Source organism: Dioscorea cayenensis, chromosome 17 (assembly GCF_009730915.1).
Source record: "Dioscorea cayenensis subsp. rotundata cultivar TDr96_F1 chromosome 17, TDr96_F1_v2_PseudoChromosome.rev07_lg8_w22 25.fasta, whole genome shotgun sequence".
NCBI classification, from domain to species: domain Eukaryota; kingdom Viridiplantae; phylum Streptophyta; class Magnoliopsida; order Dioscoreales; family Dioscoreaceae; genus Dioscorea; species Dioscorea cayenensis.
This window is the reverse complement of record NC_052487.1, coordinates 13,125,616-13,197,704: the sequence shown is the minus strand read 5'-3', so window position 1 is coordinate 13,197,704 and position 72,089 is coordinate 13,125,616. Positions and strand designations below refer to the sequence as shown.

The 72,089-nt window shown below is 36.0% G+C and overlaps 1 protein-coding gene, 1 long non-coding RNA gene and 1 other non-coding gene across 3 annotated transcripts; all 3 read left to right on the top strand.

The window, feature by feature from the left end:
* The first annotated feature begins 23,360 nt into the window (after positions 1-23,360).
* LOC120281578 lies at positions 23,361-23,467 on the top strand. The gene has a single exon (XR_005542716.1). It is a non-coding gene; the product is annotated as a small nucleolar RNA R71 (small nucleolar RNA).
* Positions 23,468-42,263: 18,796 nt separating this feature from the next.
* On the top strand, positions 42,264-43,476 carry LOC120281132. Its single transcript, XM_039288046.1, has 3 exons — positions 42,264-42,374; positions 42,709-42,761; positions 42,834-43,476. The coding sequence occupies exons 1-3, from the start codon at positions 42,264-42,266 to the stop codon at positions 43,474-43,476; spliced, it is 807 nt and encodes a 268-aa protein (XP_039143980.1).
* Positions 43,477-43,556: 80 nt separating this feature from the next.
* Positions 43,557-43,930, top strand: LOC120280111. Its single transcript, XR_005542252.1, has 3 exons — positions 43,557-43,623; positions 43,716-43,778; positions 43,848-43,930. It is a non-coding gene; the product is annotated as an uncharacterized LOC120280111 (long non-coding RNA).
* Positions 43,931-72,089: the final 28,159 nt, after the last annotated feature.

The following is a 72,089-nucleotide window of genomic DNA, read 5'->3' as shown; positions in this document are numbered from 1 at the left end:
AAAAGGAAAGTCCAAAATTAATTAAGATTGGGACGTTTAAATTTTAATTCTAAATATATCCATGATTAAGATATATTTGAATTAAATTAGGGTTTGGATTCTATTAGGACATTGGGTTCTATTAAAACATATGTTATATTATTTATATATAAACATGCTCAATAAGCTAAATCTTAACTCTGGCTTAATTTGAGGTTGGATTGGGCTATGGAGACTCCAGAAACATGCCAGTATTTTTCTCAAAGCTACTAGAATCTACATCAATAAAAGATTTGGGCAATATCTCTCTCTCTATAAATCCCTAATCTAGCACGAAAGCATTACATTCAAGGTGTTCACACTAAGGGTGAGCACTACATCTTCTAACCCTAGGTTAACCCTATGATGGGAGGAGAAGATGCATTATCTCTTAACACACCTACAATCATCTTTGTTTAAGGAAGATCTACTCACATTGGATTTCTTAATCACAAACATTAACATCAAACATAGATTCTAGATTTCTCTATTAAAGATCTTCAACATTCAAATCACATGAAAAAACCACAACCGACAAACCTTTATTAAGTCTGGAAAGTTTAAGATTCAAAATACAAGAGTTATCCTAGGGTTAGTCAATGAGGAAACCTAAGGAAAGCTTAGCCGCTCATGACAATAATGTTCACAAACCAACTATTACGTAGTAAATCAACAAAACTAAATATAATAAAACTCTTTCAATCTCCACAATGATGAAACCTAGAAACCTTAAAGCTTGATGCAGAGACGAGGTCTTGAAGCCAAGAATCTCTTCTCCAATGTCTCCCCTTAGATCCACAAGCTTCTCCTTGCTCTTTCTTGCCAAAATCCCAAGAAAATCACTCTCTAAACCCTTGATGGCAACAGAGAGATGAATCCCCCTCAAAAGAGCGCTCCCCCCATTTAAAAAGAGTGCTTTCATCTTTTAAAAAGTTGCCCTAATTGCATCCAGGCAAGGGTTAGCCACGTGCATATTTGGGCAATGTTAAATGAGCATAAATTTGGGAAAATCGTGGCTTTAAACTTCACCATGGGTCTGATTTGCCTGTGTTTGGCCTGTGGTTGGCTTCACCACAGGTCCGATATGCCTGTGTTTGACTCGTGGCTAGTTTCACCACACCCTTGATATAACCATGTTGAAGGTGTGGTGAAACTAAAAAGTTTTATTTTCAGCCCCAATTAAATTCCTGTTGGGTCCTATTCACCACTAATTGTGCAAGGGACTTGTTGCTTTCAAAAGTTCTTCATTTTGGCTTTATTTTTAGCCCCCAATTTGCACCGAATCTATTCCTTTGATCCAGTATGCTTCCAAAAATAACTTAAACACAACAAATAAACAAATTATGCATCAAAATTAACAAAATATCTACTTGAGAACAAGCTAAATGCTCCAAAGTTTGTATAAAACATCTACAATTGAGCACTTATCAAACCTCCAAAAAACATATAATTTTTAAAAATATAATACTTTTATTTTTTTTAATTAATTACAGATCCACACTTTATAACAAGCGCATAATTGATAAGTCATATTGTTCTATATTTTTTTTTTCCTTTCCTTTCCCTAAAACAAACTAAAACAAACAAGGTTTACTAAACAAACTTTATTTTCTTTTTCCTCACTAAAATTTGATTATCAACAGAAGGTTGCGACCCTTTCTTTCTTTCCCCTTACTTCCTCTCCTTTTCTTTCTTGTACATTCCTTCTATTTTTGGATCTAAATATTATGTAAATATTTTTTTTAAAATTTTATTTTATTTTAAATATTTTCATTTATGAATATCTAAATATTGATATTTGAGAACATAAATACTTTAGTTAAAAAAATATATATTATTTTTAAATTAACTACACTGTATTGATAAACTATCAATGAACTTCTCATACCTCGATGTAGTCCGTGATGGATATTGATTAAGGTGTTTTTTTAGGACATAGAACTATTTGTCATTTGTGAAATTGCATGAGATATGTATTTAGTTAACATTTTGATTTAATTAATATAAATTAAAATAAATTATTTGATAAAATATTTTCAAATAACTATATGTGCTTATTCATATTAATAATTTTTAAATAATTTATATTTATTTATTTAAATAATTAGGTTTTATTAAAGTTGATGTAATAACTTTGAGGTGTTTCATAAGAAAATAAAATTTATTTTCGATAGAGTAGGGGAAGATTTTATTGTGTTTTTGGCTCCCATAATGGGGATGGAGATGGGAATGGGGAGAATGGGGAAAGGATAGGAATGGGGGAATGAGGAGTAAATCGGAATGAAAACTGTGTTTGGTTAGATCAATAAACTATTAGAAATGTAAAAAGTAAGAAGGAGATCTGAGAAAATTACGTTTTTGTATTTGATGCAAAATCTAGGAGACACACTCCTCAAAATCTTTGAAACATCTTCCTCCTCTTTAATCTCAAAACCAAGTCCCTTAATCTGATTTACAAGAGTGACTACACGATTGATATACTCCTGCACATTTTTAGACTCTTTCATTTGCAAAACTTCAAACCTTTGCCTTAATGTTTGTCTTCTCACTGACATTATTCGAGAGGGACCTTGGTATTGTGTCTGAATATGCTTCCACGCATCTTTAGCTGATCCAACACCTGCAATTCTATCAAAAATTTGATCATCTATTGCCTGTTGTATTAAGTATAGAGCCCTAGCATCTTCTCTCTGGCTTTCTTCCTTCTGAGCCTCAGTACCTGTAGTTATCACCCCATTTTCCACGACTTTCCATAAGCCTTGCGACCGGAACAACATTTTTATTTTCACACACCATCGTTCATACCCTTCACCCTTGAAAAGAGGGAGAGTTGGGAGTGTAACCTCATGAGTTGGTGTTGCAGCCATGAACACTTGGTCTTCCACCTCTATACACCTTCTAGCAGTGAGAAGAAGTTTTCTTCAAGCTCTGATACCAGTGTTGGACTTGAATCAATGAGGAGAATTTCTATTATATCTGCAATACAGAGAAGAAAAGAAACACTCACTCTCTCCAGGAAAGCAGCAGCAACATTTCATTACACACTTCTTCAAAATTCTAAAGCATTACAAGTTATTACTTTAAGACCAACTTCTTTCCAGAAATTTCTTTCTGACTCCACAGTACACACTAATCATAACAAGCAATTCTATAGACCCAACTTTACAACCATACATACAAAATATTTCTTCAATATTCATACATTACAAAATAACAACACTCTTACATACAAACTCATCTTCTGGAAACCCCCAGTCCAACATATGACTTCAAGCTTTGAGTTAACCTTGACTTTTCAAACACTATCCAACAAATATTACGTGAATAAATATAATATGGAAATATATATGTTAATCTAAACATGTCTCAATCTAACCTCCAACCATTTAATCTCCTGCTACATCTGTAGTGCAAACCCTTCAGCTATGATGGTTGTTTCAACAGCATAGTGCAGGATAGTGTTTACCGTCTTGTCATTTTGATTATCCGACAATGACCAAGATGGTAACTGTGAACCCCACCCGTTCTTAAATCCTAGCCGTGGAATATATCCATATATATATATATATATAATTATATTATCTTTTATCATTTGTTTAAAATTATTCTTTTAAATTAGGATCTATCACCCACTGCGTGTAATTACCTAGCGATATCTTTGACTTGATATGATCAAGGCAAGACCAAAATCATCCTCATTTTTTTAACCTGGCGGAGAGGTTCGGAAAATCTTCGACCGAGAAACTCTTATACTGGTGTCTAAAGTAGGTGATTTTTCAAATAGCATGTTTATGAAGAGTAAAAAACACAAAATGGAATAATTTGTAAAGAATGAGATTTCAAAGAATGTAACTAACTTTTGATTATGAAAACGAATGAATTAATTCTCATTACAATTTGAGACATTTATAAAAGCAATTACACTCTTTAATTGCATCCTTCTGGCAAAGGTTGCATTCATGAAATAACACTGATATAACTGCAAATAACTGACAACGTAAGTGAAACCAAATAACCAAATTAACTGTTTCACAACATTCACATTGGCTGCCACCTGGATAATAACATGAGAAGTTTTGATCATTCTTCAACATCTTCCCTGAATCAAAGCTGAAAATGTGGGCCCCAGTGTTTAAATGCTTTGTCTTATTTTGTTTGTAACAAAGCTCAAAACCTGGATTCAAGGAAATGTTTTAATTTCTCAATTTTGTAAACCCCGGAATTTCATGAATACTTGTATTAAGTTTTTGTTGCCTTAATTATTAGTTGTGGCCAGCTTGTATTAGGGAGAGATTAGCATCCTTCTTCAAGAGTTTTCTCAGAGAGAGAGAGAGAGAGGGAGAGAGAGAGAGAGAGAGAGGGATATGGCTTCCTAATACCTTGTTGGTGAGCATCTAATGTTTACTTAAAACAGTTACTTTTTAAGCATTTGTGTAACCTTCAACCATGTTGATATGCTCATTTACAAGAATGTATTTGTCCTAGTATAAAGTTCAAGGTTTTATGGACTAGTGGTAAAACCAACTATGAGATCCCTTTATGGTATTATTGTTGTTGTTGAGTTTGAATCTTTATTTTGTGGTTGCTTTAATGGATTTAATTCCATATTAGAGAAGGTTAATGATTATTGTTGTAGATAAAAGAATGTTAACTTGTGAATTTAGTGAAAACCTGCAACCTTTGTAGTGTTTTTGAACTCTTTAGATAATCCAATCTTGGGAAACCCAAGCTTTGAGATACATGCTCTCATGTGGTGTGACTATATGCATGTAATTTTGGTTGACTTGCATGTCTCCATGTCTTCTTTCAAGAATGCTTAAGGGCCAACTAATGCATGCATAGCATAACACACTTACCTTTTAATATCTGCAACCATAGAATGTGTTTTTGTTTCCATTTGAAAGTGACCTTGCAGTCCTTGGGTGATCTTAGGTAGTTGCCTTGATGATGACTAACAACCCTAGTTTATGTTCATTTATGTTTTGATTGGTTCATGATTTCTTGAGTTGTAATAGTTGGCAATCCTTCGGTTATAGGACCATTTGAGAAGTGACTTTGGGTCGTCGCATTGTGTAATGTAGTAGAGTATTTTTGAGGTAAGTAATCCACCGATAACTCCGTATTTTTCAGTATTTGAGAAATTATTTTATTCGGTAAAATAATTATCTAGTATTTTGTTATTTTATTTTGAATATATGTTATATTTGTGGATATTGAAATTATTTATCTAGTATTTGAGAAATTATTTTATTCGGTAAGTGACTTTGGGTCGTCGCATTGTTGCTTTAAGTAATTATTTTTATTTAGTTTTTGATTTGGTAAATCTACCTTGGTGTAATGCTAATTAAATGATTGCTATTCATTTTAACTTGGTTATTAACTTATTATTTATACTAAGTGTGCGATTACATTCAATTGATTACTTCAACATTTTTAAAATTCGTTGGTTTGCAGGCATGGGTTGATGATTCTACTATCATTTGGATTGACTTAGTTATTTCCATTATTTATTTATTTATATACCATTTAATTTAGTATTGAAGGCGCTGGTGTTTTGAATAATTTTAAATATTTTATTCGCTTACTTTTTGTATAATTTATTATATTTATCTAGTTATTTGCCCCTAAAGTGAAATCTGGGAATTTATCAGTATTTCTAAATATATATGAACTTGAGGAAATTTTAGAAATTTCTGAACTTTTACTCTGCAGATATTTTGTATCTGAAAGTTTTGGTCTCCAAATGAGCGATATGCAACCCTGTCAGTGGTGGATTAAACCATGACCTTGTCGACAAGAAATTCTGGAAAATAAGATTGCAGTTTCGCACCGTGTCCATCTGGTGAAATAATCAACGACCATCTGATATTCAGTCTCGAATCACCGAGGGTAAATAAATGACCTATGTTATTCTGGCTCCGGTCACCGAGGTAAAACAAATGACATCTAGCATCTATAGTGAATTTGGAGACATACAGTGGAATCTGTTAATTATTTTCTATTTGTCTTTTTGATTTTGATTTTCTGCAAAGACAAACTTTTTGTCCTACCTCAAAGTTTTTATAGTTCTGATATCGCGTTTCTGGTTTTAAACTTTTGGTAAATGTCATATTTGGAAATATTCTTTTATTAGAACATCATACTTTGTATTTTGTTAAATTATGATTTAGGAGATTTGTATTATTCTGAAATATCTGGTATACTTGAAAACTCATTTTTAAAATTTCTGGTTTAGTTTAACTATTGTTTGGAGACGCATGCTCATAATTAGAAAACTTTCTATATTTCTGATTTACAGCTTTGAAATCTAGTATTCTTTTGATTATCGTATTCTTGAATGGTGGTACTACTTGAGAACTATACCTCTATTGAATTATTTATTTTTGTATTGTTTAAACTATGTTTAAACTTTGAATGATTCTTAATACTTGAAATTAAGATTATAACTCTGTTATTTTAAATCAATTTCTGGATTACTTGCTGGGCTAGCGAGCTCATGGATTTGTTTTAAATTCTTTTCAGATCACGAGTGGTAGACCGGTGTGGACCTTGAAAGACAGTCTGTAGATGTGGTCTTATTCTGTGTAAAATTAATTCTTATTATTGTCTGTCCTTGTGTCCTTGTATTTTGTATTTTAGACTTCTTGCATCCCAGTATTAAGTACTTTGTAGAGTCTGTAATCATGTAACTTAGTTGGTTCACTATAGTTTTGTCTATCCTGAATTAGGTTCTGAGGCCTTGCAGGTCTACTGGGTTCCTGCCTTGTGGGTCTGCGGCCGTTTCTCTTCGAATCGGGTTCGGCGAGCTGGGTTCTGGGCGTGATAGCAAACATTTAACATAGATCTGAAATAATTATATTTGTGGATGGGGAGTGGTTTTGTAAATACATCAGTCAATTGTTCATCAGTTCCACAATGCTTCAAAATAATCTTCGCATCTGCGACAAGGCCTCTGATAAAATGAAATCTTATATCCATATGCTCAGTTCTTCCATGCATTGTAGGATTTTTTTGTTGTGGATATTGCTAATCTACTATGACAGAAAATCTCAGTTGTTTCAACTTGAACATGCACATGTCTTCAAGTAATCTTTTTAACCATATTGCTTAACATGCTGATGACGTAGTCACTACATACTCTGCCTCCGCTGTTGATAAAGCAGTTACCTCTTGCTTCTGAGAACTCCATGTAATTGCACTGGTACCTAGCATAAACACACTTCCTGAAGTGCTTCTTCGATCATGTAATGATCCTTCCTAGTCGCTGTTAGTAAACACAATTATTTTAAAGTTTGAAGTTCTTCCATACCAAAGGCTAAAGTTAATTGTTTCTGTAATGTAGCATAGAACTCTCTTGGCTACAGGATATTGAAGTTTTGTAGGATTGCTCATGTACCTGGATACCATGCTGACAAAAAATGAAATATCTGGTCTGGTGTGGACCAAATAATTCAATCCTCTAGTTAGGCTTTTGTACATCTTTGCATCTATATTCCCACTACCATGTTTTGCTTACATTTTCTCTGCATTCTTTGGAGTCAAAACCTTCTTACACTATTGCATGTTAAACTTGTTTAATAAATTTTCTGCATACTTACTTTGACTAACAAATATTCCTTCATTCCCTTGTCTCACTTCCAGCCCAAGAAAATAGTGCATTAGTCCCATATTACTCATTTCTAAAGTGTTCATCATTCCTGCTTTAAACTCATCAATTAACAATTGCGAGGATCCCAAATAAATAATTTCGTCAACATACAAACAAACCAATAACATACCATTTCTTTCTTTCTCCTTCTTGTATCAAGTAGGTTCATTTACACTTCATTCAAACCCATGATGTATGAAATAGTGATCTATCTTTCTATAACAAGCTCTTGGAGCTTGTTTCAAACCATTTAAACCCTTTCTTAATTTATAGACTTTATCTTCACTTCCTTCAAACATAAATCCATTTGGTTGATCAATAAACACATCTTCTTGAAGCTCTCCATTCAAAAAAGCACTTTGCACATCAAGTTGATAAATTGGCCATTGTTGTTGTGATAATAGTGCGAGAAGAACTCTTACTGTTTCCAACCTTGCAACCGGTGAGAAGGACTCCTCAAAGTTCACTCCTTGCACCTGTGAATACCCCTTTGCCACTAAGCTTTCTTACTGGCTTTGAACAATTTCATTTGCATGAAATTTTGTTTTGAATATCCATTTTAAGCCAATGGTATCCTTTTCTTCTGGTAGATCACAAAGTTCCCATGTTTTATTTTTCAGAATTACTATGATTTCTTCTTTCATAGCTTCTTACTATTATTCCTTTGAAGCGGCTTCTTCATAGGTGGTTAGGAACAAGATTCATATAATTCTTTTAAAATTCTGACCTTTGAAACTGGAGTTTCTACATCTGAGGAATTATTGTCGATTGTACTTATTGAATTGTCATTGTTTGGTGTGGTCCCACCATTTGAATTGTTATTGCTTGATGTGGCCTCACCATTGGAATTGTTATTACTTGATATGAGTAACGGATCTGCAGCAACTTCAATTCAAATCCTCTCTTGAGTTTTTGCTTCAATATTCCAATCCCATTTTGCATCCTCATTGAATACAACATCTCTGCTTTTTATAATTTTTCCATTCACTGCATTATAAAAACGAATGCCTTTGATTCATTTGAATAACCAATGAATATTCATTTCATTGATTCATCATCTAACTTTTGTCTATTGTGAGAATTTATCATGGAGTATGCTATGCAGCCAAATATTCTCAAATAATTACGAGAAGGCTTCATATCTTTCCAAGCTTCAAAAGGAGTAATATCTTGCACTGCTCTTGTTGGTGATAAATTCAGTAAATGCACTGTTGTTACTACTGCCTCAACCCAAAAATAATTAGGAAGATCATTCTCCATCAACAAACATCGAGCCATTTCAACCACAGTTCGATTCTTCCTCTCCACAACCCCATTTTGCTCAGGCGTATAGGGTGTTGCTAGTTGCCTTTGTATCTGATAAGTGCTTGTGTGATATTAATGCGAAGCATTCTTTCCTTATGTTGAGCATTACTCTTCTAGGGTTTTACACTAATATGTGTGTTTTTATGTCACTTTCGTGCAGGTAGGGTTGTGAGGCCGTTTATGAAGAAAAGAAGCCAATGTGGATCATAATGCACTGATTTTGGGGGAAATCTTGCTAAAATTCAAACGCGAAGACATAGGTCGGGTGTGAGATGCTAGAGTGTGTGCCAACCTCCTTGTATTCGAGTTGGCACATCCATTTGGAGGGGCACAAGGGCAGTCACACTCGAGCATTCCGACTTATGCACATAGAACAAGAGCTCCACCAACTAGTCTATCATTGAAGAAGCAAGTGATCCACGACGTGAATGTGTGCCGATTTGCGTTACCCCGATGAAAGCACAGATTTGGAAAGCTATTCAGGCAGGATACTGTAACAACACTGTAGCAAAGTAATGTAGCAGCACTGTTCACAACTGGCCGGGAAAACAGGAATTCAGAGAACCCACATGGGCGTGTGGAAATTATCCACGCCCGTGTGGAAATTCCACATGGGCGTGTGAAAGATCCACATGCCCGTGTGGTCGCCCGATTCCAGCCCTATTTAAAGCCGATTCAGCCCCGATTTCAACATTCTTTTCTCCATCTTTCCCCCAACTCGAGAGAGGGCTTCGGCTAGGGTTTTGAGGGGTATTGGCTAAGGTTTTGGAGAAGTTCTATGGCTCCGACATCGTCATTACTTAGGAAGAAGTTTGGTAGGGGAGCTTCCGTCGAGGCGTATCCTATACCGGACGAGGGAATCCTTGGACGACGAGTAGAGGAATTTCTACAAGACCATAGACACGACCATCGAGGGGGTTTCTTTATGGATTCATTGCTTTTACATTCTATTTCTTTGATTGTACTTAGCTCCGTGGAGAGCTAAACCCCTAGTGGGTACTTGGGTATTTGTGAACCCTAAGATATATTTGTTTCATTGAATCTTTTTATTATGCTTTCAATTAATTGATGTTTGTTGTGAGTTCCAACCTTGAATGTTTGATTGTATGAATGATAAGTGCTTGTGCGATATGAATGCGAAGTGTTCATTCCTTATGTTGAGCATTACTTTTCTCAGGTTTTTACATTAATATGTGTGTTTTTATGTTATTTTTATGTAGGTAGGGTTGTGAGGCCGAGTATGAAGGAAATAGGCCAATGTGGATCATAATGCACCTATTTTGGAGGAGATCTTGCTAAGGTTCAAACGCGAAGACATAGGTCAGGTGTGAGATGCTAGAGTGTGTGCCAACCTCCTCGCATTTGAGTGAGCATATCCATTTGGAGGGGCACAAAGGCAGTCACACTCGAACATTCCGACTTATGCATATAAGAACAAGAGCTCCACCAACATGTATATCATTGAAGAAGCAAGTGATTCATGACGTGAACGTGTGCCAGTTTGCGTTACCCCGATGAAAGTATGGAATTGGGAAGTTATTCAGGTCGAAGACTGTAGCAGAGAACTATAGAAAACACTGTAGCAGCACTGTTCACAGCCGGCCGAGAAATCAGAGAAACAGAGAATCCACACGGGCGTGTAGAAATTATTCACGCCCGTGTGGAAATTCCGCACGGGCGCGTGTACCGTCCATGCCCGTGGAGTTGCCCGATTCCAGCCCTATATAAAGCCGATTCAGCCCTGATTTTGGTATTCTTTTCTCCATCTTTTCCCCAACTTGAGAGAGGGCTTCGGCTAGGGTTTTGAGGGGTATTGGCTAGGGTTTTGGAGAGGTTCTACGGCTCCGACATCGCGCATCGTTTGGAAGAAGGTTATTGGGAGAGCTTTCATCGGCATCGATGCGGTGAGGTGTATCCTAGGTCGGACAAAGGATCCCTTGCGACGAGTAGAAGACTCTCCACAAGACCATCGACACGACCATCGAGGAGGTTTCTTTATGGATTCATTACTTTTACATTTGATTTCTTTGATTGTACTTAGCTCCATGGAGAGCTAAACCCCTAGTGGGTACTTGGCTGATTGTGAACCCTAGGATGTATTCGTTTCTTTGAAATTCTTTATTATGCTTTCAATAAATTGATGTTTATTGTGAGTTCCAACCTTGAATGCTTGATTGCATGAACATTTCCCCTAAATTGTCACTAGGGTTGAGAGTTCTTGTTGGTAACCTTGTGAGTGAGTGACACACCACGAGCGTTAGACAAAGCTAGGTTGGAGAGGGTTGACAGGGTGAGTCGAGAGGTACTGGAGCGTCCCCTTTCCCCTCCGACGTGATAGATTCTACCTCCGTTCCTCGAGTTCTTTGCGGCCATAATAGAGTGAATGTTCTAAGGGATGAACCTCCAGCTGGGGGCCTAGTTGCGGCGTGCAATGGGTGAAGCGTTGAGAGGATCTTAGTATCTAGGGCTTAATTGTGGCTAGGGACCTTCACGCTGGAACAAAGGGTTAGGTCTAAATCTAGGAAGAGATTTATCACTTGGAATCCCTAGAGCTCATTGCAACTCTATCGAGTGCGAGGTGTTGAGATTGTTCGATTTCTCCTCCGGGACATGTATAGAGTTAGGCATAGTTGACCTTAGATTTGGGACTATGTATGTAAGGATTTCCACAACTCACCATTGCATTGATTAGGAAGCATAATAGAGAGTTCTTGCACTTTGGAAGCGATTATCCTAGGTGAAGCATCATCCGAGTACCCCATCTTTATCGATTGCCTTACCTTCTCCTTACTTTTGCTCTCTTACTTGTTGCTTTTAATTGCTGAGAATTGAATCATTATCACACTCCTTATCATTGATCTTTCACATAGCTAAGAATCGAATTAAGTGTATTTACTCCCTACTCCTTGTGGATTCGATCCCGCTCACTCGGGATTATTACTTCGACAAACCCATGCACTTGCGGGATATACGCAAGGGGACCTTGTCAAGTTTTTGGCGCCGTTGCCGGGGAGCTAGGCGTTTAGAGATACTTTGCACTTTGTTTTCTTAGCTATTTCACCACACATTCTAATTCATATCTTCTTATTCTATCATCGTTCTGATTGTCTTTTTCTTTCTTTTTGGTGCAGCTCCAGGTTATGACCCGAGGGAATCCATCAATATTGATTGAAGGAGACCCTGAGCTTGAACGTACACTTAGAAAAAAAAAGGAAAGAACCTGTGCAAGAACAACATAATCCAGCTGATTTGGAAGTAGAAGGATCTGAAAACATGGCACAACAAAATGAGCAACAATGAACACTATCCGATTATGCCAGACCTTCAGTGTTGGGGACACAATCGAGTATTGTGCGTTCCCCAATTACAGCTCAGAACTTCAAACTAAAGCCGGCATTCATCCATATGCTGCAGCGGAGTGAAGCGTTGAGGCGATCTTTTTATGTAGGGCTTAATTGTGGTTAGGGACCTTCCACCTGGACCAAAGGGTTAGGTCTATAATTAGGAAGAGATTTATCACTTGGAATCCCTAGAGCTCATTGCAACTCTATTCGAGTGCGAGGTTGAGAGGTTATCTAATCTCTCCTCCGGGACATGTATAGAGTTAGGCATAGTTAACCTTATATTTTGGACTATGTATTTAAGGATTTCCATGACTCACCATTGCATTGATTAGGAAGCATAATAGAGGGTTCTTGCACTTGAAACAATTATCCTAGGCGGAGCATTATCCGAGTACCCCATCTTTATCGATTGTCTTACCTCCTCCTTTACTCATGCTCTCTTATTTGTTGCTTTTACTTTTGAGAATTGAATCATTGTCACACTTATCACTATTGATCTTTCACATAGCTAAGAAGCGGATTAAGTGTTTTTATTCCCTACTCCCTGTGGATTCGATACCTGCTCATCCGGGATTATTTCTTCGACAAACCCGTGCACTTGCGGGATATACGCAAGGGGACCTTGTCAGTATCCCATTCTTGGCACAAAATATCTTGAATTTATTAGAAAGAAATTCCCCTCCTATGTCTGAACCCAAGATCTTCATATTCCTGCCAGATGCATTCTCCACTAAAGCCTTGAATCTTCTGAATTCTTCAAAGACTTGGGACTTGAATTTGATGAAGTATACCCAAGTCATTTGAGTATACTCATCTGTAAACAATAAATAGTATTTGTTACCTCCAAGAGAAGTTGTTTGCATAGGACAACATACGTTTGCATGTATAAGTTCGAGTGGTGTTGATGCTCACTAACTTGCATTTTTTTGGAAAAGTCCTCTGATTTTGTTTCCCATAAATACAAGCCTCACATACTTCATCTTGATCAATTTGAGGTAAACCAAATACCATCTCCTTCTTGCTGAGAAGTTCAAACCTTTCGAACTGAGATACGCATATCTTAAGTGCCATAGTGTAGATGAGTTTTGTTCAGTTAAGACCAAGCGAACATTTCTTATTCTTGAACGATCAAGTTAAAACATTTTGTTTATTGTCATTTGTACTTTGGCTACTAATTGCCTAGTCTCTGCATCTTTAATATAGAATGTTTCATTTGAAAATAAGACTGAATACCTACTGAATATTAGTTGGCAAACACTTAATAAATTATATGCAAGATTAGGAACATAATGAACTTTGTGCAGTAAATTCACTTGCCCTTGTGATGTTGTGAAAGCCACAGTCCCTTCTCCATTTACTTGCATTTTTTTATCATTGCCCAACTTCACCTTTTTCCTCTTTGATTCATCCAACTCACTAGAAAATTCTCTTTTGTGAGTCATATGATTAGAGCACCCACTATCTATCAACCATGGTTCATCTATACCTTCTTTTTTCCCATTATTTGCCATGAACAAATTTGATTATGCATTGCTTTTTACCACATTCACAACTTTATCTTTATACCAGCAATCTGCTTTAATATGCCTATATTTCCTGCAGTGATGACATTGCTTGCACATTGCTTTTGTAATTTCTTTGATCTTGATTGAACTGCCTTTGTTCGATGTTCCTTCCTCTACCTCTTCCATGACTCCGGGCTCTATAAAAACCTCTTCCTTGGCCTCTTCCTACTGGATTTTCATGGTGCTTTAAACTGGAGGCTTAAAAAGCCTTCTCTTCTGATTTTTCTATAGATTTATTAAGCCTCATGACAACGCCCCTTGTGTGTTACCCGCAAGTGCACGGATTTGTTAAGTAATAAATCCTAGGTGAGTGGGGTATTGTATCCATAGGGAGTAGGGAATAAAAATACTTAAATTGCTACTTAACCATGTGAAAGTGAACAATGATAGTATCGATAAAATGTAGTGAAAACAAAGATAAAAAAGGAAACAAGAATGAGAGGCAAATGTAAGTGAGAGGTAAGGCAATCGTTAGAAGTGGGGTACTCGGGCGATGATCCAGCTAGGATTAATGTTTCAAGTGCAAGACCAACTATTATACTTCCTAATTAATGCTCAATGACTCGTGGAAATCCTTAATCACAAGGTCCCAAATCTAAGGTCAATCGTGACTAACTCTACACTATGTCCCGGCGGAGAAATCGGTCAATCTCAACACCTCACACTATGTAAAGTTGCATGGAGTTCTAGGGAATCCAAGTGATAAACCCTCTTCCTATGTATAGACCTAACCCTTTGGTCCAGGCGAAATGCCCCTAGTCACATCTAAGCCCCAGACACTAGAGTCACTTCAATGCTTCACTATGTTGCTCGCACAACTAAGCCCCAGTGAAGTTCATCCTCTAGAACTTCACTCTATTGTGACTGTAAAGAACTCAAGGAAATGGAGGTAGGATAAATCACATTGGAGGGGAAAGGGGACGCTCCGCTACCTCTTGACTCACCCTCTCATCCCTCTCCAATCAAGCAATGTCTAACCCTCGTAGTGTGTCACTCATCTACAATGGTAACCAAGATCGACTCTCAACCCTAGTGTCACTCTATGGGAGAAATCATTCCACAAGCACTCATGATTGGAACTCAATTGAAACATCAATTAAGGAAAGCATAATAAAAGATCAATGAAACAATAACATCCTAGGGTTTACAAAATCCAAGTACCCACTAGTGGGTTTAGCTCTCCATTGAGTACAATACAATCAACAATGAAATCGAAAGTAAAAACAAGTGCTCCATAAGAAAAACCGCTCAGTAGTTGTGTTGATGGTCTTGTGGAGTAACCAAGTCTTCTCTAAAAGTCATCTTGTCCGGCCTAAGGCATACCTTGCAGGATCTGTGTCGATGAAAACTCCCCCAATAACCTTCTTCCAAGTGAATCGCGGTGTCAAATCCCTCAAACCACTCCAAAGACTTGCCAAAAGCCTCTCCAAACCTTAACCGACGGCCTCCCAAACGATGGAGAAAAGTGAAAGAGAACAGGGGAAAAAGATTCCCAAAATCAGACTGAAGCGCGGCTTAAATAGAGGTGGAATCGAGCATCCACATGCTCCTGATGATCTACCACACGGCCATGTGGAATTTCCACACGGGCGTGGGAAATTTCCACATGCCCGTGTGGATTCTCTGGAAATGCTGTTTACGGACGGCTGTGAACAGTGACTGCTATAGTACTTGCTATGATGTTTTGCTATAGTAGCCTGCTATAGTACTCGGCCAAAACACTCCCAATTCCACACTTTTCATTGAGACAACATAAACGGGCACACATTTATGCCATAGACCGCAACTCTTCTTCAATCAAAGGCTTCGTTGGTGAAAATCTTGTTATCAATGCACAAGTCGGGATACGCAAATGTGACTGCCTTTGTGCCCCTCCAACTCATTGTAATGATTTGAATTCATGGAGGTTGGCACACATTCACGTATCCTGGAGTCCGACTTGTGTTTTCGCGTTTGTTCCTTCCAAGATAACACCAAATAGTGCGTTTATGATCTAGTTTTGGTTTCTTTTCTCAATACTTAGCTTCACAACCCAACATACGCAAAAGAACACAAATACACAGGTATTAGCGGTTAAAACTGCTAAAAGTAATGCTTATCATAAGGAAAGAACACTTCAAATTCTTATCACACAAGCACTTATCAAACTCCCCCACACTTAAGCTTTTGCTTGTCCTCAACAAAGAAATACACATTGAAACATAGAAGAAGGAAATATTGAAAGTTCTTGGCCTTAGGTTCACCAAAACATGCAAGGAGAGCATTCTACAAGTAAGGGAAATTTTAACACTAAATACGAAAAATCAATGCTCTAGCCAAAAACTCGAATAAAAAAGGACAACAAACCCGAAATCATGTAAGTGTGTGTATACTCACTCAATTCAACCCAAAGTATACTCCTCAAAGTCCTAAGTATAAGGGACTTATTTATCTACAAAATATAAAAAAATAAAAAGATGGTAGTAGCTTCACACATCCTCTAAGGTAGCCCTTTCCCAAGTGGCTGCTAAGGTGGCTTTCACATTTTTGAGGTGGTAGCTCTTTCTACCGGGGTGGTAGCTTTCACTCATCCTATGAGATAGCTCTTTCTCTCATTAGGGCAAAACTAGTATCCAACTTATGAGAGTAGCTACATAAAACATAGGTGGTAGCTCTTTCCACCCCTAATGCACAAACAACAAATATATTTTTTTCAGCAGAATTAACAAAAGAAGTAATACTAACTAGTCCCTTTAACATTAAGCTTGAGTTTCCAAAAGAAATTAAAGAGCGAGTAGTGCAACAAGTGCCATTCGGGCAAAAAATTCCTAGAAATTCAAGTAAAAACTAGAGCATGAGAATATTCAATGTTAAAAATTCTCCTAAACTCAAGGATATAATCATTGCAACTAGGGTGAACCACCATTGGCTATGTGAGCATGTATGTAAATCAAAAGTTATATAAAAGACATGTGCAACGTGAACTCCTCCCCACACTTAAGTTGTACATTTTTCCCAATGTGCACATGCAAGCTCACTAATAGTGTATATCAATCAAGAATATATGTGGGAGAAGCAATCAGAACAATACTCCCCTAACTCCTAGTATTACTTGTGATGGAGCTAAATCCTTGGGAGTGATGTTCCAACGGGTTGTGAAGCACACATGGCCAAGTGCCAAAACACCTTGGCCGTGTCCATGACTAGTTCTCATTCCCATACTGACAAGACCATCTGCACGCATACACAAAGGGATTCAATGAAGTTCAATAAAAACAAAAACAACTCGAGTATATGAAAGAGAGCAATGAATACAACTCGAGACAACAAAACGAAAAGAACATATAAACTCAGAAGGAAAATCCTTTCGGAATGTACATGTCTAAAATAAAATGCAGAAATAAAGAAATGAAAAAAATGCATCAAGTTTCGGTGTCGCCCTCTAGCGCTGCTACTACTGCTGGATAGTTGAAAGGTGCCGGTGGATCAGGTGATGGTGAGGATGATGGGGCTGTAGGGGTTTGAGGTCTCAGAAAAAATAATGAGGCAACGTCTCGCTCAAGAATCTACTGTAATGTATCAAAACGTGCCATAAACTCTGTGTAATATGTGGCCTGTGTAGCCTAGACCTCAGTGATCTCTGTCCGTAGCACCCCCACCGCACTCCCAGCCTCTCAAAATGATCATAGGCTCGAGACAGTGAAAACATGCATACTAGGGGGGCTCCTTGGTCTCCATCGGTGTCGGCTGGGGTTCGGGGACAGGCTGAGAAGCCTCAGCATCATCACCTTCACCCTTGAATATCTCTGGGGCGGGTGTAATCAAAGTATATACTCCGGATTGGACACTGTGAACCATCGCCATCAGCCTCATTGTCTCTATGCCCAGGGGAGCATGTATACTCGCCTTCTCGGCCCCTCGAATCGTGTCCAGGAGACCCATACTCATAACTAGTCTCGTAATCTAGGGGCCCGAGAATATCACTCCTAATCTGACATACTACTCCTAATGTCGTATATACTCCGCCAGGATGTGTCCAAGGTGGATGGGCGTACCCTGAACCATCGAGTAGAGATATAGCAGATCTTGCCGGCTCAGGACACCGGTACTGTCACCATGGCCATTCACTGACCTGCTCATAATGACATGCAAGTATTGATATGCAGGTCAAGAAAGGCATATGGCCTTGGAAACTCCTGGCTCATACTGGCCCTAACCGCATAACACTGCATACGCTCTCTGCGGGGTCAAGGTGCCAGGATAATTTGTCGGCAGCTGAGCGTACTAATTAGTGTCTTTGAACGCCTCATCATACAACCCAAGTAGAATCGAAAACTGAGAGATGCTCATGCTATGGTGATGCCCAAATGCTCTAAACTGAACTGCGTCAAGGCTGTCGAATCTCTCGTAAGATCTGTCAAACTCAAATGATGACAAAACCTCCCGAGCAAGTACAGGAATGGCTGGCTCCCTAATAGATAGTAATTACCTCTAACCACCGATTGAAACGAGATCCTCAACCTCATCCGGTAACTCAGCTCCCTACTGTAAAACCTGCAATACACTTGTGTCTAGGAAGCAAGTCTGTCCAAATCGAAGCTTCGATAAACGCTCAAACCGAGCCTGATGCTCGGGAATAACGAACTTAGTGCGCTCTGTCTCAGGGGACTGCTCTCTGGGATGTTTGCTGGCTGCGATGTTAGTCCTAGGTGCCATATCTACAAGAATTAAAAATAAATCAATTAAATTGGCTAACAAGAACAATGTTGTAGGAGTCCACACGCCCCTGTGGAAATTCCACACGCCTGTGTGGATCCACGGGGCGTGAAAAATGCACGGTTACACTCTAAAAATGAACAAATACATCATTATATCCCTTTTAATTTCTTTTTAAGCATGCATACCCCTTCTAATTGTGGAAACGAAGCAACATACACTAGTGTCATCGATTAAAATCAAGAATTAATGAAGAAAAGAAGGGAAGAGGGTTTACCGACTAGTAAAAGATGTACAACTTAAAATCAGCCGGAAAAATCAAGTAAAATCGTTCTAAAATGATGATGCAAGGTCGGGCGAGTGAGTGTGTGTGTTTTCTGAGCAGTTGAGAGTGTGAAGGTGGAGAAACTCGAATAGATTTTTAAAGAAAACCAGCGACTCTATAGTTTCTGTACATCCACACGGGCGTGTGGATATTACCCATGCCCGTGTGACTTCACAGGAGAGCTTCACAGGGGCAGATGCATGCCCCTGTGTGCTATCGAGAAAACACTCAAGTCTCTCTGAATGCATACACACGGGTGTGCGGAAAATACCCACTCCCGTGCGCCTGACACACAGGAGCATCCCCACGCCCTTGTGGCTTCTCTGTCCAACCCGAGAAAACTCTAAGTGTTTCACACGCCCGTGCGGAAATTCCCCACGGGCGTGGACTTATACAGGGCCAGTTCACAGGGGCACACCCCTGTGTATTCTAGCGATGGAAGAGAGTTCCTCTGCAGAGATCCACACGGGCGTGCGGAATTCACCCATACCCGTGTGTTAATCATAGGGTCATCCACAGGGGCAAGTCCATCTTGCTGTGTCTTCTAGGGAAAAATCTCTAAATCTCTGCAGAAAGACACATGCCCATGTGGAAATTACCCACGGGCATGTGTACCTCACAAGGTCATTCACAGGGGCGAATCCATGCCCATGTGCCTTCTCTGGATGAGCTCTCAGTAGAGACCCACGGGCGTGTGGAAATTCCACAAGCCCGTGCATTTTCTCTGGATGCCTTAGGAGAACTGCAGGCTTTGTAGAAAATTCGTGCACATATAAAAAGACTCAGAGCCTCTTTCTAGCATGCAAAATATACCAGTGAAAAACACGAAACATGCTCAAACGACCAACAACTTCGCCATAGATGTTTAAGCACATGATAACACCAACTCATCCACAATAGAATCACAGCGATGCATCAAAATATATAGACACCAACACTCAACATCTTATTCATGCAAACACTAAACTAACAACTAACAAAACGGTAAATGCTTGAGTTGCCTCCCAAGAAGCGCTTGTTTAACGTTACTTAGTTTAGCATACCTTTTCTTACCTCACAGGGGCTCATAGATGAAGGTTTTCCTCTTACCCATGACATGAAAGCATGATGAGCAAAGCCTCTTAAAGGTAGAGGAAGAGTTGTCGATCTTGTTACCACTTAAGGGCTTGTCACCTTTGTTCCCTTCATGCACATCCCCAATAGCCTTGGGGCATTTCTTATGGCATTTTCTCATTTGCTTCATCTTCCAGAGCATATTTTTCATGATCCCCGGAGTAGGTAGTACTTTCTCCTCCATACCAAGCATCATCAATTCCTTGTTCTCCTCGTCTTAATCTAGCAACCCCTCGTATGGGTCCGAATTCAACATTTCCTGCACATATTCATCGATTAGTTCATCAGTAGTTTCAAGAAAATTTAAAGTATCATCAAAGTTAAGAGAATGTTGCATGACTTTGGCGAGGCGATATGTGAGCTTGTCATCTCCAACCCTCAGTGTCAACTCCCCACCGTCCATGTCGATCAATGCCTTGAAAGTACGCAGGAATGGCCTCCCAAGTATCAAAGGAACATCTGCATCCTCATTGACATCCAACACTATGAAGTCTACAGGAAATATGTACTTGTCCACCTTGACAAGCACATCTTTAATGATGCCCCTCGGATGTGTTACCGTCCTGTCCGCCAATTGCAAAATCATCCGAGTGGGCCTAGGCTCTCCTAAGCCTAACTTTTGAAAGAAAGAGTATGTCATGACATTGATACTGGCTCCTGAGTCTGCCAATGCCATCTCTTCACCCAAGTTGTCAATGTTGCACGGGATAATAAAACTTCCTGGGTCTTTCTTCTTGTTTTGCATATTCTTTTGCAAGACCGCCGAACAAGAGGCATCTAAGATCACCGATGCACTCTCTTCCAACTTCCCCTTGTTGGTCAATAGATCTTTCAAGAACTTAGCATACAGAGGCATTTGAGACAATGCCTCCAAAAAAGGAATATTGATGTGCAATTGCTTGAATAAACCCAAGAACGTTTTGTATTGCTGATAATTTTGGTTGTTCTTCAATCTAGAGGGATAAGGGATTCTTGGCATGTAAGGTAGGGATGCCACCTCCTTCTCCTTAGTTGCTCTCTTCTCAACCTCTACGACCTCCGGTGCTTCAGCATTGGTCTTCTCACATGGAACCTATCTTCAACCTCATGACCACTTCTCAAAGTGATCACCTTCACATGCTCTCGTGGGTTGGTTTCAGTGTTACTTGGTAAGCTTCCTTGTGGTCTCTCCGATAGAGACTTCATGATTTGCCCGACTTGATTTTCTAGTTTATGTAATGAAGTGGTATGGTTGCGAAGTATAGCCTCGACCAATTGAAACCATGTATCTGATGATTGAACAAATCGGGTCAAGACTTTCTCTAAGTCGGTCATCCGGGTCTCCAAACCTGAAACTCTATTTCCATGTTTGGGGCTTTGATGAGTGTCTAAATGTAGATGTTTTCATGTGTATATCGTATTCACTTTGCATGTATTTTGTGAGGTTTGATGCCCGATTTGCGCTTAATCGTCTATTATTTGCTTTGTAGGGCATAAGGAAGCCATGGAGAACAAGAAGATATCATTTGGGCGAAAAGAGAAGAAAACAGGAATTTCATACTACCCCCATACTACCTAGTATGGGGGCCGTATGCACTGTAGTAGCGGATTGATTTGGAGTGTCTGCCCAGATTTCCATACTACCCAGTATGGGGGCCGTATGCACCCCGTATGGATCACGAATCTAGGGTTTTTGGGTGCTATACGACCCCCATACGACCCGTATGCCTCGGGGGGTATAAATACCAACTTTTAGGGCAGAAAAAGGGGACTTTTTGCTGGACCTTTTCTTGGCCGATTTTGGGGAGATCACTTGGGAGATTTTGGGCCACCTTGGGAAGGAGAAGAATGGCAAGGAAGCTAGAAGATCATTCAAGCCCAAGGTCCAAGACTCTCAAGGAAAGAAGGCAACATCATTCAAGGGGAGATCTACCACGATTTGAAGGAAGGAGACCCGCGGCTAGAGGAAGCATCATTTGGCACTCCTTTGGTGGGGAAAGCGTCATTCAACACATTCTTCACCTCCTCCTTCACCATTTCATCTAGGGAGTGTCATTTATGCTTTTGTTTCATGTTTTGCTTGTTTGTATTGCTTGTTGTGGGATGATGACACACTAGACCCCCAAGGCCACCTGGTGTTGGTGAACCTTTGGGGGTTTTATCATGTATGTTGGATGATAACTTGTTAATTCCATGCTTGGGTAATTTTGAGATTTAATCCATTGTTTTCATGCTAAGTGCTACACTAAGGAGAAATCCGTAGCTCTTTTATGAGTGATGCATGTAGATGTGACTTGCTCGCATGTATTAGATCATGAATGGATTAGAAGGGGATACTTGTATCATCACGCCGAGAAATCGGTTGTTTGGTAGCCCTCCATGTAGGTTTAATCCGAAGAAGAGTAGGTTTAATCCTAAGTGAGATTTCCTCGTACTCAATTCAATCGTAGGAATATAGATTTGGAAGAAATTCCTATCTATGTTCGTATGGGGTTAGGGTTCAATCGCCGAGAAATTGGGGTTGTTCTAATTTTGGAATCTCATGGTCCATTTTACCCTTGCATCTTTAGATCATCATCCATGTTGCATGATAACCCCTCAAGGGGATCCTCATCCATAGGCCTTTGCATCTCTTTGATTTTCTTGCTTGCTTATTGCTTATTCTCTCTAATTTGGTCATAATCTCGTTTTAGCTTTAATTACATTTAGTAGAGTAAAAATCCATCACTTGAGATCTTAGGCTAGATAATAGCTCGAGAAGGAGTAATAGGAGATCCTTAGCCCCGTGTAATACGATCCTCGCGTCTTCAAGCGAGGTATTACTTGGCGATCCCGTACACTTGGGGGGAAGCAATCAGGCTTGTTGTTGTTGGAAACCCGGCTATGCTATGGCCTTTTACTTCCCTTGGTTACTCCATGAGAAATTTGGGTGATTCCTCCTCCCCTGGTTGTAGGTGTTGCTATAAGGATTGCCTTGGTTTCTCATTGCATTACCCACAAAGTCAATTTGCTCAATGGATGAAGTACCACCAATGGCTATCGAGCAATCGGATGGGGTATATCCTCCCCCACATCCATCATAATTCATTACAACCACCAATCTAGGAGAAGTTAGAGTGTCTAACTTCTTACTCAATGCCTCCACTTGGGCTGCCAACGATGTAACCGCATCGATCTCATGGAGTCCGGCCACTTTCTTCCTTTCCCTTACATTCCATTGGTAGCTATTCATAGCAATTTCTTCTACTAATTGTCGGGCTTCATCGGGGGTCTTATTCCCCATTGTATCTCCTACAGCGGCATCTAGAAGTTGTCTTGTACTTGGATTCAGCCCGTTATAAAAGGTTTGAATGATCATCTAGTCGGGGAATCCATGCTGTGGTCACTTCCGCAAAAAATCCTTGAATCGCTCCCATGTCTCAAACAAGGCCTCGAGCTCCATCTGAACAAATGACGATATCTCATTGTGAAGTTTTGTTGATTTCCCCGGAGGAAAGTACCTTGCAAGAAAAGCTTCGACCATTTCATTCCATGTCATGATGGATGCTCGTGGTAAAGAATACAACCACTGCTTAGCTCTTCCTTTTCGAGTAAAAGAGAAAGCCCTCAATCTAATAGCATCATCCGTAACACCATTGATCTTCAGCATGTCACAAACTTCTAAGAAGTTCTCAATGTGATTGTTTGGATCCTCATCGGCCAAACTATTGAATTGCGCTGACTACTGTATCATCTGGACAAATGCTGGCTTCAGCTCAAAGTTCAGAGCTATAATCGGGGGTTGCACAATGCTAGATTGTATCCCCAATACTGACGGTCTGGCGTAATCAGAGAGTGTTCTCTGTTATTTATTCTGTTCCGCCATATTGTCAGATCCTTTAACTTCCACTTCAGCTAGATTCGACGGTTCTTGCACAGGTTCTTTACCCCTTTCTTCTGAGTATACGTTCAAGTTCAGGATCATCTTCAATTAGTATCGAAGGGTTCCCTCGGGTCATAACCTGGAGCTACACCAAAAGAAAGAAAACAAATTTGAACGATGATAGGATAAGAAGATATGAAATAGAATGAATGAATAGCTAAGATAGAAAAGTACAAAGTATCTCTAAATGCCAACTCCCTGGTAACGGCGCCAAAATCTTGACAATGCCCCTTGCGTGTGACTCGTAAGTGTACGGGTTTGTCAAGTAATAAATCCCTGGTGAGTGAGTTATCATATCTATAGGGTAGTTAATAAAAATACTTAAATTGCTACTTAACCACGTGAAAGTGAACAATGATAGTATCGATAAAATGTAATGAAAACAAAGATAAAAAAGGAAAGAAGAATGAGAGCCAAAAGTAAGTAAGAGGTAAGGCAATCAATAGAAGTGGGGTACTCGGGCAATGCTTCCCCTAGGATTAATGTTTCAAGTGCAAGACCAACTATTATACTTCCTAATCAATGCTCAATGTGTCATGAAAATCCTTAAGCACACGGTCTCAAATCTAAGGTCAACCATGACTAACTCTACACTATATCCCAGCGGAGAAATCGCTCAGTCTCAACACCTCACACTGTGTAAAGTTTCATGTAGTTCTAGGGAATCCAAGTGATAAACCCTCTTCCTATGTATAGACCTAATCCTTTGGTCCAGGCGAAAGGGCCCTAGTCACATCTAAGCCCCATACACTAGAGTCACTTCAACGCTTCACTCTGTTGCTCTCGCAACTGAGCCCCAGCAGAGTTCATCCTCTAGAACTTCACTCTATTATGACCGCAAAGAACTTAAGGAAATGGAGGTAGGATAAATCACAATCGGAGGGGAAAGAGGATGCTTTGCTACCTCTCGACTCACCCTCTCAGCCCTCTCCAATCAAGCAATGTCTAACCCTCATAGTGTGTCACTCATCTACAATGGTTACCAAGATAGACTCTCAACCCTAGTATCACTCTATGGGATAAATTATTCCACAAGTACTCAAGATTGGAACTCAATTGAAACATCAATTAAGGAAAGGATAATAAAAGATCAATGAAATAATAACATCCTAGGGTTTACAAAATCCAAGTACCGACTAGGCGGTTTAGCTTTCCGTGGAGCACAATATAATCAACAGTGAAATCGAAAGTAAAAAACAAGTATTCCATAAGAAAACCCCCTCGGTAGTGGTGTCAATGGTCTTGTGGAGTAGCCAAGTCTTCTCCAAAAGTCCCCTTGTCCGGCCTAAGGCATACCTCGCTGGATCTACGCCGATGAAAACTTCCCCAATAACCTTCTTCCAAGCGAATTGCGGTCTCAAATCCCTCAAACCACTCAAAAGCCTTGCCAAAGCCTCTCCAAACCCTAGTCGACGGCCTCCCAAACGATGGAGAAAAGTGGAAGAGAAGAGAGGGAAAAGATTCCCAAAATTGGGCTGAATCACGGCTTAAATAGGGATGGAATCCTGTATCCACACGCCCATGTGTATCTACCACAATGGCCTGTGGAATTTCCACACATGCGTGTGGAATTTTCACATGCCCGTGTGGATTCTCTGGAAATTCTGTTTTCGGCAGACTGTGAACAGTGACTACTACAATACTTGCTACATTATTTTACTATAGTATCTTGCTACAGTACTCGGCCAAAACACTCTCAATTCCACACTTTTCATCGAGGCAACATAAACGGGCACACATTTATGCTGTAGATCGCAACTCTTCTTCAATCAAAGGCTTCATTGGTGAAAATCTTGTTATCAATTGACAAGTCGGGATACGCAAATGTGACTGCCTTTGTGCCCCTCCAACTCATTGTAATGATTTGAATTCATGGAGGTTGGCACACATTCAAGCATTTGTTCCTTCCAAGATTCCACCAAATAGTGCGTTTATGATATACTTTTGGCTTCTTTTCTCAATACTTAGCTTTACAACCCTACATGATCAAAAGAACACAAATACATATGTATTAGCACTTAAACCTTGTAAAAGTAATACTTATCATAAGGAAAGAACACTTCACATTCTTATCACAGAAGACTTATTAGCTCACTTCCTATGCTTGAAGTGATCCACTAAGTTCTTCAATTGATAATTGAGTGAGGTCCTTAGACTCCTCAACGGATGCCACCACATGATCAAAACATGGTGTTAAACCTCTTAATACCTTTGCAATGCCCGTTTGATCAGTGATATTATCTCCAAATACCAACATCTGATTGATGATTGCCATCATCCTGGAAATAAACTCTTGCACTACCTTATTATGCTTCATGTTCAATGTCTCAAATTCTTGCCATAGGGTTTGTAGTTTCACAATTATTACTCTTGAAGATCCTTAATCCCCTCTACAAAGCTATTCATGCTTGTTTGGAGTTTGTTGTTGTTGCTATTCTGGAAAAAATGGTTTCATGGACTGCCTGTTGTATATAGAATAGAGCCTTTGAATCTTTCTTGTTATTTTCCTTCAATCTTGCAGGATCTTCATCTGAATTGTTATATCCAGTCTCCACCAAATCCCATAAACCTGTGATTTGAACAATGTTTTCATTTTTATGTTCGCGAAATCATAGCTTTCCCCTTTAATCACTGGGATAATAGGATGAGATGCACTCCCATTTGCCATATTGCGTTGATCGTTTGGGAACCTGGCTCTGATACCACTTTGAAGAGTAAAACATAGAAAATGAAATGATTTGCAGAGAATGAGATTTCAAAGAATGTAACTAACTTTTCATTATGAAATGAATGAATTAATTCTCATTACAATTTGAGACATTTATAGTAGCAATTACACTATTTAATTGCATCCTTCTATCAAAGGTTGCATTTATTAAACACCACTAATATAACTACAAATAACTGACAACTTAACTAATTAAACCAAATTAACTGATTCACAATATTCCACGTTGGCTGCCACATGGATAATTACATGAGGCTTTGATCATTCTTTAACAGTTTATTGTCGTGGTTATTTTTAAGGAAGAATTTAGAAACACAACATTATTTGTGTAATACCTTAATCAGGTCGTCATTTAAGAGTCTCTGATAACCTATGTTCATGACTATTCATTCTTCCTAGTCACTCTATTTTCTACATTTGTATAAGTCCACTTTGATTTTGGAACCCCACAGCTGAGTAAAAGGAGTGCTTAACAACATTGGAGTAATGTCTTTCTAGCAGTTCATGTAATTGGATGCTTACCCATTAAGTTATAATTCTCATATCTCATGCTTCTTTTAAAACATCATTTTATGTTTCTGATGCATATACATAAATATTTTCTTGTTCTTTAGTTTAGGATCTGGCCATGTGTAGACTTATATATATATATAGGGTTTGATGAGTGGTTGATCAGAGAAAACACTATACTTTGACTTTTTATTGCTAATGTGGCGTCCTATAGTTTTAATGCTGTCGAGGCCCTAGTGACCATAATTTCATCTTATTCTTTAGATACTATTACACCTTATTATTTGAACCTCTTATTAGTTCTCTTCTACTAGTCTGATGCAATGTCAGTGAATGAGTTAGTTTAGAATTGTTTAATTTTTCAGATAATTTTATGTTGTTGTAGAATTGTAAGGCCATAGAAGTATTGTAGTTCTTCAATATCTTGCAAAGTTAATAAGCCCGTAAATTTTTGCATGGACTTTTAATGGTTAATATTTTGAAATGCCTTAGGATTAGAATTTAGGATAATTCAATTTGTCCTTAAATCTCATTGCTTATCTTGTAGTGGTTTTTGACACCTCGGAACTCCTCATTGTCTAATATAGGGTATTCTAAGGAAACTTGTTTGATTTGGGATTCAGAGTTTTTGGAAGTTAATCAGGTAAGTAACACCACATATAAATGTATATATATGTACACACAGATATATACATATATATATATATATATTCTTATTACCGAAAATTATGGATTTATTCTATTATTTAATTAAATTTTTTTAAAGATTTCTTATATAATATTAAATAATTTGTTGAGTTTTAATTCATTTTCTGTTATTATATATTTTTTACAATTTTTAATTATTTTTCTTTCAAGTAAATATAAACTCCCACATCTTGACCATGTTTGTTAACTTTTGAAACATTGATTTTGTCTGTCAACATTTGAACTATTAAGTTTGCCAATTATTTTGAATATAATTAGATTATTTTGCTATAAAAAATGCGATCATGTGTATCTTGATATGTTTGCTTGCCGAATTATTCTACAGATCCTAACCTGTCTGAAATTCTGTCTGGAATTATGATATTCTATTTGGTTTTTGGATATCAAACTTATTTTGATATAAATATGTTTAGTATCCATTTAACTAGGTGCTAATCCTATCACTAGGGATTAAACACTGACCGTGTCGACATGAAACTCTGGCTATGTTAAGAAACTATAGTTTCACACCGTTTCGTTGGTGAAGAATAACGGCCTCTGATATTATGGCTAAGGTCACCAAGGGTAAACAAATGATCTCTGATATTCTGACTCGGGTTACCGATGGTAAACAAATGATCTATGATATTTTGTTTTGGCTATAGTGATTTGGAGACATATATTTCTGTCTGTCATTAGATGTATTTTGTTGAACCACTTTGATTTTATTACCTATATTTTTGATAAATATCTGTAAAATCTGACATGATTTGTTTTTGTTTCTGAATTTTTTATTTTCACACGATCCTAGTTATTTTTAGTGGGTTGCTTACTGGGCTGTCAAGCTCATAATCTGGTTTTTAATTTTTTGCATATTAGGAGTATAATAGCTTAGCGGGGAGTGAACAACTAGTAGATATGTCCCTGTTCTAGTTAGAGGTAAAATTTTTTTGTCTGTATTATAAACTCAGTGTTGTGAAATTATGGAACTAGGTAGAGCAGGGTCACAACAAAATTACTTGAAAAATAACAACAATCAAGATGGACACAGAATTTACATGGAAAACCTCCAATACAAATTTGGGTAAAAACCACGGACAAGGTAGAAGAATTTCAGTATAGTGGAAAATTAGGAATTACAATCTCTATAATAATGAGAACAACCCTCTCTCTTATATTAGGAGAAAAACACCAACTCTCTCTTATTTTTCTCTTCTACTCTTCCTCACTCTTTCTTCTTCTTCTCAATTGGTACAATGAAGGCTTCATGTTCTTGCCCTTTTATAGGCAAGAGTGTGATGTGATTAACGGTTAATTAACCCACCTAATCTCACCCCACCAACCAAAAGTAATGCAACCATTTTTAACAAACAAAAACATCACATGTATGCAGCCTAGAATCATAATATTTTTACATTTCTCCCACTTGAAAAGTTGATTGAAAGTTAATTAGGTCTTTACACCGTTCTTTCTACCTTGCCATTTAATGTTGCTTATGTCTCTACCAGGCCACATGAGAATTGACACCATATAAATTTATTAGTGTTGATTGCTTTGTCAGAAAATCTGCACTACAACAAGAAAGAGTTTTTGTGACATTTGTCATGTGTCGTAAAATAGCCAAAAAACCATTGTAATAACTCTATATTGACTTTTGTAACAAATGTCATTTATATGTTGTAATTTCCATAGTCGGTATACTTTGTTGTGACATTTTCAAGAAACTTCAGTATTTATATATTCCGACATTTATTATGATATTTTCCAACATTTGTAAATAGTCTTATATGGATTTTATTCCAACATTTAAATATGTCTTAAACAACATGTTTTTTATTTTGTGCAACATTTGCAAATGTAGAAGTTTTTATGGCATTAATTTTGAAATATTGCAACAATTGTTATCATTGTTATATAGATTATATAGTAATATTTGTTAAAGATATTTTAAATTACTTATATCGACCTTTTGTAAATATTGGTTTAACAAAATAGCAATTGTGAATCTGAATTTAACTCAATATTTGTAAATGTTGTTTAAAAGTTATTCATCATATCTAATTTTAAAATTAAATTTTATTTATAAATGTTTGTACAAGAATTATTTAGTAACATTTGTTAAATGTCTCTTCAAACTCTTATATCGATATTTTATTATTGTTGTTTTAACCATATAGTATTTGTGGATAACAACGAAATGCAACATTCACTAGTGTTGAAAAATATTGTATAATTTTTCACAATACTAATTTAAATATTATTTATATACAATTTAATATTTAAATATTAGATAAAATTTAAATTCTAGAAATTAATTTACATAAAATATTAAAATAATAATTAAAATTATTCATAAAAAATTTAAAAATCCCACTTAAAATAATGTTAACATGATGTACAAATCTTAAAAAATAGCGTTTAAACATTATAATTAAGCTAACGCTTCAATCTTTCAAATCATTAAATATATAATAGTGGCCTCTTATCTTCAAAATAAAATATACAAATACATTAGTGAATATTCAAATAAATTTAAAAAAAGTGATATATTAAAATAAAATTTAAAAATTTAAAAATGTAATTAGTAATTAAGACCTTTCAAAATTTATAATAAAGCTATGACTTCAATCATTGGATTTGTTTTCAAATTTATCATAGTGGTCTCTTATCTGCAAAATAAAATATGCAACTACATTAGTAGATATCGAAATCAATTTTAAAAAAAAAGTGATTAATAAATAATAAAATTTATAATTTAAAAATTTTAAAATATAATCACTAATTAAAATAATATTAACATGATCTACAAATCACAAAGAAATAGCTTTCAAATAATATAATAAAGCTAAGATTTCAAACTTTGGATTTTTTTTTTAAAATTTATTATGGTGGCCTCTTCTCTTCAAAATAAAATATAGAAATATATCAGTGTATATTCAAATCAATTTAAAAAATGATTAATAAACAATAAAATTTTAAATTTTAAATTGTAATTATATGATATTATAAAAATTCATGCCATCAATAGGATTATTATCACTATAAAGAAATTGAGAAATAGTTAATTGAGAACAAGGACTACTTCTGCTATCTCCAACCTAGAATAATTTTTTAAATTTAACAAAATCAATATAATATAACAATAAATATTAAATTAAATTAAATATAGACATAAATGATATATTAAAATCAATAATATACTAATTTGAAATATATAAAAAAAACTATGTGGAGGATATATAATTTGCATAAAAAACAATATAAATAAACTTTTTTTTATTTAAATGGAGAATATATAATTTGTAAGAACCCTTAAAAAATTTAACTTAAAAGAAATGGATAAAATATAAAACTTCAACAAACCTATGACCTATGTGTTGGTCATAACTATAACGATAACCTTATAAAAAATATAAATTATATAAGGGGAAAATTGCAAAAATTCACCAAAACTATCAGTGTCTCATAGCAAGAACCTTATAAAAATGAAGCTAATTCTAAAACTCCAACAAAACTAGGGTTAAATAAAAAAGTAAAAGACAATATCAAAATTGTAAGCCTTAGATCTTTGTCATGACCACCGCATGATATCATGACCTCTCCATCATCACATCATGAAGGTGACAAGCCAAAACATATTTTAATTTCCAACAAAAAAGTGATATTTTGAAGATCTCATTCCAATTAAATTCGATCTTTTTTTATAAAAAATAATATTCCCAAACCCTAGGATTAGATTAATTAAATTTCTCATACATTTTTTATAACAAAAAACTAATTAAAAATTAATCATCTATCAATCATTCACCAAAATAAACAACAAATTAAATATTTAAATGAAATACAAGAAACACAAACCAAAAAATACTGTGGAATAAAGAAAAATTGAGATACTTACTTTTTCTCTGGACAAGAACTTTAGTTTTGGCCTTTTACATTACTATGGTTTTTTCTTGTTTTATAGATCTTGTTTATATAAGCCACTACATAGCTTTTGGTTCTCACAAAAAGAAATTGCCGCCAAATTTTGGCACTCTTGAAATTCAAAATATTGTTGCTTTTATTTTTCTTTAAATACCTTTTTGTTATTTCAAATTATCTTCCATTTTTTTAATATATATATATATATATATATATATATATATATATATATATATATATATATATATGTATATCCTAACTTAAAATAACGTTTTCAAATATGGCATAATAAAATGATGCAATAAAAGTCATATTGAATTATGACATTTGTTACAAAGGTCATAATAAGCTTCTTAATAAGTAATATTATACCAAAATTTCTTACAATACCACTAAAATCTTCAAAAATATCGTAAAACAAAAATCTATTGTGACTATAAGTAGAAATGTAATTATAAAGGTAGGAAAAAATAAAAGTATACCGACATTTATTACAACTATAGCTTAAGAGGCATTTTAATAGTTTTTAGCAACACTTAGTAAAAATGTTGTTTCAAAAATGTCACAATAAGCTTTTTTTGTTGTCGTGCTGCTAGGTTGTCCTTTGTATGAATTTTCTGCATATCCACTATTCCTTCTTCCATATTCTCTCGGACAAAGTGGTACTGAACTTTGATATGTTTTGTCTTTGAATAAAATGATGGATTTCTTGCAAGATGCAAAGAACTCTAGTTGTCACAATATAAAGAAATGTTTTCTCACTTGTGCCCAAGTTCTTCCAGCACCATCTTCAACCACACTGCTTCTTTACTAGCTTATGTAGCTGCTAGGTATTATGCTTCTGTCATTGATTTAGCCACCATTGACTGCGGTTTTGAAGCCCAGGTCACAACTTCTCCTGCTAGTGTGAACACATATCCTGTAGTGGATTTTCTTATATCAGGATCACCTGCATAATTACCATCAACATATCCTTTGACAATAAACTTTGATCCCCCATAACATAATGCAACATCTAAGGTTCTCTTTACATATCTAAGAATCCTCCCGATAGTATTCCAATGCTCTTGACCAGGATTTGCCATGTATCGACTTACCACTCCCACTACATATGCAATATCTGGTCTTGTACAGATTATGGCGAACATTAGGCTTCCCACTGCTGATGCATATGGTGCTCGAGACATCTTCATCCTCTCTTCTTTACTGTTAGGACACATACTTAAGGATAACTTGAAATTAACAGGAAGTGAGGTAGAAATTGGTTTACAGTCTTGCATGTTGAAGCGCCACAAGATATTCTTAAGATAATTCTTCTGAGAAAGCCAAAATTTCCTATTATTTCTGTCTCAATAAATTTGCATCCCTAGAATCTTGTTTACTAGTCCCAAGTCCTTCATTTCAAATTCCGTAGCCAGTTGCGCCTTCAACTCCTTAACACGATCTTTGTTGGGGCCTGTGATCAACATATCATCAACATACAACAACAAGAATACAAAATCTCCTTCTTCAAACCACTTGACATATGCACAAGGGTCTGTATTTAATCTACTGTATCCAAGGCTCATGATGAAGGAATCAAATCTCTTGTACTAATATCTTGGCGCCTATTTCAGACCGCACAGAGATTTATTCAATTTGCAAACCAAGTTCTCTTTATCTTTTTCTTCAAATCCTTCTTGCTGTAGCATGTAAATTTCTTCTTCAAGATCTCCATGAAGAAAGGTAGTTTTGACATCTAAATACTTAAGCTGCAAGTCCAATGTAGCACACATCGCTAGGACTATTCGGACTGTTGTGAGTTAAACCACAAGAGCAAATATTTTGTTGAAGTCAATTCCTTCCTTTTGAGCATATCCTTTCACCACTAATCTAGCACGATAACAATCTACTTGATCATCACTATTGCGCTTGATATTATAAACCCATTTGTTGCCAATGGGTTTTCGCTCTTGTGGTAGTGACACCAGTTCCCATGTCCTATTTTTATGAAAGCCTTCAATTACTTCTTGCATTGCTGTCATCCACTGAGATACATCTAAATTGTTTAGTGCTTCTTGAAGAGTTGATGGCTCTCTATCCTTAGTTAGAAGACAGTATGCAATGTTACATTGCATAATATAGTCAGAATGCCAACTTGGTATCTTTCTTGTATGAGTTGACCGCCGAACTTTGGGAACTTCAGATTCAACTAGCTCTTATATCTCGTTCTCTAGTGTAGATTCAGCTTCTTTTTCTACCTGTAATGTTGTAGTCTCTGTGCTTCCTTTTGTAATGCTTTTACTATCTGCTTGCTTTTGTTCTTTGTCTTCTATATAGATAACATCCTTGCTGATTACAACCTTGTGGGTAGTGGGATCCCATATGCGGTACCCCTTAACTCCATTAGCATAATTTAAGAACATACATTTTCTAGATTTTGGACCCATCTTTGTAGTTTCTTTAGTACTATACATTACATAGACATGACTTCCAAATATATGAAGGTTTGAATAGTCAACAAGGTTACCAATCCACAACTCCATCGGTCTCTTCAACTCAGTTGTAGTTGATGTAGCCTGATTCACCACATAACAAGCGGTGCTAACTACTTTTTACCCAAAACTTCTTGTCTAGGTTTGCAGCTCCCATCATAGCTCTTATTCTTTCCAACAGAATCCTGTTCATCTATTCTGCCACTCCATTTTATTGAGGAGTGTATGCTATAGTGAACTGGTTTTTGATGCCTTCTTACTTGCAGAATTCATCAAATTCTTTGCCAGTGTATTCTCCTCCATTATCTATCCACAAGTACTTAATCTTCTCGCTAGATTCAAGTTCTACCCGTGCTTTGTAAAATTTGAAGACTTAAAACACATCTACCTTTTTTTTGATAGGATACACCCAACATCTCCTAGAATAGTCGTCAATGAATGACACAGAGTAATTTGCTCCTCCTAGGGACTCAACTTGTGCTTGCTACACATCAGAGGGGATCAATTCTAGAATTGCTTTGCTTGTAGAAATAGATGCATTAAACTTCAGTCGATGTTGCTTGCTCATAATATAATTCTCACAAAAGGTAGTGTTACCTTTGTGAGACCGGGGAGTAGTTTCTTTTCTACAAGAATCTTCATTCCTTGCTCAGACATATGTCCAAGCTTTTTGTGCTATATCTTTGTAGATCTTTCACTTGGACTTATCATTGCAATTGAAGTTTTTCTTTCTTGCAAAGTTTATCCTCTCAACATGTACAAATTTGCATTTATCTTATCTCCTTTCATTAATACAAACACACCTTGAATTATCTTTATGATATCTTTTTGAACTTCAATTTTGCAGCCAAGATCATCAAGTTGCCCAATAGACAACAAGTTCTTTATCAGCCCCTCCACATGTCGGACTTCTAGAATAGTCTGAGTTGTACCATCATACATCTTTAGTTTAATGGTGCTAATACCAACAATCTTCAGAGCTTGATCGTTGCAGCTGTACACAGAACCTCCAGATATAGGTTCATAGTGATAGAACCATTCATTTTTGGAAGTCATATGAAAGGTTGTCACTGAGTCTAGAAGCCAAACATCAAATGTTTGTTGCTATTTTACATACCATGGCATTTCCATCTTCTGAAGTGTTTGCAATATTTCCATGAGGATTGGAGTCCTTTTTATTTAGATTCCAACAATCTTTCTTCAAGTGACCTTTCTTGCCATAGTGATAGCACTTGAAAGTCTTCTTACTCTTTTATTTTGATTTACCATGATTGTAACTCCCACTAGGGCCACGTTCTATTGGTCTTCCTTTCATCACCATCAAGGCCTCCGATTCATGCGAATTTGCTAACCTGTTTTCCTTGTTCTTGCATTGACTCTCTTCTTCCATAATAGTAGCTGTAATGTGGTTGAAGACTAGAATGTTCGTGGGGACATTGTTTGTTAAGTTAATGATGAGTTGATCATAAGAGTCTGGTAGACTTTAAAATAGAACTTTCGCACGTTCACCTAACTCTATTTCATGTCCCAGTGATGTAAGTTGGGAAAATAGAGTATGTAGTATGTTCAGGTACTCCATTACTGAAGTAGATTCCGTCATACGCAAAGTGTAGAGTTTGCTCTTAAAAAAAATCTTGTTGTGAAGTGACTTGGCCTCATACAGCTCTGTGAGGTGATCCGAGATCTCTTTCGCGCCGTCTTCTTCTCTGCTATGCTTGCTAGAACTCCATCAACAAATACCAAATGAAGATTTGCAATGGCATTACCATCGATCTCATTCCACTTGTCATCTTTAACCTCAGCTAGGCTTTCAATAATAGCCGCAAAGCAATTGTCCTTCATCCGGAATAGCCTCATCTTCAGCTTCCAAAGTGAGAAATTACTCGCGTTGAATTTTTCAAACTCATACTTTGATGTCATTACTTCTGTCATAGACTGTTTTATGGGCAGTAACCAATTCCTACAGAAGGGTGAATAATAATCTAACTTATTTTTCGATGTGGAGGTTCCACTATTAGCGGCAGCCATAGAGAGTACGTTAAGTAGATATATTATATACACACCCTATGTTTGGCTCTACTACCACTTGTGCAATTATGGAGCTGTGTAGAGTAGGGTCACAGCAAAAGTAGTTGAAAAATAATAACAATAAAGATGGACACAGAATTTATGTGGAAATACCGCCAAAACAAATTAGGGTAAAAACCACGGGCAAGGTAAAAGAATTTTAATATAGTGGAAAAATAAGAGTTACAATCTCTCCAATAATAAGGAGAACAACCCTCTCTTATATTAGGAGAAAAACACCAACTCTCTCTTATTTTTCTCTTCCACTCTTCTTCACTCTTTCTTCTTCTTCTTAATTGGTACAATGAAGGTTTCATGTTCTTGCCCTTTTATAGGCAAGAGTGTGGTGTGATTAAGGGTTAATTAACCCACCGAATCTCACCCCACCAGCCAAAAGTAATGCAGCCATTTTTGACAAACAAAACCATCACATGCATGTAGCCTATCATCAGAATATTTTAACACTCTGAGATTTGGATTTTGTAAATTTTGCATATTATTAGATTTTGGGTTATGAAATTTATAGTTCTATCTTGAGGTAGCTAGGTTCTAAGGCCTTGCATGTCTTTTGTGCTATGTACTATGGGTGTGCGACTATTTGTCTGCACACCGGGTCCAGCGAGCCTGGTTCGGGGCATGACAGTAACACCAGATTAGGTCCTTTTTACCATCTCAGCTATAATCTTCACAATTTTAATTTGACTGTGTTTAATTGCAGCTTGTAGGACATTTCTCCCGTTCAAGTCTTTAAGCAGAGTTGATTGCAGGTATGCCTTCAAGATTATTTATATATATATATATATTTCTTTTGGAAAAATAGATGATTCATAAATAATTTTAAAAATGTGAGCAAAAAGCTATGTAAACCAAAAAGGGGTAGCGAGATGAGCAGAACAATTAATATAGACACACACACACACGACTTTCAACACTTGTTCCACAAAATCATGTAAACCCATCTTGGCACCGATTATGAGAGGTGATTCAACCAATCTTGATGGTCGTTTCTTTGCAGGTTCAGGCACAGAATTGATTTGTTTCATGAATTCATTTTTTTTTAAAAAAAGTGATTCATTATAAATTCAGTAAAACAATGTGAGGAAAAATGTATATGAGTGTTTATATATACCTTCAAAATTTGTTCTACAATCATGCATCCCCATCTCGGCCCCAAGTATGACAGGTGATTCAGCCGATCTTGGTGGTTGTCTAATCGATCTTCGAATCAGTCCCTTTGGTAAACCCTTCATTTGCTTAGTCAATTTAATTTCTAATCAATTTATTTTGCTCCAAAATCAGATAAGTCGTAGTTCTTTCATTTGAACCATCCACTGGAGCATTTCAAGCGTCAATTTCATCATTATCTGTTGCATACCGCCTTAGAATTAGCTGCATCAATGGGATAAATGAGGAGAGGATGGGTTTGGATTGAAATGAGGATGAAGTTCATTGCTGGAGATGCTGAGGAGGGAGGAAAGACATCAATTAACCCTGGCAGTTAATTTCGTTACTCAGGTATAGGAGGGTGTTTTGGTAAAATTAGAAGATTTAAAAAAGGTGAATTTACATTATGTACCCCTGAATTGTTAAGTTTGGTACTCATGTAAGGCAAGGGCTCTTTCGTCTTTTGGGTTTGAGAAAATGAATCTCCATCTCTTCACTGTAACAGACATCTTGGCCCACCCCTTTCCATCAATCCGAATACATACAGCTCATTCTGGGAAATTGGAGAAATTATTGAAGCATCTGATCTGCCTTTTCCCTGTTCATCTTCCTCCTTGAGCGAGCGATGGCTGTATGAGATCTCCAGGCGATTAACCTCTGATCTCTGTTTACCTGTGATTGTTTTGAGTTTGTTTTATGTATTTGAGTTATGAGTGTCTGTTGTAAGGATCAGTGAAATCTGTGTGATTTTAATTAAGATTTGGTGTTTCCTTTTTATGCTCTACTGGAGTAATTGTGCAGGTTGTACTGGCAAGAGCTGAGATCTGCATCATTATCATCATCACTGTCATCAATCTCATACCTAAATATCATATTGTCAGGCTCTATCTTAGTTTGCTCTTCCTCAAATGTTCCTTTATTGATGAAATTAATCCCAACACTTCGGATCTCTTGAAAGGTATGCAATGAGTTTCATAGTTTGTACATCGTTTTTCTTCAGTTTTTCAAGCTCCTCTACTTCTGTGAACACTGCCCAATTTCAAAGTAGTTAATCAAAGTCATTTAAGCATTAAGAGCTAGTGGAACCAAGCCCAGTTGGCATCAGCTAGGCCAAGCCCAATTGGGTTTGGACTGAACTCAGCCATCTCAGTTCAATTGGGGAAATGGGCGGGGGCCCGACCATGGGCCAGATGCACGCCAACCAGCTGGGCTGTATGCTTCCATTGCCAGTGGGTGACTAGGAGGGTTTAATGGCTCGCCAAACTTTGGTTGCGACTTCGGTTTAATCCTTTCCCCAGTCAAGGTGATATTTTCTAGTTAGTTTAGAATTTTTACTGTTTCCCAACTTATAAGTGAGCCGGTATAATTTTTTCTTTAATTTTTTTTAAAAAGATGAATAAACCACATGCATTAATAAAAAGAGATTCAATATACACAAAAGTCATTATCATATGTATATATACACTTATTTTTTTATTAAAATTTAGGTGTGTAATTTTATATTTTCAATAAAATAAGATATTTCGCACTTGTGAATCTTGTGAATAGATAGTCCATTACTATATATATATATATATATATATACAGTTATGATGAATAACATTAATAAACTTACTCTGGTCATGATTACTCAAATTCTCTATCAACCAACTTTCAAGTAGATCTCCTAAAAATTTTGTGTATCTTGTTACTCTGGTCATGATTAGTCAAAATTCTCTATCAACCAACTTTCAAGTTGATCTCCCGAAAATTTGTGTATCTTGTGAATCTTGTGATAGATAGTCCATATAATTTATCTATTTTTATAAAAACTAAAAACAATTAGCTTGCCAAATCAAACTTTGAGTCCAAGTTTAAAGGGGTAATTTTCTTCTGTGCGTACCTAAGTATGTACTTATTTCACTTTGAGCACCTTATTTTGATTTGTATCAATTTGAGCACTGCAATTTGATTTCCTTACAACGGGAGGGCACTGAGATGAATCCGGTGAGGGTTTGCTGATGTGTCCACTGGAATGCAGCCGTGGATTTTATTTTTCCGTGTCGGATGAAGACGTGGCATTACCAGCTGGATGACTTATCCGAGTGGCGGTCCTTGTTGCCACGGAGGATGCCACATCAACCTCTTCTCTCTCACTCTCCTCCTTTCCCGTTCCTTGCCCGTTGGCTTTGCCCTAGAGAAAGCCAGCCGTTCCCTTCCCCCTTTGCCGTTTTGCCCCTTCCCCTTGCTTTGCTCGCCAGCCATCCGTCGGGGTCGTCATCTTTGCCGGAGAGAACGAAAGCCATCCTAACGCCAGTCACACCCTTTGCCTCCTCGTTTTGCCCTCCTTTACCCTAGTTCAGAGTCCCCGAGAACGCAAACCAGTCCTCAAGCATATAATAGCCTCCATTTGCACCTAGGGACTGCATGATGGACGTCGATTGGGCGATAAGGCCCCCGGAATTAGGATCTCCAACTTATCGTAAGTACATTGCCAATTTGTCATGAAATTAGAATTTTATGTCAATGTTAGCATCAGTGGTGCTTGTGTAAATTCCTTTGAGTGCATTGATGATTTGCATTCAGCATCTGCAATAGATGTAATTCTAATGCTAAAGTGGCAATTTTTATAATGCTTAACTGACAACTTTTATAATTAAATAAGGTGTACTTTTTTCAGACGACATGTCTGTCTTTAAATATAGATATTGAAGAGTGGTTCCTAGGTGAGTTCTTATTTCAATAAGGAATTAAAATAAATGGACATTGAAGAGTGGTCCTGGGTGATTTCTGATTTTAATTGCAAAACTTGTTACAATGGTGATGCAATTTTAATTGCAAACTTCATATTATTCGCTAATGAGTATTCAATTGTCATTGTGATGCAATTTAATTTAACTAAGGATGCTGTTTATGTTTGTTTTTCTCTATAATAAGAAGAAATGTAATTGCAACTCATGTTTAAGCATGTTGGCATGCGGTGATACAGAACTCCAATGGCAAGCTTATAATGCTAATGTTCTGCAAATTTCGGATGAGTTCCTTATTTTCATAAGTTTATTGGTTATGATATGCAATTTCTGGCTTTCAGCTCTTCCGGACATTATCTACATGTTTTCAACAAAAAAATATGACAACATCTCTTGTTTGTTTGTTACTGGCTTTTAGTACAATATGATTAGTTATCTTTTGTTTTCCATGTCTAGCTAATTATGGTTGGGAAAATTATATTTCAGCCCCTGGCAGTGATTACTTCACAATAAAATTGTCTTATACAAGTGATGATGTGCATAAGTGGGAAAGCAGGGAGCTTGCCGGCTATATTGACTACTGCTGCATTGATAAGATGTCTAGATTAGAACTGTTGGGCATGGCCAAGGAGTTGGGTTTGCAAGAAGAAGGTTGCACATTTTGGTGGTTGAGATTCACTGGTAATGGTTTGAGCTTGGCAGAAATAAAAAATGATGCAGATGCCTTGGAGATGGCCTCAAATGTTTGCCGAAATAGGCTGATGAGTATATATGCCAAGGTATGCAGCATAAGTACAAGCAATGATGCTGATAAACCATTTGCTGAAGAAAATGTTAAACTGCAAGATGCTTCTCTTGGGAATAATGCCAAGGAACAGGTTGAAGTTGAAAATGTTGATGAGGAATAGGACATTGGGCAGTTGCAAGATGCTTCTCTTGGGGATTCTGCTGGGAATGATGATGAGGAACAGGACATAAATGAGAATGTTGATATGCAAGATGTTTCTCCTGAACACCAAGGGAAAAATGATGAAGGGAGTGAGTTATATGACTCAGACTATAGCTTTAACAGTGAGGAAGAAGACATAAATGAGGGCAGTGATGATGCCATTGGGCTTGATATGGTCAGACATTCAAGAAATGAAGGAATAGGAGTAGGAGGTGATGTTCACAAAGAAGAAGAAGAACCTAACTCTGACTATGGAGAATCTGACTCATGTTTGCACTCAGCTTCTTCAACAAATGATGAAGATGCAGGTCCAAGCAAACCAAAATACCCAGAGTTCCAAGAAGAAATTGATATGAAGGATCCCTATTTCGCAGTTGGAATGAAGTTCAGCAGCTTTAAACAATTTAAGGAGGCTGTTAGGAACTACGGGATAAAGCATAGGTATGTTATGAATTTTAGACCCAGTAATAGGAAAAGATGCAAGGCAATTTGCAAGAAAGGTTGTCCTTTCTACTTGTGGGCAGCTCCCATGATCAAAGATAAGGACACAATTCAAATAAAATCTAGGATTCTCAAGCATGAGTGCAGTAGAGACCATAATGTAAGGCATGTAAGTGCAAAATGGATTGCTCAGACCTACATGACTCAATTTAGGGCAAATCCTGGTTGGTCTCTGGCAGGCATTATTCAGGAGGTTGAGATTACTAGACTAAAAGCTTGGAGGGCAAAATCACTTGCTCTAAGGTACTACTATATGTACTTCATATTAACTCTTATGTTAGTGCATGTTACAATTTACTGCTGATTATTTGACACCATTTCATTTTGTCCTGCAAATAGCATGTTAGCTGGTGATGAACATGAGCAGATGAAGAGCTTGTATGACTACAGGCTTGAGCTTATGAGGACACACCCACGGTCTACTATCAAATTCAAATGTCGTGAAGGTGTTTTTGAAGGGATGTATGTCTGCTTGTCTCCATTGAAGACAGGATTTCTAGAAGAACGCAGACCAGTAATTTCAGTAGATGGTTGTTGGTTGAAGGGTTTGTTTGGAGGGCAACTACTTTCAGCTGTGGGGATAGATGCAAATGATTGCATCTATCCCATTGCATGGGCAATGGTGGATAGGGAGAACAATTATAACTGGAGATGGTTCTTGGAGTTGCTAGCTGTCGATTTGGACATCAACAACAGCCAACTTTGGGCTTTCATGAGTGATCGGCAGAAGGTTTGTTCTCATAACATTTCCTCTTCAATTAATTTTATATAGGTGTTAAAATATCAGATTTAACTGATCCATGTCGTTTTCCTTTTCTTTGTTTTTTGTTGTCTTCTTGTTTGTCCTTGTGTATTGTATAATATATGGGAAATAAATATCATTATAGGGCCTAATACCTGCATTACAAGACCTACTCCCCAATAGTGAACACAGATATTGTGTTAGGCATATACACACTAACTTCAAAAATAATTACAAAGGAAAAGCTCTAAAAGATCAACTATGGAAATGTGCGAGGGCCACTTACAAACCTGCATTTAATAAAGAAATGGAACTTTTGAAGGCAATGTCCCCTGGAGCTTATGGGTTCCTGCAGAAAATAGCACCTGAGCATTGGTCTAGGGCACACTTTAGACCTATTTTTAAATGTGACATGCTCTTGAATAACCTCTGTGAATGTTTTAATAGTGTAATACTTGGAGCAAGGAGCAAAGGGATAGTGACATTGAATGAAATTATTAGAACAAAGTTGATGTGCAGGATTCAAAAGAAAAGAGATGCTATGCAGAAATGTGGCAGTGAGTATTGTCCTAGAATAATGAAAAAACTAGAAAAGGCAAAGGCATTGAGCTTTACTTATAGCACAACCTGGTCAGGAGGTGCACAATACCAAGTCCTAGGCAATGAGGGCCAATTTGTGGTTGACAGAATAGAAAAAACTTGCTCTTGTAGAAAGTGGCAACTAACTGGAGTGCCCTGTGCTCATGCAATCTCTGCATTATATTACAACCAGGACAGGCCTGAAAATTATATAGATGAATGTTACAAGGTGTCCACATTTCTAGCAATCTATAGCCACATTCTATATCCCACACAGGATAGGAGTTGTTGGCCTAGTAGTAACCAGAGCCCTATGATCCCACCTCCACCTGTAAACAACAAAAGAGGGAAGAAAACAATGCTGAGGAGGAGAGAGCCAAATGAGGAGGCTGGATACACCAAAGGAAAGGTCAGCATGAAGGGCAGGAAGATCACTTGCAGCATATGTGGTGTTGCCGGCCATAACAAAAGATTCCATGGAATTCAGGTACCTTTGCAGCTTAATTTATGAATTGAATGAAATAAATTTTTATTTAGTACTAAGCAATGATTTGTAACCATGCATATATATATATATATATATATATGATAGGCCAGGTTGCAAAATGAACCAGGACAGCCAAGTGATGCAGCAACTAATGATGTGGAACAATCTGAGGTGATTTCTTTTTCCCCTTCCGTTTATGTGATTTTCATGTATTGGGTATAAGAATTAACCATCCAGTAATATAATTGCAATGATTTCGACAGGACAATGCCAATAATCCTATGGATGCAATTGATCCACAGGTTTTGGAGGAACATTTCCAGTTGGTATGTTTGGAGTCATTTCCTTCTTTTTTAACATTGTTATGGCTGATTTGTTTTCCTTGACATTGTCAGGTTAATAACTTCATTCAAACAGAAATGAATAACCAACCAAGTGAAACTCAACAAATTCAAGTGACAACCATATCACAGGTAATGTAATATTACGGCAAAAAATTTACAACATTAGATAGGTGATCTGTTTCCAAAATTGCAGGTTATTGATACACAGCAACCTGCTCTCCAAAATTTACCAATTGAAACTGAAATGAGGCCAATGAAGAGAAAAATTGAGACTAGAGGAGGAAAGAAAAATAACACAGTTGTAGGTGCTAAGCAACATGATGTAACAAATCCTGTGGAACCTCAAGAATCAAGCAAGAAGGCTCATGCAACCTCAAGAGCTCCTGTGTTGAGACCCAGAATGAAGAACAAAAACATGGAAGCTAAGACTCAAGCGGGACCTCCAATGAAAAAGAAAAAAGAATGGGTTCCTCCTGGTATTGGAAAGTTTGCACCAGCTGCAGGAAATACTAGCTGAAGAGCAGTCTCATAATCTCCTTAGCTTGTTTTGACATATTAGTGGCATTTTGACAATGTAAAGCTACTAATAGATGTGCTTAGTTTCTATTGACAGGCTACTGCTATTCTGATATTGTAAACATACATATATATTTTTGTCTCCAAGAATACTTAACATCATATGAATGAAAACTGCAAATTTTGATCCCAATATTTTTATATCGAGTTCTCAGGGTCATTTGTTCATTAGAAAAATGCTTATCGTTATAAATGGTAATTGTTAAAAAGATGCAGGAAATACAAACTTGGTATTGATATAAATGGCTTGAATATCATGTTGAATTCATTGATATTTAAGCAACTGCTGACTCAATTCAGCTAATACAGATTATGATAAGACAACACATTAGTTAAATTGAAATTCAAACATTATCAAAGTTTCTGCTGTATCATCCATCCAATTAACACAAAATTAAATTTCATTAATAGCAACAAAAAAAATTATTACAAACAATTTTGAAAGCAAATAACCTGTAGTTTCTATACAAAAATAATAGTGAAGATGAAGCAACTAATTCACTGCATGAATTTCTATACAAAAATGATCTAAATATAATGTACTCAAATAATAAATTCAAGTAACATTGTAACTATCTAAAGTCCTCCAAAATCTTCAAGAGTTCGGAAGAGGATTTCATCTGGTATATGGTGGACGGCTGGTTAGTTCGCGTTCTCCAAGTCTTTGGAGGGGGCAAAATGAGGAGGCAAAGCGTGTGACTGGCGTTAGGATGGCTGGCGTTCTCTCCGGCAAAGATGACGACCCCGACGGATGGCTGGCGAGCAAAGCAAGGGGAAGGGGCAAAGCTAACGGGCAAGGAACGGGAAAGGAGGAGAGTGAGAGAGAAGAGGCTGATGTGGCATCCTCCGTGGCAACAGGGACCGCCACTTGGATAAGTCATCCAGCTGGTAATGCCACGTCTTCATCCGACACGGAAAAATAAAATCCACGGCTCCATTCCGGTGGACACATCAGCAAACCCTCACCGGATTCATCTCAGTGCCCTCCCGTTGTAAGGAAATCAAATTGCAGTGCTCAAATTGATACAAATCGAAATAAGGAGCTCAAAGTGAAATAAGTACATACTTAGGTACGCACAGAAGAAAATTACCCAGTTTAAAGATTGGGTTAAATTTTGGGTTTACAGCCATATATATATGTGAATTTTTTTTTTTGGTTGCGACAGAGAGAATCTTGAGCTTCATTGATTAAGTTTCTTACTCTTGTAAAATTTAATTCATTACTTTGGCTTTGGGTTTTCTAAGTTGTTCCTTAAGTGATACACATTAGTATTTTTTTAATGTGGTTGAAAAATTAAAAAATGTGTATGTAAAATTATAAATATATATTGACAAAAAAAGATTAAATAAATTAGAAGATATTAAAACCCAAATATATGTTGATATAAAATCCACTCATAATTCATTACTACAATCCAAAAAAGGAAAGAACCGACGAGGTTAAAAATTAAAATAAAATGAAACCAGAATCCAGAATCCAGATCCAAACAGCTCTCATCACAAACTTAACACAACAACGGTGCGTGCGTGCATGCATAGGCGGAATCAAGGGAAGAGGGGGGGATTTTAAAATTCTATCGATACTATTTAAAATAAATTAAATGAAAACAATAAAATCGAAAAGTGATAATAACAACTACTATGGCTAGCTAATCATAGATCTTCAAATATTTTTGCTTTTAAATTTTATATTTAAATATGTTTATATTGAACTTATCAATATATAATTATCGATTTTTAGAATATTAATGTAAAAAATAGTAATGATAAATAAAATAATAATAAAACCTTACAAAAATATAATTGCTTCCGCAAAATTTCTAGAAAAAAAATATTATAGGTCGTGTTGATTAGTGAGTTTTCTCCTTGTGCAATCTCTTCTGAACTTATATTTTATTTTTCATCAAGATTTATCTTATTTATTTTATATCTAACTTAATTTGTTTAATTTTTTGTGTGATTATCTATCAAATATTGTTTGATTATTTGTTGTGAAAATCGTTTGATATATTATGATTAATTGTTATAAAATTTTGATTATTCATTAGATTGTTTGTTAGACAATTATTGTATTTAAATAATTGAACTAGATTTTGAATTTGTGTTAAATTGTTTTTTTTTTTAATTTTATTATTTGTTAATTTAGTGCTTAACTACTAGTTGAGTTAATTGTTAATTATGTAGATAAGATAGGTTTTTAAGTGTAAATAAAAATTTTTGGATCGATGTATATTCTGTATTATTGAATAATTGATTTCAAATTTGAATTAATAAAATTGTTCAATATTAATAAACTTTTTAAATTTAAATGCATCACCCTTTTAATTTTGGTTCTAGTTCTGCCACTCTGTGCATGCATGCATGCATGACAACGATTATATATCGGTGGAGCATTCTTAGAATGGAATTCGAAAATCAGAGGCCAAGAAACCACCAAAGAACCAAGCAACCACACACGAGAGTAGGAAAATCCATATCTAAGCAGCCTTCATCACAAACTTAACACCAAACAATGGTATTGGCACGTGTATGTTTGTCACTACAAGAAGATGCTGAATTGGAAACCGTAATGGATTAGTAATGAATTAGCAATCCGTTTCAGTTTTATAAATGGAATTTACATCCGTTTCAATATTTGAAACATAAATGTCATCCGTAGGTAATCTATTTCTAATATTAGCAACGAAACATAATTCCGTTTGTAAAGCAGAAACGGAAACAAAACTTCCGTTGCTAAATTTAAAAATATTTGTTTAAAAAAATTATTATGGAGATACTTATTTATAGGATTATAATTCAATGAATATTAGTTGAACATTTTAAAATTTTGATTATTTTTTTAAATAATTGCTTGGAATTAATTTAATTAATTATAAATTTCCTAAACCATAGCCTTGAAATATTAATTTCTAATTATAAATTCAACATTTAAAATATAAAAATTTTAAAATTATAATAACTCTTTTAAGATATAATTTTTTAGATTATTAACTCCTTTTAAATCTATATCTTTTTAGGATAAAAGTTATTTTGAAAATTTTTTAAATGGCTTATATACAAAAACAACACCAATAATTTCCTTCAAAGAATTTATATATATATATATATATATATATATATATATATATATATATATATATATAATTAAAATAGATACAATAACTTAAATCTAGAAACAATTATACAATATTTAAATTTTCGAAATATATTGACTATTTCGAGATAAATTAAATTTTAAAAATAAAATATTTATAAGTAAAAAATAAAATTACAAACGATACAAGGATCTGTTTCTAATTTACAAACCAATAGGGATTTGTTTGTAAAATAACAAATGGAACATTCGTTTTACAAACAGATCTCCATATCCGTTTTTAATTTTACAAATAGCTCCTTATATCCATTTGTAAAATATTGGATAAATATTTTGTTTTTTTAATATTTTTTTTGGAAAAAAAATTATTGTTTTGAATAAATTTGGTATTTATAAATTTTCTTAAATCTATTCATAAAAATATTGATTTGTAATTAATAATAATAAATTAAAAATATTTATTTAAAAACATTATTATCAATAATCTTATTTAGAGGATTAGAATTTAATGAATATTAGTTGAAGATATTAAAATTTTGATTATATTTTTTAAATTGCTTGGAATTAATTTAATTAATAATAAATTTTCTTAACCGTACTCATGAAATATTAATTTCTAATTATTAATTCAACATTTAATATATATAAATTTTAAAAATATAATAACTCTTTTAAGATATAATTTTTTTACATTATTAACTCCTTTTATATGTATAACTTTTTAGGATAAGATTATTTTGTAACTTTTTGAATGACTTATATATATATATATATATATATATATAAAGAACACAAATAATTTTCTTCAAAGAATATTTAAATTTTCAAAATATATTGACTATTTTGAGATAAAATAAATTTTAAAAAATAAAATATTTATAAGTAAAAAACAAAATTACAAACGGACACAAGGATCAGTTTATAATTTTACAAATTGATAGGTATTTGTTTGCAATAGTACAAACGGAATTGGAGATCCGTTTATAATATTACAAACGGATTTTTATATCCTTCGTCGTAATTTTACTATCTTGATTTGTAAAATTACAAATGGATTCTTCCTCCATTTGTAATATTACAAACAAATCCCTTTAAGCGTTTCTAAAATTTTAGATAAATATTTTAATTTTTTATTATATTTTTAAAAAAATTATTTTTTAAGTAATTATAAATTTCCTTAAATATAGTCTTGAAATATTAATTTGTAATTAATAATAATAAATTTAAAAATACATTAAATATATACAACATATTATCTCTTTTTGGATAAAATGAATTTCGTAAACAAAATATTTGTAAAAAAATACTTACAAAATTCATTAAAGAATTTAAAATTATATTATGTGGCATGGGTTATGATTTTATATATTAAAATTATTTGGAATTTTTTTAAAATGACTTACATATATTATATATGTATAATAATTTTATTTAAAAAGTGAATATATTCATAAAATTAAGATGGATATAATAATAATTGAAATATATAAATAGGTATAATAATTGTTTCTTAGTAAAATTGCAATGTATAAAATTAATAAATATATTAATTATTTCTAGATTGAGTGAATTTTAAAAATAAAAAATTTATAATAATTTTATAAATATTAAATTGCAAACGGATCTTGGATCCGTTTGTAAAATTGCAAACAGATCTAATATCCGTTTGTATTGAAGTGGATCCTGATTTATTTATCAAATATATCCGGATTTGTTAAGATATTAATTAGTTTTAAGAAGATAGAATTTTCTTTTCGGTTCTTCTCTATCTGAAACCCTAGCTCTCACTTCCCAGTCCGGAACCTAGCTTTTGACAATCAGTCTAGTGTTGCATTGCTCGATCGAGAACCCTTCTCCATCCCTTCTCCTTCACCAGGCCGAGAGCCTTCTAGAAGGTAAAAATTGATTACCTTCAACTTCTTTTTGTGGATTTAATGTGTTTTAGAAATTAATGATTATTTGTTGCATATTTTATACTAGTGAATGATAACACTTTGTTAACAATTTATTGTTTGCCCACCCTGTTTTGTTCCAATCTCACTTTTGTCTAGTGCTTGTGAATGTGGAGCATTGATGCCTCATGCTTTCCTTCAGCAGAAAAATAATAATAAGTTTTTTTTATGTTCTCATAATTTTGCATGGTTTAATATATGTGGTATGTGATGCAGAAATTGGTTATAGTTTTTTATATAATTTCGTGTAACATCTATAGATAGTATTAGTTGAATAGTTATTTGTCATCTATAGTTGCACTACGTACTCTGTTCATAATTAATGCATAAATATAAACCATAACTAATTTAACAATGTTAATTTCTCACTATAATGATGCATGAACATATGGGAGCCTTCGTAATGTAAGAGGAGTTTAACCTCATCAAATTATATATATATATATATATATATATATTATGTTTTCAGGGTTAACACCAGTGAAGGTGATGAGATGTTGATTGCATGTTTTCCCACCTGATTAGAATATAAATTATAGCATCGAATTAAAAAAAAAACTTTGCAATTATTCAATTTGTGGATGCTTTTTATGTGATATTTTCAATATTTTAAATTAAAAATTTGTTTTTATAAACAATTATAAAATGTTTTTAATATTAATGATTTTTAAATGCTATTTATTAAATAGTTAAATAGTTAAACATCATAAACAACAGTTTACATAATGTTAATTTAATTGTGCATGATTGAGGTTATCCCCCAACTAAACAATTTATATTTGTTTTTCTTATATCTTTTAATGCATTTCGATGCTCTATTTAAAAAAAAAAATGTTTCACTACATTTCCTTTCACCAAACCACATGCCAAAACATCGTATTACATTAAACTGAACCATTCCAAATGTTTTACTGCTTCCATTTTTAGGGCATCAATGAACTTTTAAAAGCTTAAAAACAATAATAATAATAATAATAATAATTATTATTATTATTATTATTATTATTAATGAGCATGTTAACATTTATCCATGCTACACATTGCATGTACACCATGAATCTCTATCCATTTGTTTGTGTTATTAGACATGGGCTTGTGTGCATACAGTGACATGTCTTGTTGGGTAGTATTGTTGATCAATCTAATTTTGTTGGGTTTTATTGGTAAAGTTTAGGGTTAGGGGTATTTATTTACTTATTCATTTATTTTGTGTTCATTTGCATGTGAGGATGCATGTGCATGTGCTTGTTTCACGTACAGTTATTTTATAACTTATGATAAAGTTTTATGTATACACCAAGCCAAATACAGATACGAAATTTTGACAATGTTTTGATTGAAGGATAATAGCTACATGATAGAGTGTGTCAGTTTCAAAGGTCAAGTTTTTAGGTGTGTTTTTCACATGGTGAAATAAGCATAAAGGAGATGGATGGTGACAGGGAAACGCTAGTATGAAGGGATACACGTTTGATCTACGATGCACATACATCTTGTCACTAGTTACGAACACATTTCCTTATTTTATTGCCTTATTTGGAGAATTAGAAGCTAATTTTATGATTTTAATCAATATTTCTCAGTGCAAATGCTAATTTTATAAATTTAATCATAAAAGTATTTTATCTCATTCTTTCACATTTTGTTGCAGCCTATTGAGTAGTTGAATTTTCTTTGCTACCACTTGACATGTTTGGTTTGTCTTATTCGGAATATTGGCAATTTGGTATTTATTCAAGTGAAGCACATTGCAAAGGTAAGTGATATGTATTTTTTATTTATATGAATTTAAAAATAAAAATATATTTTATGAACTACGATAGGGCGACATGTACATGATATCTCATGACACTAGATATACAACACTTAAATATTCCGGTGCTTCAAACCATCACTAGAAATTGTAATGTTAAATGTGAGCAATTATTAAATATGTATGCAGCTTTCTCTTTAAACGCAATATTTTAATTGTTAGAGGTCCAATAAACAATGTTCATTGATTCCATCCTTTTATAATACAGTGCTTAATAAAATGATTTCAGAAAGGAGTTGGATGTATGTTAGGCTTAAAGATCGCTTTTTGAACCCTAATTTTTTACAAGGAATCCATGCATTTATTGAGTTTACAAAAAGGCACCCAGAATGTATGGATGGAATCAAAATCAAGTGTCCTTATAATCATCGCAAAGGTCAAAATCATGATTTTTAAGTTGAAAATACAGTTAGATATCATCTAATGAAGTATGGATTTGTAAAGTACTATTACCGATGGATTCTCCATGGAGAATCTAATGAGCCACATATCGATGCTCATGGCGAGCAGGATATAACTGCTAAACTGTTTACAAGTGTTGGGCCATCATCATATAATATTTATGAATAGATGGTCATAGACGCTGGAGGGCTTGATTTGTCACCTAGTTATGTGGAGGAACCTCCAAATGCAGTGGTTCAGAAAATCACTCACAACTATCAGTTGTTACAAGAATGTTAAATATGAAAGTAGAACATCATTTATCGAAAAGGTGTTTCAATAACTGACACACCCTTTTGTGCCTCTTGTGTGTGACCGGGAAATGCATGGGTTTGTTGAAGTAATAAATCCCAAGTGAGTGGGGTATCGTATCCACAGGGAGTAGGGAATAAAAATACTAAAATTACTACTTAACCAAGCGAAGATAAATAATAATTATGATGATAAAGTGTAATGTAAGCAGAAACAAAAGAAACAAGAATAAGAGGCCCAAGTAAGTGAGAAGAATGGCAATTGATAGAAGTGGGGTACTCGGACAATGCTCCCCCTAAGACTAATGTTTCAAGTGCAAGACCTACTGTTATGCTTCCTAACTAATGCTTAATGAGTCGTGGAAATCCTTTAAAACACACGGTCCCAAACCTAAGGTCAACCGTGACTAACTCTACACTATCTCCCGGCGGAGAAATCACTCAGTCTAAAAAGCTCATACTGTGCACAGTTGCATGGAGTTCTAGGGATTGCAAGTGATAAACCCTATTCCTATGTGTAGATCTAACCCTTTGGTTCAGGCGAAAGACCTAGTCACAATTAAGCCCCAGATACTAAAGTCACTTCAACTGCTTCAATCTGTTGCTCGCGTAACTAAGCCCCAGCGGAGTCATCGTTTAGTTCTTCACTCTATTATAACTGCAAAGAACTATAGGAATTCGAGGTAGGATAAATCACACCGAAGGGGAAAGGGGATGCTTTGCTACCTCTCGACTCACCCTCTCAACCCTCTCCAATCTAGCTTTGTCTAACTCTCATGGCATGTCACCCATCCACAAAGGTTACCAAGATGAACTCTCAACCCTAGTGTCACTCTAAGGGAGAAATCATTCAACAAGCATTCAAGATTAAAACTCAATTAAAAACATCAATTAAGGAAGGCAAAATAAAAGGTCAAAGAAATATTAACATCCTAGGGTTTACAAAATGCAAGTACCAACTAGGGGGTTTAGCTCTCTATAGAGCAAGATACAATCAATAATGAAATTGAAAGTAAAACATGTAATCCATAAAAAAACCCTTGGTATTCATGTCAATGGTCTTGTGGAGTAGCCTCTTCTTCTCCAAATGTCCCCTTGTCTAGCCTAGGGCATACTTCACCGGATTGGTGCCGACAAAACCTCCCCCAATAACCTTCTTCCAAGAGAAGTGCGGTGTCGAATCCGTAGGACCACTCCAAAGACTTGCCAAAAGCCTCTCAATACCCTAGCCAACGACCTCTTAAAGATGGGAAAAGTTGGAGAGAAGGGTGAAAAATTTCTCTAAAAATCGGGCTGAATCGCGGCTTAAATAGTGCTGGAATCGGTCATCCACACGGGCCTGTGGAATTTCCACACGGGCGTGCAGAATTTCCACATGCCCGTGTGGATTCTCTAGAAACCTGATCTTCAACCGGTTGTAAACAGTGACTGCTATAATGTATTGCTACAGTGATATACTACATTAACCTGCTATAGTACCCCCCCACCAAAAACACTCCCAATTCCACATTTTTCATTAAGGCAACATAAACGGGCATATGTTTATGCCGTATTAGTGAAGATCTTGTTATCCATGTACAAGTCGGGATACGCAAATGTGACTGCCTTCAACCCCTTCCAACTCATTGTAATGACTTGAATACATGGAAGTTGGCACACATTCACATATCTTAAAGCCTCACTTGTGTCTTCGCATTTGTTCCTTCCAAGATTCCACCAAATAGTGCGTTCACGATCTACTTTTGGCTTCTTTCCGTAATACTTAGCCTTACAACCCTAAATGCGCAAAAGAACACAAATACACATGTATTAGCTCTTAAACCTGATAAAAGTAATGCTCATCGTAAGGAAAGAACACTTCACATTCTTAACACACAAGCACTTATTAGACCCCTAGTCACAATTAAGCCCCAGATACTAAGGATTACTTCAACGTTTCACTTTGTTACTTGCGCAACTAAGGCCCAGCAGAGTTTGTCTCTTAGCACTTCACTCTATTGTGATTGCAAAGAACACTTAGAACATCGAGGTAGTATAAATCACACCAGAGAAAAAAGGGGACGTTCCGCTACCTCTCGACTCACCCTCTCGACCATCTCCAATCTTGCTTTGTCTAACCCTCATGGTGTGTCACTCACTCACAAGGATTACCAATGTAGACTCTCAACCCTAGTGTCACTCTAAGGGAAAATCTATTCAACAAGAATTCAAGATTAGAACTCAATTAAAGACATCAATTAAAGAAACATAATTGAAAGGTCAAAGAAACAATATCATCATAGGGTTTACAAGCCCAAGTACCCACTAGGGATTTAGCTCTCCATGGAGTAAGATACAATCAATAATGAAATCGAAAGTAAAAACATGCAATCCATAAGTAAAACCCCCTTGGTATTCGTGTTGATGGTCTTGTGGAGTAGTCACGTCTTCTCCAAAGGTTCCCTCGTCAAGCCTAGGGCACATCTCGCCGAATCAATACCGACGAAAGTTCCCCCATTAACTATCTTCAGAAGGAACGTGGTGTTGAAGGCCGTAGAACTACTCCAAAACCCTTGCCAAAGCCTGTCCAAACCATAGCCGTGAGCGCCACCAAAGATGAGAAAAGATGGGCCAAAGGATGGGAAAAAAAGTATCAAAATGAGGTGAAGTCGCGACTTAAATAGGCTGGAATTGGGCATCCACACGGGCTTGTGGAATTTTCACACACCCGTGTGAATCTGCAGGAATTGATTTTTCAGCGCCGTGTGAACAGTAACTGCTACAGTAATTTACTGCTATGATTTGCTACAGTAACCTGCTACAGTACTCTGCCAAAATATTCCCGAACCCACACTTTCATCGAGGCAACATGAACAGCCACACATCCATGTGGTAGATTGTGTTGCATCTTCAATAAAATAACATTTGATGACAATCTTGCTAGCACTGCATAAGTCAGAACACATGAGTGTGACTGTCTTTCTGTCCCTCCAATTTGCATGTTCACTCAAGCACAATGGAGATTGGCAGACACTCATATGTCATTGAGCACAACTTGTATTTTCACGTTTGTTCACTCCAAGATTTCATCAACAAAGTGTATTCATGATCTACTTTGGCTTCTTTCTTCCATGCTTGTCTCCACAATCCTACATGCACAAAAGAACATGAACACACATGTATAAGGGATAAAATCTGAGAAAAGTAATGCTTATTGTAAGAAAAGAATACTTCGTATTACTAATACATAAGCACTTATCAATGACCTTTGTCAATTTTTGAAAGAAATGTTACCGGCTAATATGCAATACCAAGTAACTTTTACAACACAAGGAAGTTAATTCAAGTCTTGGGTCTATCGGTTGAGAAAATCCATTGTTGTCTTAATGGATGCATGATATACTAAGGAGGAGACAGTGAACTATGAGTTACAAAATTTTTGAGCATCCTAGGTATAAGTGCTGACAAGGTTATATGCAAATTTTCCATGCAAATTTTCCATGCAAAAAAATGTATTACTTTCCTTTAACCACAAGGCTACAAAGATTATATGCATCAAATGCAACAATAAAAGAAATGAGATGGCATGCTGAACATGAGCCTGAAGAAAGGGTCGCCATTGTTCTGACTGCCTTGCATGCAAGAATTTTAATAACACCTACCCTTCATTTGTAGTAGAAAGTCAGAATGTGAGATTGGGGTTGTGCATTGATGAATTCAAACCTTTTTGGGTAGTCAAGTCAGTAGTATTCCTCTTGGCCAGTAATTGTCACTCCTTACAATTTGTCTCCCTTGATGTGTATAAAAGAGGAGTATATGTTTCTAACAGTGATAGTTCTAAGCCCAAGAAATCTGAAAAATATGTTGGATATTTATTTGCAGCTTCTTATTATAGAATTGAGGCAATTGTGGGAAATTGGAGCTGAAACCTATGATGCATTAAGAAAGAATAATTTTCAAATGCGTGTTGCACTTATGTGGACTATAAGTGATTTGCCAGCATTTTTGATGTTGTCTGGATGGAGCACTGCAAGTAGGAAAGCTTGTCCATATTGTAAGGAAGATTCATATGCATTTACTTTAACATGAGCAGGGAAGCAATCATGGTTTAATAATCACCACAAGTTCTTACCTCCTAATCATTCATTTAGAAAGAACAAAACTATTTTCAGAAAAATAGAATGGTCACAAAAATGGCTCCTGGTATCCAAACTAGTGAAGAATTCCTTAAAGAAATACAAGATCTAAAGCTAAAAAGAGTCACTGATACTGGTGCGTATGAAACCAAAAGCCGCATTGCTAAGATTGTTGGGTGGAGAAAATGTAGCATTTTTTGGGATTTACCCTATCGGCGAACAGATCTAATCCGTCATAATCTTGATGTTACGAACATTGAGAAAAATGTATTTGAGAACATATTCAATACTATGATGAATGTCGAAGGGAAGACCAGAGATAATGCTAAATCAACAAAAGATTTGAAAGAATTCTGTTATTAGCCTGAATTAGAAAGAATTGATGCTACAGTGAAATATCCCAAAGCATGTTATACTTTGGATAAACAGTCAAAAATTGTGCTTTGTGAATTGCTTCGAAAACTTAAATTCCCAAATGGATATGCGTCAAACATAAGTAAATGTATTGACATGCGAAAGCTAAAGATTTTTGGTATAAAAAGCCATGATTGTCATGTCTTTATACAAAGGTTATTTCCAATAACATTTAGGGAACTGCTTCCATCAGGTGTTTAGTGGGCATTAACAGAATTGATTAATTTTTTCAAGGAGCTTACTTTGACTGTAATCCAAAAAGAAGATATGTTAAGGCTTAATGAAGAAATTCCTTTAATCCTCTGTAAGCTTGAATGTATATTTCCTCCAAGCTTTTTTGATTCAATAGAACATCTTCCGGTGGACTTGGCTTATGTAGCATGGATTGCAGGTCTGGTACAATATCGGTGGATGTATCCATTTGAAAGATGAGGCACATAATTTATTGGTTTATCCTCTTAACATAAATAGTGTTTATCACTTGACACATATAAATGGAATTTAGGGCTGTGCACGTTCCAAAACCGGACCGGACCAGTTAAACGGTTTCTTTATTATTGGGACTGGACCGGACCAAATAATAGAGAAACCCGGACCGGTCCAAACCGTTTTGGACCGGTCTGGTCCGGTCGGGTTCCGGTTTGGACCGTTTTGTACCGGTTTGGTCTAGTCTGGTTCGGTCCCGGTTTTTATGAAATAAAATTAAATTAAGAGAGTGGCCATCTAATATATAGAGTTAAAAACAAACAATCAGCTTCATCAGCAATAGAAAATTTACATATATATATATATAGAGAGAGAGAGAGCTTAAGGTAAAAAGAACTAAACAGGGCAAACTGGTCCGGTCCGGTTTGGACCGCGTTTCTGAAAACTGGAACCGGACAAGACTGGTCTGGGACCGGTTCCAAAATCGGACCGGATCGGTTAATGATGAAACCGGTTGTAACCGGACCAGTGGTTTAAAAAAGCCGGTCCGGTCCGGTTTACGGTTTAACCGATTTTTTTGAACAACCCTAATGGAATTTTGTAGGTATCCGAGAAAATTAAAGAATAATGTCAAAAATAAAGCTAAAGTAGAAGCCTCCATATGTAATTCCTACATAGTCAAGGAAGCATCATTATTTTGTGCACATTATTTCAAACCACACGTGAAGGCAAGGCTTCAAAAGGTGCCACGTAATGTTGACATTAAAGAAGATATAATAGATTATCCTGCCAATTTATCAATTTTCAAACATTCTGGAAGGATATTAGGAAAATCAAGAATCAAATATCTTACAGAAAAAGAATATTAGATGGCATAGATATACATTTTATTAAATTATCCAGAAGTGCAACCATTCATAAAGTATGGCATTTTATTTTCAAATTCAACGCTTGGTTTGCTTTTAATTTATAGTTTTTTTTTGTTTTAATATGTGAAATATCTATGTTGATGAGTTACATTCAATGTATCTGTAGATTAAAGATAGAAAAATTTATGAGAAATTAGAACATGAATTTGCAATGTGGTTCTACAATTTCACACAAGATCCCTCAAAAAATATTTTTAATCAATTCTTGAAAGACTTATCAAAAAGATCACTGAGAAGCTATAAATCTTACAATGGATGCATAGTGAATGGCTATAAATTTCGTTCAACAAGTCACAATTCAGATATCATGATAGTGAATAGTGGTGTATGCATAAAGGGTACAAACTATACTATAGATGAAAATGACTACTACGACCAATTAAGGGAGGTTCTATGCTTACAGTGCCCATGGTTATCAATCAAGCTAACATTTAGTTTAAATGTGATTAGTTTTTTCGAACACCAAATGCGGGAACAAAATATCATTTGCAATATAAACTTGTGGACGTCAACCATAAGTGGTTCTTCAAGAAATATGAACCCTCTATTTTTGTTATTCAAACAACACAAGTTAATTATACAACGTACCCTAGCTTAAAGCGTGACAAAGTTGATTGGTGGGCAGTATTTAAAGTAAAAGCTAGATCCATTGTAAAGCTTCCTAACAAGTTCCTGGGACAATATCAGTATCATGTGAAGCACCTTTTCAACAAGGTGAAATGGAATCCCCTTCAATAAACATCAATGTTTTTTTATGCAGAACAATCTCTAAATGATTCAAATGGAGTAGATATTGAAATAGATGATGAAGAAGTAGAGAGTGAAGAGGAGCCTTTACTTGAATCAGAAAGAATGATGAAAGGGATGAAAATGATGAATTTGCAGAAATGAAAAGTGATAGTCAATGAATTAAGGTAAATCTATAAACGAAAGTTCTATGGGTAACAATCAAATTAAATAATAATAATAATAATAATAATAATAATAATAATAATAATAATAATAATAGCATTAATTTGTACTTGTATTATATTTCTATATATTCTGATGTTGCAGTGATTGTTCAGGCAAGATGAGAGGAGGTTGTAGAGTAGGTTAGGATTTTGGGTTTCCAATATAAATAGATGGTCTAACCCTAATATGAGAGAGAGAGAGAGAGAGAGAGAGAGAGAGAGAGAGAGAGAGAGATTGATTGAGAGATAGTCTCTTAAGAAACCCTAGCCGCCACCCACTCATCTTCTCCCTTAGCCATGGGCAGGGTGCCCACCGTCGGAGCCCGCCGCTGAAACCCGCTGTCATCGCTCCTACACCCTCTCCTTCTTTTCTTTATAGATTGGATCTTGAGACAAAGAGAAAATTGTTTTTCTCTTGAGTCTCGCTGATTGATCTCGGGTGCTTGCTATTCGAACCAAGAAACAAGTGTTCTTTCTTGAGGTACTAACATACCTGCTTGATTCCCTGAGGCGTTCGTGTGCACATGATTACAGAGGGGAGTCGCGATTCACAGTCCTTTTTTCGATTTCTGGGAAATGATTATAATCATCATCGAAAGAAAGGTAAAAAAAACTTTTAATTCTAGTTCTGGCATGCAATAGGGTTTTATTATGTTTTTGACACACCCCTTGCTTGTGACACACAAGTGCACGGGTTTGTCGAAGTAATAAATCTCAGGTGAGTGGGTATCGTATCCACAGGGAGTAGGGAATAAAAACACCAAGATTTATACTTAACCAAGAGAAGATAAAATAATGATTGTGTTGATAAGATGTAATGTAGACAAAATAAAAGAAATAAGAAAGAGATGCACAAATAAGTGAGAAGAAAGACAATCGATAAGAAGTGGGGTACTCGGATATTGTTCCGCCTAAGATTATCACTTTAAGTGCAAAACCAGTTATTATGCTTCCTAACTAATGCTCAATGAGTCGTGGGCATCCTAAGATACACGGTCCCAAACCTAAGGTCAACGGTGACTAACTTTACACTATGCCCCGGCGAAGAAATTGATCAGTCTCAACACCTCACACTGTGTAAAGTTGCAAGATGCTCTACGGATTGCAAGTGATAAACTCTATTCCTATATGTAGACCTAACCCTTTAGTCCAGGCGAAAGGCCCCTAGTCACAATTAAGCCCAGATACTAAAGTTTACTGCAACGCTTCACTTTGTCACTCATGTAACTAAGCCCCAGCGGAGTTCATCCTTTAGCACTTCACTCTATTATGACCGCAAAGAACTCTAGAAAACAGAGATAGGAGAAATCACATCGACACGGAAAGGGGACACACTGCTACCTCTCGACTCACCCTCTCGATCCTCTCCAATCTTGTTTTGTCTAACCCTTGTGGTGTGTCACTCACTCACAATGATTACCAATATGAACTCTAAACCCTAATATCACTCTAAAGGAGAAATTATTCAAAAAGCATTCAAGATTGGAACTCAATTAAAACATCGATTAAGGAAAACATAATAAAAGGTTAATGAAACAAATACATCCTAGGGTTCACAAATCCAAGTACTCACTAGGGGTTTAGCTCTCCATGGAGCAAGATACAATTAATAGTAAAATTGAAAGTAAAAACAAGTAATCCATATAAAACCCCCTCGGTAGTCGTGTCAATTGTCTTGTGAAGTAGCCTCGTCCTCTACAAAGGTCCCCTCGTCAAGCCTAGGGCACACCTCGTCGGATCAGTGCCGACGAAAGCTCACCCAATAGCTATCTTCCAAGAGAAACACGGTGTTGAAGCAGTAGAACCACTCCAAAAGCCTTGCCAATACCTCTCTAAGCCCTAGCCGTAAGCCTCTCAAAAGTTGGAAAAAAGATGTAAAAAAGGGTCCTGAAATCGGGCTGAATCACGGCTTTAAATAGGCTGGAATCGGGCATCCACACAGCCCTATGAATGTTCCACACGCCCCTGTGGAATTTCCACACGGGTGTGTGGATTCTCTGGAATTCTGATTTTCTGCGAGCTGTAAACAGTAATTACTACAGTGAATTACTACAGTATCCTACTATAGTACCCCCCGCCAAAATGCTCCTGATTCCACGTTTTTCATCGAGGCAACATAAACGGGCACACGTTTATGCAGTAGATCGCGTCGCTTCTTCAATAAATAGATTTATTGGTGAAGATCTTGCTATCATTGCACGAGTTGGAATACGCAAATGTGACTGCCTTTGTACCCCTCCAAACCATGTGATTGCTAGAATACACGGAGGTTAGCACACATTCACGTATCTTTGAACCTAACTTGTGTTTTCGCGTTTATTCCTTTCAAGATTTCATCAAATAGTGCATTTACGATCTATATTGGCTTCTTTCTTTTATATTTAGCTCCACAACCCTACATGCTACATGCATAAAAGTACACAAATACACATGTATTAGCGTTAAAACCTGATAAAAGTAATGTTCAACGCAAGAAAAGAACACTTCGTATTACTAATACACAAGCACTTATCAGTTTTCTTGATGTTAAATTTTGTTATCTGCTACATATCGGCATATATATTTTCACATGATAATTCCCTTGCTTGTTGATAAGATCCTAACAAGTGCAAGGCTGTAGAACGTTATAGATCATTGATGTGTGTTTTTAGAAAAGGTAAAGAAAAAACAGGTATGTGACTGACACTATATGGCAAATATGTTATGAAGCATGGAATTCCCCGAAGTTTAAATTTTGAAGTCTGAATTTTTTTACAAACCATCTTACTGAGGCTGAAGGACCTGTTTCTTGTATATCCCGGCACTCAAGAGGCTCCATTTCCTACATATGTCATGCAGAGAAATTGGCGATGCATTTTTATTTGTATAAATATAACTTTATTCTCCACATAATATTTCTAACATGAATTCAACTTAATATAAGTTGTTATATTATTATAGCGATCAAGGCATGGTTGTGAACCTCTTCCATATAAGCTTTTCAAAGTGATAGATACAAAGAAAGATACCTCTAACCTTATTGATGCAAGAGCTCAGACCATCAAGGTAAATAGATCAAATAACTCATTATGTGTATTTGAGTTATGGATGAGTACTTTATTTATATATATTAAGTTGTAGACTTTGTTTACAATTCATGAGTTTTTAATCGATTGTGTTAATCACAAAATTTGACTTCTCAAATTTATTATGGCAGGATCGTTATTTGAACCTTGTCGATCAAGTATCACAAACACAAGAAGAGGGTGATGAACCAGTTTTTAATGGACAAAGCAAATATATTCCTTCAAGCTGTGGGAGAGGGAAAGATGCGTTGGGTTTATGGAGTGGGCTCCCAAGCATCTATTTTCTATCCCCAGTTATTGCAGATCTATGAATTTGTTATAATATGCAATATATATCAATTATAAAAACAAATATAATATTTTATTTTTTTTGTAATTAAGGCTTTAGCAACGGATTAGAAACAAATTAATATGTTTTAAATATATATATATATATATATTTTAAATTTTAGCAACAGATTTGCAACGGAATATTTTTTGTTTCTAATTATAAAACAAATTTAAAACATCCCCAGATCCATTTCAAATCCATCCCAACATTCTGGAATAGAAATTATTCTGTTGCAAATTTGTTGTTAAATTCTAAATCGGGTTAGCAACGAAATAAATTCTGTCACAGAATTCAGCAACAGTTTAAAAGGGAATAATTTACATTGCGAATTTCAAAATTTGGAAACATAATTTATCTCGTTTCAAATCCGTTGCAAATTTCTGAAATGGAATCCTATTTTATTTGTAAAAAATTAACAATGTCCTTTTTAGAAAATAAAAAATTCTGTTTTTAATCTGTTGCTAAAGTGAGTTAGCAACGGATTAGAAACGGAAAATGATGATTGTAAAATGTAATTTTCTTGTAGTATGTGTGTGTGCATGACATCACTTATCATCTATAGAACATCTTTAAAATGAAATCCCAAAATCTAGGGCCAAAGCCACCCGAAAGCCAAACAATGTACCACAAGAATGGTAAGCCAGTGAGCTCAAGGATGAGTGGGAGCAAGTCCTTAGCCTTAGGTTTCCACCTCCTTAAATAGTAAGGTATACATTGCATATGAAAGCCATCAAGGCATAGAAAAAGGACCCACCTGCCAATAAGCACTTGGTCGAAAGTGACTTCCTGAAGGCTTCATGCCTATAGTTGGGCGTTGGTAAAGATGAGAAGAGGATAAGAGAACAAGTCACCAAGGATAACCTAATCAAATACGGATGAGTGATCACCATGAACCCCACTGATTTATTATTGAAATGGTTGCCTTCAGTTTTATTCATGTTGTTTTTTGTGCTATTGTTTTTTTCTTTGCCTCCGAGAATGTTGAAGTTGTTGAAATTGATGTTCAGAACCTAGTTATGAAAGCTATGAAGCGTGTTTTATCTTAGTGCGTGGTTTGCACATTAACAGTGCATTGTCTCGTCCAGTTGATTTGTCATGCAGTCTAGTCATTAGTTTATTATGTTTACTTCTATAGCATGTGTCCTTTTATGTCTTTAATCATGTGGGTTGTAGTAAGTCAATATTGCCGAATAGTATAAGTATGTAACCCTTGCCTTAAGTTGAATAAGAACTTTTGAATTCTCCAGCACTCTATTAGCTATCCTTCTTCTTACTATACACTCATTTGTTTCATCTTCATCTCACTTGTATACTATTACATTTTACTTCTTTAATCCTTCAGTGGTATCAGAGATAGAAACCTCTCCCTGTGATGAGTGATGGCTAGAAATGCAGGTGACACATCTGAATATGCGTGCGAACCGCAAGTGCACGGGTGTCGAAGTACTAAAATACCCGGTGAGTCGGGTAGTCGAATCCACAGGGAACAGGGCTACTAGTACTAACTTCTTGTCTACTTTCTAGACTAATGATAAATGGAAAGGTGTGGTGATCTAATGTGCGAAGAAATGAATATCGGAGATGAATATGCAAGGGTGAAATGGATGGAGATCTCAATCAATAAAAGTGGGGTATTCCGGTGATGCTCCCGCTAGGATTCAGGTATTAGGTACAGGATAAGCAAAGTGTTTCTATGAAGAGTAAGTTAAGTCGTGGAAATCCAAATATAATCGGATCCGGTCTCCCGATCACCAATACTAGTCCCCTATGAGGTCCTGGTGGAGAAATCGCTCAATCTCATCACCTCACATCGCATATGACCGCAAAGCACTCTAGGGATTCCAAGAGGTGTATCCGATTCCTAAAGATTGATCCAACCCTAATTCCCGGTGAAGGATCCTAACCCCCTACAAGGTCCCGGCTGAGAAATCTCTCAATCCCACGCCTCACACCAAATATGGTTGCATAGAGCTTAGGGAACAGAGATAGAATACACCAATCAGAAGGGAAAGGGGATGCTCTCTATCTCATGACTCACCCTCTCAACCCTCTTCAATCTTGAGATTCTAACCCTAATAGAGACCTCTCTCTCACCAAGGTAACAAATCATGTAAACCAAATAACCAAAAGATCAATAAGGCAAGCAAGCATTAGACAATCAAGATTAAAACTTAATGAAATTCGGATTAAATAGAAACACTAAGCAAATCCACAAAAGATGAGAATCCTAGGTGTCACAAGCCCAAATACCCTCTAGGGTTTTAGCTCTCCATGGAGCAACATACAAAACACACCATCAATGAATGAAAGTACATTAAAACCATAGAAATAAACTCCCTTATATATGAACTGATGGCCTTGATGGAGAGCTTCGATGTCTTGAAGGACCCAATCCGAAGCTAGGTTCACCGGTGGCTTCCTTGACGCTATGATGGAGGAGGAATCGATCAAAGTTGGTGATGAAGCACCTCCAAAGCTGCAAAGACCTCCTCTCCAAACCCTAGCTGTCTCACCCCTCAAGCGCCGCACAAAAGATGAGAAAGAATAGGGCAAAACGGCTATTTATAGGCCTTAGATCGCGCCTGTCACGTGTCCTCACGCGCCCGTGTGGATTTTCCACGCAGTCGCGTGAACATTAATTTTGCTACAGTACTTTTCTTCATCGACGTATCTTTGAGAGGTCTTGCAATCTTCACAAAGAGAAGGAACATGAAGATGTGGCAGCCTTTGTGCCCTTCCAACTAGTGAATTGACTTGAATATTCTTGGAAGTTGGCACACATCTCCACGTTTATGAACTCCTCTCGTGTCTTGGTCCTTGAATTGAATAAGAACTCCCAACATTGTGTCTTTATAGCCTATCTTTGCTTCCTTTTTACTCTTCAAGTCATTCACAACATACATGTATAAAAGAACACCAAATACACAATATGAGACATAAACCATAGTAAAAAATGATGCTCAATGCATGTAAAACATATATAAAAATATGTCCACTCAAGCACTTATCATCAGGTAGCTCTTCCTCCTCCACTAACGCTCATTACTTTAATGGTGAGGGATACAACCTATGGAGCTTAAAGATTGAGACCTTGCTTCTCTCCAGAAAACTTTGGAGAATAGTTGACAAAGGCTTCGATGAAGAAGAAGATGATGCTCAACGTTTAGAAGATAATATCTAGAAGAATGCCAAAGCGTTTTTTCTAATCCAATAAGCATTGGAGTAAAGAATCTTGATTAGGATTTCAGGAACAAGAGTAGTGAAGAAGGCATGGGATATCCTCAAAAAAGAGTACCAAGGGTATTCCAAAAGCTCAACTGTAAAGCTTCATACTTATTGACTGGTGTACGAGAACCTTCTGATGAAGATGGCGAATCGGTGCAAGACTACATAAGTAGAGTATTAACTACTTCTTATCACATTCAAGCACTTGGTGAAGAACTTGATGAGAAGGCTATCATTGGTAAGATCCTCTGTAGTCTCTCACCAAAGTTTCATCATGTTGTTTCTTCTATTGTATAAGCTAAAGACCTTTTAATACTCATGGTCGACGAGCTCAGTGGATCTCTTAAAGGGCATGAAGAGAGACTTGATATGCAGTTTGGCCAAGTAGAGGTGAATTCCTTCCACATAAAGGGAGAGGGTTCTTCAAGTAACTCTACTAATAATGCAGGTAGAGGTAGAGACCGTGGAGGTTTTAGAGGAAGAGGAAGAGCCCGTGCCTATGTACATAAGGATTCTCAGGGTGAGAGAAGGTAGAATAAGGATGACATTTAATGCTACAATTACAAGAAGTTTGGGAATTATAAATCTCGATACTGGTATAGGGATACAACTGAAAACATAGTTAAGGAAAAAGCCGAAGTAAGACACTTATTCATGGCTGGTAGTGGCCTTCATGATCAACATGAAGATGTCTGGCTGCTGGACAGTGGATGTAGTAATCATATGATAGGTATGAAGAGCTTGTTTCAAATGTTGGATGAGTCTATGCAACAGACTGTCCAGCTTGGTGATAATCGGGTGATGAAAGTTTAAAGGATGGGTTGTGTGAAGATGAAGACTAAAGGAGGCTAGATGAAGGAACTACACCAAGTTCAGTACGTGCCAAAGCTAGGTCATAACCTATTGAGTGTTGGGCAGCTGCTTGGAGGAGGATATACACTTATGTTTGACAATGATGAGTGTATCATCCGAAGCAAAGAAATAAAATAGGAGCTTGCACGAGTTCAGATATCTTAACATAAACTGTTCCCTCTCACTATCAACAAGGTTGAAGCTGCTTATGTAGTAGCTAGCAAGATGATGAGTCCTTTCTTTGGCATGAAAGGTACAAGCACATAAACTTTAATAGTTTGTAGCTATTGTTAAAAGGGAAGCTGGTCCTTGGGCTTCCAAATATTGTGTCAGGATGTGAAGGATGTGCATATAGGAAGCAAACAAGGCTCTCATTCCCTGAAGAAAGTATGAGGAGAGTTGAAAAACCGCTGGAGTTGATTCATGGGGATCTCTGTGGACCAATGCAAACCAAGTCAATGAGAGGTAACCTTTATTTCATGTTGCTCACTAATGATTGCACCCGATATTCTTAGGTGTATTTTCTTCACTTGAAGTCTTAAGCTCTGGAGTTCAAAGTATTGAAGAACCTTGTGGAGAAGCAATATGATCTTCCTATGAAGGCTCCAAGAACTGATCACAGAGGAGAGTTCACCTCTAGAGATTTTTAGTCTTATTTTGAAAAGAACAAAATCAAGCGACAACTAACAACTCCTCAATTACCTCAGTAAAATGGAGTTGTTCAACAAAGGGACATAATAGTAGTAGAGATGGGCTGATGCATGTTGAAGTAACAAAGTGTTCCAACTGAGTTCTGGGGAGAAGCTGTTGTAGCAGCTACATATATACTCAATCGGTCTCCAACCAAAGCATTAGAAATGTCACACCATATGAAGCTTTCACTAGAGTGAAGCCATCTATTGACCATCTAAGGGCATTTGGGTGTTTAGCCTTCGTCCTTAATCCAAGTCAATAAAGAGGAAAGTTTGATCCCAAGTCAGAGAAGCATATTTTTATTGGCTATAGTGCAGAGTTAAAAGGATATAAGTTGATTAATCCCTTGACTGGAAAAGTACAAGTTAGTAGAGAAGTTCACTTTCATGAAGGAAAGGCATGGAATTGGGAGAATGCTATCGGCTCCTCTCACACTTTGGAAGATGTGTTGGGCCATAGTGATAATGACACAACATCAGAAGAAAACTAGATTTCTTCATGTCTGCAGGCAACTCAAGCTAACACACCTACATCATCATCAGAAGACTCCTCAGAGAACCCTAATACAAAGTATAAAACTCTACATGGGCTTTATAACTCTTGCTCATTTGCACTTGCTGCAGGTGATCCAAGTTCATTTGATGAAGCTAGTCATCATGAAGAATGGAAGCCTGCCATGGAAGAAGAAGTTGCCACCATTTTAAAGAACAACTCCTGGACTCTTACCACACTACTAGAAGGGAAAAAGGCCGTCAGCTTGAAATGGATTTCTAAATCCAAATTTCTATCAAATGGCACCCTACTCAAGAGAAAAGCACATTTGGTAGCGATAAGATACTCTTAAGTGAGTGGAGTGGACTTCGATGATGTGTTCTCCCTGGTCACAAGGCTTGAAACAGTATGGTTGTTCCTCGCAGTAGCCGCTCAGATGTATTGGCCTGTGTTCCAACTGGATATGAAGTCCTTGTTCCTCAATGGTGATCTCCAAGAAGAGGTATACATAACACAACCCAAAGGGTATGTTCAACCTGGGAAAGAAACCCTTGTTTGCAAGCTTAACAAGGTGCTTTATGGGCTTCATCAAGGCCCACAAGCATGGTATACCAAAATTGATTTGCATTTCATTAATCTTGGGTTCATAAGAAGCTAGTGTGAGCATACAGTGTATAGGAGGACTGATGAGAGTTTAAACATTCTACTTATATGCCTCTACGTTGATAACATAATCTTCATGGGATCATCACGTCCTATAGTGGAAGAGTTTAAAGAAAATATGATGCACACGTTTGAAATAACGGATCTCAGAATGTTGCATTATTTTCTCAGACTTGAGGTAACACAACAACCTGGTTCTATATTTATTTGCCAGAAGAGGTATGCAGAGGGACTCTTAAAGAAGTTTTGAATGTTGAATAGCAAGAGCCATGCCACTCCTTTAAATACTAATGAAAAACTTCAGTTGGAGGATAGTTCCGGGAAGACAGATGAAAGAAGATTTCACAACATGGTTGGTAGCCTATTATACCTCACACACACACTTCTAGATCTCATGTTCACCATGGGATTGCTAACTAAGTTTGTTCATTTTCCCTCAAAGCATCATCTTGGGCTGTAAAAGGAGTTCTTCACTATGTTTTTGGAACTATCAAGATGGGAATCAAATTTGATTGTGTTGAAACATTGCATTTATGAGGCTATGTCGACAGTGATTGGGAAGGGTCTATAAATGATTGGAGAAGCACAGCAAGTTGGGTTTTTAACCTGGGCTTTGATGCAATTGCTTGGTGTTCTAAGCGACATGAAATCATTACACTCTCAAGCACTGAGGCTAAGTACGTTGCTGTAACCTTAGCCGCTTGTCAAGCAGTTTGGATGAGTCGACTGCTCAGAGATATGGTGGTTGATCAAAACGATGGTACCACCATTTACTGTGACAATCAGTCTGCCATCTCAATAGCCAGGAACCGAGCACAACATGGAAGGACCAAGCTGTTAGGATTATGCCCTCGAATGCCAATGAGAATACTTGTATTAGGGTATTTCATTTGTATTATACATTCTTATTCTTATAAAATCGGCATTTATTTTGATGTTCATGTAAATCTTATAATATCATTATAATTAGTTTTGAATATCTTAGTCCATGTGTATTAAGTTAAACCATCTACTCTTTGTGGGATAAAGAGGAGAGCACTAGAAGGTTTGGTACTTATACACTTAAATAGTTCACAAATCAGAGAATCTTTAATTAGGTGTTAGAGTTTCGTAAGGATTTGTATGGCATATACTTTGACAAAGAGTGCTAGTTGAACACTGGAATTGGTGTATTCGAACATGACTCGCAGCAATCCAATCACATGGGTTTTATTCTTTGACAGTCAATGATTGGGATTGTTGGTTATGATTATATAGGTGGACCTTAGACCTAAAGTATCATGATCACAATGTACTTGTAACGTCTAGTCTGTTACTAGAGTTGTTAGGCTTAGTTTACCTTTTTGTAGGACCGACCTCGAAGTGCCACTATGTCGGGCAAGTAGCAGTTATGAGCGATCACCAAAATATGAAGGTTCATATTTTGAATAGAACTCATAATTAAATAATGTTTATCATGTTTTATGAACTTCATAATATGTTCTCTCTGAAGTAAACGAGTTAGTATCTTATGCGATTATAAGTAAGCGAGATTAGAAGACCTTGGCCAAGGCAGTCAAACTAATCGTATGGGACACGAAGGGTAGTTTAGTAATCTCACCCCACTATAGTTATTTGCATATGATCGAGTTCAATGATTTTGACAATTACCATGGCTCTCACTCGGTTGGGATACAAGAACGAAAGGTTTATATACATATAGTAATCATAATCGGAAAGGTGCGTAATGATCTACTCATTCGTGTTCAATTGGGTTATGACTTGGGGCCACGGGGCTGGCTAGGTATCACCCACGTCCTTTGGTATCCTCCCATTGCCAATCAGAATGAACCTAGGGAGTCACACTTAAAGGGATAAAGAATCAATCTCGTTTTGAGTACAGGGGTAAAATTATCAATTTACAATTTTACTTCATGGGATGAGTAAAATTATAAATTGGTCTACGGTTTTTGTCTTAAGTTTAAATTTTGATTTAAATTCGATGGAGTCGAATAGATAATCAAAATTATAAGGACTCAATGACAAAAGTGGTTTTAGTTAGATTAGGACTCATATTTCTAATAGAACTTCTATGGAAATGTTGATCATATTATGAAGGTGCATATTTTGAATAGAACTTCATAATTGAATGATGCTTATCATATTATGAAGGTTCATATTTTGAATAGAACTCATAATTAAATAATGTTTATCATGTTTTATGAAGTCTCTATAAATATGACTCCTCTCTAACCATAGGATGACTCAATTAATTCTCTTGTGAGAAAATCCCCAAGCTCTCTCTTCGTCTCTAACCCTAGCCGCTATTTGGAGAAGAAGTGGAGCTTAATTCCGGCGTGCGATCTATAGGCGTGGGACTTTCGTTCGGCGCTAAGAGATCTACGACATTCCGAGAGATAAATTCGGCACATCAAAGAAAAGCTTTTAAATATTAAGAGGTAATTTTCTAGGCCTTTTAATTAAATTACAGTATTTATTAAAGCAATTAGAATATATATCGCAAATTTATTATGCTTCCACATGCTTTGAAGATGTTATTTGATTTTTGCGATATAACCTAAGACAAGTATCTCTATAAGAGTTAAGATTTTTAGTGACAACTTTTTTTTTTCTGTCACTTGGTTATATAGGTTTTTAGTGTCAAAAAAGGTAACATACAGTATTGTTTTACTTAATTGTGATAACTTATGTTTTTGTCACTATTATAGTGATAATTGTGACAATTTAGTATATGATACAATTAAATTGACTCTATTAATATATTAACAGTGGCAAAATTTCTTTTGTGTCTAATGTTTGTTACTAAAAACATACAAGATTTTATGTAAAAAATTTCTTGATGAGAATGATGTGTAATTATGACAAGAAATGTTGTTGTCACTATATTTATTTATTTATTATGACGAAAGTGTTCTCCATCACTCAACATATATTTTTTGTTACAACAATTTTGTCACAAAAAATTCAACCATTTAGTGGCCACTAAATATTGCCACAAAAATTAAATTTCTTAAGCATGTTATTGGCTTTTTTATGCTAAAAATGTTAACTGACACAATAGTTTGGATTAGTTATGGCATCTAATTATTTTCTTACTATTACAATTTCAATTGTGACAATTAAGTATCCATCACAATTATATATCTTACCTTTTGTGTTGATAATTTTGGATACAAAAAATTCAAATATGTAGTATATATAGTTGTAAAATTATATTATTAATAAAATATTAAAGACTCTATTTTTCCTACCCAATCTCAAAGGATATGTATAGATTTTTTAAAGAATTAAAGATAAAAATTAAAGGGTTTTTAAAATTAAAATTTAACATGATTTTATCAAACAAAATTATTATTTATAAATACTTCAAAACAACCTATTAGATACTAAAAAAATTTGTTCTATTAAGCCAAAATATTAACATATTAAAACATTTAAATGTAACTATACCCGAATACTAAATCATCATCATCACATTGGTGTAGCCCCTGTATCTACAATGCAAAGAAAAATATTTCATATATATATATATCAATCATTTACCAAATAAATAACTATTTTTCACATAAAAAATTCAAAAGTAACAAAAAAATATATATTAAAAAACAGTATAAATATAGACCTGGCTTTCTCCAATCTAGTTTTAATATTCAAAAGTAACTATGTTTTAAAATTACAACATCATGATTTTTTTTTTGTAACTATAAATCATTTTGCCACAAATATGAAGTTTTTTGTGATAAAAATTAATTAACACTATTGTTTAAGTTAATTGTGATGATTTTTTTTGTCAATAAAACTATTATATCCATGACGATTTAGAATCTCTCACAGTTACGTTGTTACGTTGTCACTATTAATATACCTATAGTGTCGTAAATAATATTTTCATTTATTGTGATGAAAGTGTTCTTCGCCAATGGTCATTTTATTTTTTTGTGATCACATTTTTTGCCACAAAAAATTTAACTATTAATATCTACTAAATATTGTCACAAAAAAATCTAA

What these genes read in the sequence shown, in the direction of transcription:
- LOC120281132 (XM_039288046.1), top strand. Translation starts at nt 42,264, where the DNA reads ATGGTGGATAGGGAGAACAATTATAACTGGAGATGGTTCTTGGAGTTG. An exon ending in TCATGAGTGATCGGCAGAAG is followed by an intron (nt 42,375 to 42,708) that starts GTTTGTTCTCAT and finishes GAACTTTTGAAG; the next exon opens with GCAATGTCCCCTGGAGCTTA. An exon ending in AAAATAGCACCTGAGCATTG is followed by an intron (nt 42,762 to 42,833) that starts GTCTAGGGCACA and finishes ATGTTTTAATAG; the next exon opens with TGTAATACTTGGAGCAAGGA.